Genomic DNA, 72,089 nt, shown 5'->3' on the forward strand with positions numbered 1-72,089 from the left:
AGATTTTTACATGAGCTTGCCTCTCTAAAATTTGATGCCATTTTGATGGAGTTTGCCTTTCAACTTACCCAGAATTTGAAAATTGATAGCTAAAGCATTCTGATGGGTTTTATGGTGTTCTTCAGAGTCACCAGGGCTCCGTTAAAAGTATTAAAGGAGAACTCCGGCGCAAAATGAACCTTTGGTCTAATAAAACATTGGTACCTAGTCAACCGTTCTCTGAGATTTGTTTTCATGATAATCGAATGTAAAGAGTTTTATCTCTAAAAACTGTTTAGCGTATAACGCTAGTAATGGGGGCATGATCTAAGTAAAAAGAAATCGCTAGTTTATACCACTAACAAGACTCAAAATAGCCCCACACTAACACAGTAACATAATGAGGATCCCTACATGCAAACGAAGCATTGAGAACTTTGTAAGCGTACAGACCGTTTAATAAGAAGATATTTTATGAAGACAGTCCACTTCGTGTATACAGACAGGAGCCATCTTTGGAAAACAGTCTCGACTAATCAAACCACGAACGCCATTCATACAGTTCAGAAGTTCACTGAACTTCATACAGTTCAGCTCACTTAGCACGTCGTTCGTGGTTTGACTAGTTGAGACTGTTTTCCTGGCTCCTGTCTGTATACACGAAGTGGACTGTCTTCATAAAATATCTTCTTATTAAACGGTCTGTACACTTACAAAGTTCTCAATGCTTCGTTTGCATGTAGGGACCCTCATTATGTTACTGTGTTCGTGTGGGGCTATTTTGAGTCTTGTTAGTGGTATAAACTAGCGATTTCTTTTTACTTAATAGATGCCCCCATTACTACACTAAACAGTTTTTAGAGATAAAACTCTTTACATTCGATTATCATGAAAACAAATCTCAGAGAACGGTTGAAGGTACCAATGTTTTATTAGACCAAAGGTTCATTTTGCGCCGGAGTTCACCTTTAAGATGCATTTTGGTCTATCTGATCCCATCAATGTTAGGTGTAAACGGGGTCCGAAATGTTTTGAGCTTCTCCACTTTCAGTCACATTCGGGAAACACGAGACCACATTGCGGAATTGTCAATCAACCACTGCACTAAACAACCGCTTTCAACTTTGGCGGTTTCCTGATGCCTTAAAGTCAGCTTTAAAGGACAACTCCGGCGCAAAATGAACCTCGGGTGTAATAACACATTGGTACAGACTAAATCGTTCCCTGAGATTTGTTTTCATGATAATCGAATATAAAGAGTTTTATCTCTAAAAACAGTTTAGCTTATAACGCTAGTATATTGGGCATCGAGTAAGCAAAAAGAGATAGCTAGTTAATACCATTAACAAGGCTCAAATTAGCCCCACACTAACACGGCAGCATAATGAGTGTCCTTACATGCAAACCGAAGCATTGAGAACTTTGTAAGTGTATAGACAGTTTAATAAGAAGATACTTTACACAGACAGTACAGTTAGCGCATACAGACAGGAGCCATCTTGGAAAAAAGTCTCGATCAATCGAACCACGAAGGTGAGCGAACAGTACGTGTAGATATTGAAGATAAGATAAATTATATTTATTTTTTTATTTTCTCTGTTGCGTTCAGTGCTTCTCTTATGCGCTCAGTGCTTTCTTCCGGAAACAACGGACCATATGAGATTCCAAGTCACAGTTCAGCTCACGTATCACCGTGTTCGTGGTTTGACTGATCGAGACTGTTTTCCAAGATGGGTCCTGTCTGTATGCGCTAGCTGTACTGTCTGTGTAAAGTATCTTCTTATTAAACTGTCTATACACTTACAAAGTTCTCAATGCTTCGATTTGCATGTAAGGACACTCATTATGCTGCCGTGTTAGTGTGGGGCTAATTTGAGCCTTGTTAATGGTATTAACTAGCTATCTCTTTTTGCTTACTCGATGCCCAATATACTAGCGTTATAAGCTAAACTGTTTTTAGAGATAAAACTCTTTACATTCGATTATCATGAAAACAAATCTCAGGGAACGATTTAGTCTGTACCAATGTGTTATTACACCCGAGGTTCATTTTGCACCGGAGTTGTCCTTTAAGACTTTAGACTTTTCTTCCATATTGTGACGAGTGAAACGGCTTCTACGTTTACACAACAATGATGTGCTAAAAACTCTGTATTATGGATGCCAGTAAAGAAACACTACTCGCCAATAGACTGAACATGCAATTCGCATGCAGACTTCACCGTTTTCACTAATTCTAATGTTTGTTGTTTACAAGCCGTAAAAGTAGATTCTCATGTGAGGTTGCCCCGCCCTGACGCCAGTAAACGCATCATCACACAGTGCATTCACACAGGGTGTCTGGATTAATATGGAAGGCCCAAAAGGCCAAAACGTGTGAAAATAACACGTAATTATGCGTTAAGACGTTAGTTTCACACATTTTGGCCTTCCATAGCGTTAACACTTTTCATTTACTTTGAATGGGTGACGTCATGCATTGCCAAACTGAATTGTGGGTTCCTTTGCGTTGCGTCATTGGCGTTGCTTGCGGCAGAAGTTGAAGGGCACATGAACTTAAAAAATAATGATGTGCACAGATAAATTATTTATAATATACTGCAATGTTCCATAAAAAATGAGAATTGTCAATTGTGATTTCATGGTGACTTTAAGCATCTGAATATTTGAGAAGCACATATATATTGGCACAAGACATCAAGGAATCACTTCAGCCTGTCTGGTATGAGCATGTGGTGACAGAACATCATGTGTGAAGTTCAGTTAATACAGATGCTTCACTAAAATAACAGACAATTCTGCTCGTAATGTCACGTTTCTGCTAAACTCCAAGTATGTTACGTAACACAGTGGCAGAATTAGTTTATATCCCAAGTTTTGTTCAAATCTATAACCCTATGAGCCATAATATCGGTGATCTTATAGCAACCACTACTAATTAAAACTGACAGAAAGATACATAGACTTCCATTAGATGCCAATTTACAAGGTAAAGCATCTCTATTTTGTGTGGCTGAATGGCAAAATGATTTGGGCTCGGATGTACACGACACAGACCGTGAAACAGATGCTTGGACTTGGCATGTAGAACTACAAAAACATCTGTTCAACAGGCTTGACAACAACTTTTCCCACTTTTGCTGAAATACTGGCCTCTGGTGGTTTACTGTTGCCATGTAGGCCTACAATATGAAGATTTACACTATGATTTTTGCACAAATTTTCGCACATTTAAAAAGATGTGTATCTGAAACCTGCTTGGATTAGTCTATGAATTCGAGTGATTTTTTCTTCCTTTATCCAAATTAATTCTTTTTGTTTCCCAGGAATAAATGATTGTTTTATTGCAGTACCTAACCTCTCCACATGGGTGTGACATAACACTGATAATTAAATATGAATGGTAAAAATGAATTATAGAACTCTAATGTACATTGTTAAATCTTCCGCTTTACTTGTGCTTTGTTATATTAGATCTGTGTGCATAAACCATGGCCGAGAGTGATGTTATTGTTAACTAAAACTATTAAAATCATTTTGGTCAATTGAATAAGCTGAAATGAAATATGAAAATTATGGAAAACTCTAAAAATGAAATGTTTAAAAAACAAAAAAATAACTAAAATGCCAAAAGCCCAGAGTGACTAAAATTAAAATGGAAACTGAAAATATATACATAAAAGCTTGTTCAGAAAATTTTAGTATTATTTGTATAATATAGTATTTCTTAATATATTCTGATTCAGAATATATTAATAGAATAAGAAATACTATATCATACAAATAATACTAAAATAACACAAATAAACTTACGGTAACCATGCAACAGTGATAACTTTTTATATTTCCCCTGACTGATATTGTGAACATTATTAAAGAAGAATGAAAGTTTTCTATAATCAACCACTTCCCTTGAACTCTTGTTGGCTTTGGTAGAATTAGTGTAATGTTTTGAAGTTGTTGTGGATGGAAAATCTCTAAAATGATGCAACAAGAAACAAATAGTTTGAATTAGTTGCACTATATGATCATCATGAATCTCATGCTTTTTATTTACGTGTTGTGGGAATGTAGAATCAGCAATGAAACATTAATAACAGCAAATGTGGTTTAGTATTTGTGTTTAAATGGTAGGCCTACATTCAGATTAAATGCTCAACAACAGTTATATACAGTGCATCATAATGGCTCATGGAGTGCTGTTGTAAATCTTGAAATCAAGTCTCTAGAGACTTCAGTTCATGGCTGACGGCATTACCATCACTTGAAGCAGATTAATAGTCGGTGCAGTTGACAAGTTGTGACGCAAGTTGCTTACAGAGCCACTTTACACCCCTTTATCTATCACCATGTCTAAAGCCTGACTTCATATCACAACTAAGCTGCTAACAGGCCCTTAAATATAACCTTATCCCATCACATCATCTTTTGATTTGGAGACAACTTCATACACTCGGCACTCGGCAGTGACTCACAATGTCACTCAGAGAGCCTAGTGTCAAGATAATATGAGTAGTGCAAGAACAGTGGCACTTTTTTATCAGAGCGTCACCCAAGGCCGGCTCCGACATGTTTGGCAATTGCATCCATGGCGTGCAACGCTTCTTGGCAGCCGTCCAATGACGGAGACGCTCCAGCTACACTGTTGATACCCAATCAGCCGCTTACGCAAGCCTTTGTGAAGTCATAACAGAGGGGTGGAGTTACCTGACTCTCAGGTCAAAATGCACTTTGAGTTTTCTCTTTCAGTCTGTCCTCAATCTAGCACAAGAGGACATTTTATTGCTGCCGGGTGTTAAGTTCCCTTGTGAAAAAAGAAGTAAATATAGGCCTACTTTTAAAAAAGTACTTAAAATAATATATATATATATATAATGTGTGTGTGTGTGTGTGTGTGTGTGTGTGTGTGTGTGTGTGTGTGTGTGTGTGTGTGTGTGTGTGTGTGTGTGTGTGTGTGTGTTTTAAATTAAATGGATTTTCAGAATTTTTACCCACTTGAGCAGGACTTAAGTAGATCTTTATATGTAACTGAATTACTCTATTGTACTGCCAAATGCATTTATGGTCAACAAAAACATTTTGAAGGGATAGTTCACCCCACAATAAGGTTGACTGCACCCATTGACTTCCACAGTACTATGGAAGTCAATGGGTGCATGCCATCAACTGTCTGGTTACCAACATTCTTTAACATGCCTTCTTTTGTGTTCAACAGAACAAAGAAACTCATACAGGTTTAGAACAACTTGAGGGTGAGTAATTAAAGACAAAATTGTCATTTTTTTGGTTGAACTATCCCTCTAATATAATTTCTATTGAAACTTGTATGTCATTTATTTAAATAATTTTTAAAATACACATTTGTAATAATGAAGTTGCTATGTAGTACATTTAAAATATCTTAGCTTTAAATGTTATATTGAATCACACACTTGCACTACAATTAAAATTACAATCATGGACTTGACGTGTTAGTCAACAGCAACATAAGTGAACTTCCTTAAAACATGACAAAATATTTTTTGAAGTGTACTTAAGTGTGTTAAGAAAGTGTACTCTCTGTCAGTACACTTAAAGGGATAGTTCACCCAGAAATTAAAATTATGTCATCATTTACTCACCCTCAAGTTGTTTCAAACCTGTATGAATTTCTTTCTTCAACTGAACACAAAAGATTTTCCTACTATGGAATTCAATGGGGCCCATCAACTGTTTGGTTACCCGTATTATTCAAAAATATCTTAATTTTTGTTTGGCAGAAGAGAGAATTCATACAGGTTTGGAACAACTTGAGGGTGAGGAAATGATGACAGAATTTTAATTTTTGGGTGAACTATCCCTTAAAGTGGCCTTTTATTTCATTAATATATTATCTGCAAGTAAAGTTCTTAAGTATTCTTTTAAGATTTGAAGTACACTACAAGTACACATTCAATACAATTAAGCGCATGCACTTCTTTTTCACAAGGATAATCTTGAGGCTTTAAGAACATTTGATCTGAATATTGAAAAAGAAATCACAAGGAATAAAATGCAGTTTTGCTGCAATTTTGCTTCATACAAAAGTTATGCATTTAGAAATAGGTTTTTCACAGAATGCACCACAAATGTAAATAAGAGAGTAATCTTTATTCAATTTTGTTCACACACTTAACATGTACATATTTACACATGCTCATTTCTACAATGAATTTTAACTATTAAACCCTCATGGTCAAGCCTTGGGGTTTGTGTCACAAATACATAATTCACAGTGCAATATGAACTCTGTGGACTCGTGTCAGCTTTCCCCATGTGCTGCATGCATGAGACAGACATCTTGCATACCCTCCAGCCTTTGCTTATAAAGAGCCTTTCACAAACCATAAACGTTGCATGTCTCCATTATGCTTGGATTCAGAGGTAACATACAACCCCCAGCACGAGGGTAGTAGAAAACAGACCTTTAGAAGACACTCCACCCTTACAGTAGTGCTATTGTACAACTGTTCTCTTTACTTTAAAGTGAGAGTGAAGATATGCATACAGTCATAGTGAGGTTCATAGCCCTATCCTCTTCATTACACCAACGCCCAGCTGTTGAGTCATCATATCTTACCCGCAGTATGAACTGGCCTGCCATACTGAAGTCTCATGCTTTTATGAGGATCCCTTGGATTCAAGTAAGGAAACTGTGACTAGAAGGACTAGAGAGATCAGGGTACAGCAGGATGAATGAACACTTTGTATCTGTCTGTAACGGGTTGTGTCTGTCCTGAGGCTCATTCTGAACATTTATTGGTAATTCCCTGAATTTAAGAATCTGTATGACACAGAGTTTTAAGGGTCAATAACTGACATTTAACGTTTGAACGGCCATTCTCCTCCTATCAAAGCAGACATGTACCTTTGCTGCTGTGGTATTCAATGGGTGAGTCAACCTGCACGGTTCGTTTTGACAGCATAAGAGTGAAGCCACAGGTCTGGCCCATAGGCCAAGGTTAGTCACCATGCTGACATTCTCACTTCTCACATTCTCTCATTATCACATGACCCATAATGCCCAGTCTCACTCACGTCATACAGCACAAGAATGGTTCACTATAGCACCAAACGACTTCAAAATACACTGGCTGTTGTGCGCACTGTCCTTCAAGCTGACATAGATGATACAGTACTTTGAATGAGTGTATACTTCTGAATCTATTACAAAATCTGTATAAGAAACCAAATCATAAACAAAAACCCACCGAGACAACGAACAGTTTTGGTCCATATTCAAGCTATATTGGGTTTCCTCAGGAGAAAAGATCCTCACCCTGCTCCATTTCTATCTGGGGCACTGTCTGTTCTCTGAGGTTAACTTCCTGTTCTGCGTTTCCTGTGTCCAGCGTTTGGCTGTGGAACCATGGGTGAATGAGGACCTCTGCGGTGGTCAGTCTCTCGCCGGGGTCCTTTCTGAGCAGACTGCGAAGTAGGCAGCGCGCCCTTAAAGACAGTCCATCGGGAAGGCAATATGTGCCCCGTCGAATCTTAGAGAACAGGGTTGCGGGGTCCGGGTCGTGGAAAGGGTAGCGGCCCACCAAAATTGTGTACAGCATGACACCGAGGCTCCACGCGTCCGCCTGCTTGCCCGAGTAACACCCGCCGCCGTTCAAAATCTCCGGACTCACGTACGCAGGGCAGCCATGCGTGTCGAACATCGAGTCGTCCTCTCCACACAGAATATGGCAGTCCTCCAGACCCTCTAATTTCAAATGGGTCCTAAAACAAACACATCATGGTTAGTACAATGACATAGGAGTTATTGTGTTGTGGTGGCTGTGAAGAATATCATAAGACTGGTTTATACAGATGTAGACTTTTTCATATTTTCTACACCGATTTTAGTGTCGAATTTTGCAGAATAGGCTGGGTTTTGGTTTCACCCAACTTTTAAGTTGGCGTTAAAGTGTTTTGCCACTTTACGTGGTGGTATTGAGCAGAACTGGTATCAACCTGTGGAAATGAATCACATTTTGCATGCTTCTGGTCACACGTGTTATACTACTGTATAATAGAGGGGTTTTCAAATGGGAATTCAGGAACCTTCAGGAAGCTGCAAAGGGGTGCATAGACAACGGTCTATGTCAAATTTGAGAGAGAAAAAAAAAATACAGTACCATTCAAATGTTTGGGCTGGGTAAGATTTTTCAATGCTTTTGAAAAAGTCTCTTTATTGGATCAAAAATAGTAATATTGTCATGGGTTGAGGTAGGGTGAGGACTCAAGGATGCAGAGGAATATGGGGTTTATTAAAGTAAAACACAAACAGAAACTACCCCATGGGGGGGGGGGGGGGGGGGGGACACTACAGACTAGACTTGACAGGAAACACACAGCCGGAGTCATCAGACAGGCAGGGTAACAACAGCATGCGGCGATGCGCGACAACGATCTGGCACAGGCCAGCAAACACAATGGGAATAAATAGGACAACAAACAAGGCAGGTAACGAGGGAGGACAGGTGGGCGAACTGAACCAATAATCAGATAACTAGATGGGCGGGGTCAGTAATGCCATTTTAAATCTTCCCTTGTCTGGCTTTTGCTACTCTGAGCAATGCCTGAACTTTGTATTTTGAGCACTTCTTGCGGCGATCTTCCCTCTTCACGATGACTCGCTTGCTTTAGTCCTCAGATGTAAGTCGCTTTGGATAAAAGCGTCTGCTAAATGACTAAATGTAATGTAAATGTTAATGTCAGACAATAGACAAGAGAGCACATGGCACAGGAAGGCATGCTAGCCATGTGCTCACATCAAACATGAAATCACACACAGGCACATGACCAACAATAACCAATCGCTAGCCATGAGCTTACACAGAACAAGACACGAACATGCAGCTAATGAGAGACACTCATAAGCCGTGTGTTCACACAGGACAAGATAACATGAACGCACGCAGCCAGTGAGAAACACTAGCTGAGTGTGACATAGCACAAGACAGAAAAACACAACAATACACACAGACAAAGACAGGAGAATACAGGAGTGACAGGTCACAAAACCAAGAAACACACTAGACTAGACCGAGGTGACAGAACCCTGACAAATATTGTGAAATATTATTACAATTTAAAATAACTGTTTTCTACTTCAATATATGTTAAAATGTCATTTATTCCTGTGATGGCAAAGCTGCATTTTCAGCATCATTACTCCAGTCTTCAGTGTCACATGATCCTTAAGAAATCATTCTAATATGCTGATTTGCTGCTCAAGAAACATTTCTCATTATTAACAATGTTGAAAACACTTCTTCATATTTTTGTGGAAACCGTCATATTTTTTTCAGGATTCTTTGATCAATAGAAAGTTCAAAAGAACAGCATTTATTTGAAATATAAATCTTTTGTAACATTATAAATGTCGTTACTGTGACGTCTGATCAATTTAATGCATCCTTGCTGAACTTGTCTCACACTTTTAAAAACAACAACTGAAAGCATAATCAAATTAGACAAAATATCACACAATGGGTGGAGTATGTGTATAATTCAGTGCATGACAGGAGATCCGGTTCTGAGGAAATCGACGTAGTTTTCTGCAGAATTTGCTCTTCCATTTCTAAACAAAGTGATGTATTGAAGCCTTCCTTTGCATGGAGATGAAATAACTCTCCGTCACTTTTGTTGAGCTCACAGACTGCAGTGCATGTAAATCACGGAAAAGACAGCCAGGAAAAGAGTGGTCTGACCCTCAAGCAGGCGCTACTACAATAAATAAAGGACGGACCGAGCCTCATCTAATTACGATCTTTGTTTAAACAAAAGCACGCATGAAAGTTTCCACAATGCACACACGTAAAATAAACACTGAAGCGCTCTGTAATGTAATCTTGTAAACTCTGGGCTAAGTTTAGCTCAATTTCCAATAGGAAACAAATCCCCTACTACTCTAGGAATATCCCTGTGGACATTAACAGAAGAGCTGATGACCCGTGAGTCTGTGGTATCCCTGTCAGTAAAACATGAGCTGCTCTGCATGCTATTGTGTTTCATCACTGGCTATCAGCCTCGGTTTGGAGGGGTTTGTGGATGACACAACTGCATTCTGCCAGAGAGGTGGAGAGAATGAGTCATAGTCCTGTGTGTGTGTGTGTGTGTGTGACAGACAGAGAGACTGAGGACAAATGAGTGCACTGCGCTGTGCTGCAGGTCTACTGTGTTCTTCCTGCACCTGTGCTGTACGCTTATGGCATCTGGCAGTGCCTTATTACCCACGAAAAGCGCTGTTACATCAGTGACGCACAAACGGCCCCTGCCCAGCCAGCCTGTGTTTGCGTGCTTGTGTGTGTGTGTGTGTGTGTTTCACAATCTAACTACAGACGCATTCCAGGTCAGTGAGCGTCTTTGTGTATGCCATCACACACTGTATCTCTGCGTTATCGCAGTTTCAACTTTTTTTGTTGCTTATCCATCACTCATCATTACCGCATTTCGCAAAAGCTATTCCAGCTATGGAAATTGCATCCGTCCTGCGGAAAGATAGTGTAAGAACAGCAGGTTTGCATAACTTGTCACTACGCTGATTGGTGCCAAACAAAGTGAAATAAAAAAGAAAAACGTTTCTTTGTGCGCTTGGTCTCAGCAAATGTCAGCATGGCCTGGTTACGTCTGCGCTAGACGCGTCTGCCGGGACAGGCCGCCAGTCTGCCAGTGTCGCAATGGCCACAGCCGGCGCTCCTCACCTACGAGTGATGCCGTATTCAGGAGTGTGTGGGTATGATCCTGAATGGTGAGTTTCCCCTCTGTCTGTATGCATTGCTATGACTCATCTTGCTGCACCCGTTGGCTGCTATGAGAGAAGGGTGACTACGTCCTCTTACACTTGCTTGTCTATTTCCATTCACTCAAATGAAAACCGATGCCCAAAGGTCAGGTGTAAAATGATGCACCAGAAATAGCGAATTTACTGTATGTACTGAGGGATGTGAAAAACTACATATTTGCTAAATCAGCTAGTCGGTAGGTTGCTTGAAAGACTAGTCGACTAACTGGTTTTAAGGAATCCCTGTATAATTAAGGTGAGTTTTGAGTACACTTGACCCCCAAACGGATGCGTTTCTTAGGGGGCATTTACTCTTTCTTTTAGCATTCAAAAACACACATTGACACGATGTAATGTAGCAGAATTAAATAATCCGAAGTCATGTTTATAAACTGTATTATTTTGAAACACCATCTTAAAAGCATAACTTTTCCAAGAGTGTTTTACTGTGCAAAACCGTCTAACAGCAAAAATGCAGCATGCTGTCAGCATGCTAAATAAAGTGTCTCTGTTAAAATACAAATAAAACATTAATAATTTATATTTAAAAGTTTTTATTTATATTTATACATTTTTAAATATTTTATAAAACAAAAATTCTAAAAAAATATTTAATAAAATAAATAAAAGTGATATTTTATATATAATACTTTTATTTATTATATATTTTACATTTGTGTAAGTAACATTTGTATATAAAAATATATAAAATAAGATTTAATTTAAATATATATATACAGTAATATTTTATATATAAAAGTTTTTATTTTTATTTAATTTCATTTTTTATTTTTTACAAGTAATATTTTATATAAAAGGTATAGTAAAATATTATGTTATAAAAATATCAAAAGTAATATACAGACATATAGATAGGTAGGTAGGTTAGCCAGCTCCAGTACGTTCCCTTCACTGGGGACCGTGGATGATTTTTTATTTTTTTATTTAGGCCATTTGCTTTTTATAATTCACTTGCATAATTCAGAGGACTCTCGGTTTCTACAGAAAAATCTCTGACGGGTCCAGAGGTCTGATTACCAGTCGTTCCTCTTACGGAAGTGAGTGTTAATAGGTTTGTTCCATTGAGTCTTTAGGGAAGCAGCACCAATCACCTGCGATGTGTCACATAGCTGTGAGGAAGCGAAAACTTAATGAAAGTAGAACTGACACTATTCAAGTATAACGCTGCTGGTGTCACAGCATTGATACATGAGGTACAGTACTGCACCTGGATTGCCCCCCCCCAAAAAAAAACTCCTGCTTTCACTCTCACAAACTGTAACTCTCACCTTTTCTCATCTGAGAACACAAACTTGCGAAGCTTGAGGTCCCCCAAAACGATGCCAACCTGGTGGCAGTGGTTCACTGCAGACACCACCTGGTAGAAAAGCTTGGAAGCCAGGTCTTCAGGAAGCCTCTTGCTGCTCTTCACAAAGGTGTGCATGTCACCAAAATCCTTCTCTTGGAAAACATAGGCTTTGCACTCCCCAAGAACTATGTCTTTGATCTGTGCAACGTTCTTATGATTTGACAGCATGCTGTAGGCTCTTATTTTCTCCTGATATTGGCCCATATCAAACACCTGCAGATTGCCAAAAAAAAAAAAAAAAAAAAGTGTTCAGTAGTATCATAAGACATTTACAATTGTGACCGGATAAAGTCAGTTCACTGGAGGTTGAATGGAGACTGTGATACTGTAAGGATCAAACACAAACAACATGCTATAAAAAGTTGAATGTCTTGTGAAGTTTGCAGCAATAATCATGCACACTCTATTTGAGTATCATGTCAGACCCGTATATCTGACTCAGATGCTGGTGCATTTGCAAATACTTGATAAAGATCATATCATAAATCTGATAGCATCCCCAGTAACCTGCACAGAGATTCTGATAGCGTACAATTATTTATATGCTTCAACATTTTTAATGTGTAGGCTATTGTGAGATTTTTTTGATCATACAGTACATGCATGCAATTGTTGTTTTTTTTAAAACAAGCCCTGCAGTATTTTACGTGCATCTTTTCTGTTTTGCTGATAATAATACTAATAATAGGCTACTGATAACAGGTGACTTTATATTTAGATTTTTGGTTATGTATAGGCTAATTATTGAAACGTTTAAATCAAATGTGGATCATAATTATATAGGTCATGTACATTATAGTATGCAGTGGTTTACCTTGCAGAGCAGTTCCTCTCCTGTGTCCATGTCTAAAGCGCTGTGCACCCCCGGTCGGTCGGTCAGGGGCACCAGCAGGAACTGGCCGATGCGAGCGGGACCCTGATGGGCTGAGGTGACGCTCAGAGGAGCTCCGCTCACCGGAGATCCCGGAGAGGAACCCAGGAGACCAGCATCAGCTGAAGACTCGCTGAGCCGCGGACATCTGCTCACGGGCTCGTCTGTGTCAAAGCGCTTGTGTCCGTGTCTCCCCGGTACCGGGTTATGAATCCACTGCACACTCATTCTTACAAACTACAGTAGGCTAGTTTATACTGATATTAGCTACCGGAGTGATCCGACGGATTTCACGAAAGCATATTCCAGAAAAGGATGTGCAATGCTCTGCAAAGGGAGACACAAAAATCCTATCAATTAATGTGAAATGCAAAAAAAGGTGTTTGTGTCATAGGCTTGCAGTTTCTCTTATCCATTGTTTTTCAGTTTTTTGCATTAGTCCGCTGAAGCTTTGTTGGACAACATTAAAGCCTAAAAGAGTATGAAGCAGCTGTGTGGTGTGAAATATTCCCGGTGTAGATCTGAGCCCGAGAGAAGGGCTGTCTGACTCAACTACTGATGCTGCTTTCTGAGCTCTACTTTCAGCTGATGTCCGATTCGAACGAGTCGGTTCATTTGAATGATTCATTTGAATCGACTTGCAAGCTTCGTTTCTCCACTGAATGGAGAATATTGGCAGTAAAACTGTGAGGTGAGTGACGTGGGTGATATTGAATCCATAAAAAAACACGATCGATACAGCCGGATCGAAAACAAAGCGATAACATCGACAATTAGCCTAACTATAATGTGTTTCAGAATCAGTAGCCTACACACATACATAATGCATAAATGTCGAGCACGTACTTGAGCGGACACATTTGAGTGATGTCTCAAAAGAAGCATTTATTCATTAATTAATCCGAATGAAACGATTCTTTAAAATGAATCGGACTTCTTAATGCTGGAACTCCGCCCGGTTCAGACTCTCTCTAGTGACACATTCATTGCAGTCTCGACGATTGAGCAATCGCCACATGCCATTCACCTTCCAGATGAATAGTAAAGCGCTAGTTTAATCAACTTTCCTTTCCCTCACCAGCCAAATCTGCATGCAAAGCGTTTTAAATAACACTTATGCAAAACCGCCTTTGTATTCTTTTCAAATGTTTACAATTTAGCCTACTCAGAATGTTTGGCATTGTGAAATCCAAGGAAGTTGCATTCATATTTTTCATTCTTCATCAAAACACATGGCCAGGCAATGATTAACTTATTTCGACATTCAGAGGCCAGAGGGTTATGTTGTGCTCATTAGTGCACTGCACTATTCATGTGCTTATTTTCTTACCAGTATACGTTTAAGATGTATCATCTTTCTGCAAATAGGCTATGTGTCAACCATAATGACATATTTATCATGCTTAGCTACAAAAAAAAAAAAGTCTGTGTCTGAGGAATCGGTGGGTTTGTACATATATTTGCAGTTCATATTTGTTAATGTGCTGATGAGTCATCGCCATAAAGAGAAAGACAAGGGAGTGGTGGTGGTGCCCTTTATAAAATAACCATAGATCTTTCTAAAGGAGATATTTGTTTAATTTAAACAGAAGGGGGATGCACAAAGAGCAGGAAAGCATATGTCTATGACGCACAAAATAAATGTGTGTCTCTACCATGTCATTTGGCATATTAGCATACCTCTGCAAATAGTTTACTAGCCTTCGGGGCACACACACACAAGACAGCGACTCCCACATTGGGTTTGAAACATCAATTGTGTGGCAAAATAAAATCGGATGCAGTTCTTAATCGACTACATATGGCTGTATGTCCCACACAGACTTGAGTATAGTCACTATTGGAACCTTTGTCTCCGTTGAGTGACCGCTCTTAATTTGGAAGGGTGTAATTGAACGAGCACCTGTTTTACTAGACAGAAAAAGAGAGCCCTGTTTAGAATAGACTCAAGGGAATGTGGACTGTTTTTGATGCTTAAAATACCAGAGCTATCCAGAGTCATTTTTCCAGTATTAATGAGAAAGGTAAATGAGTGTTTTGTGGGCTAATGATCACAGTCTAAAATAAAAAACAAATAGAAGTATTCAGAGGTTATGTAGTGTTATATTACTATTTTGGGTTCCTGCAGTTCCAAAAGAAGTATTTCAGTATACGCATTGTTCCTGTCCTGGTTGCCTGAATTCAATCGTGACAGTAGGCTATATAATAGATGGTTCGGCTGCAGGTTTGGAGTTCAAACATGGTCGGATTGAGGATTTAACATTAAAGACGGATTATTTTTAGCAATCATGTTTTTTTTTTTTTTACTGTAAAATATCTCTCTGATGACTCAAAGTATCGGATGTGTGCATTTGTCATGTTGTTAAGCAGGAACAGAACAGGTTTTCTGCGCTTCCTCTCCCTTTAGAGTAAAACACCTTAGTCTCCATGGGAAATATCTACTTCTCCTTTGTTATGACATAAACAGGTGTCACTGAGACCACACTGGATGGTATTTGTGTTGTGTTTGCATGTGATTCAGAGAACATGGCTATTTGAGGTCATTCTCGCTTGAGAGCCCTAACAGGGCTCTTTTCCATTGTAATTAGCTGACTCATTGCCAGTAGCAAAGACAAAGCAAACTGATCATTCTGTATACTCAACATCTCAGCCAGGAACAGGTGTACATTCTCCTTAGATATTTGCATGTCGGCTGGTTTAGGAGGGTGAATCTGGCCTTGACGGGAAGGCTACATCATAATTGTGGCTGAACTTTAACCATGCATATGACTGGCAAAAGCAGTCATCAAATAGGGAAGTTATGAATACTACACATGGTTCAAAAACTGTAAAACCAGTAATAGGTTTACCGCACAGGAAAAACATTTCAGTCACTTCAGATAAGGCTATCTATGGAAGCCCATTTCTGCCTCAAGAGTAAAAAAAATAAAATGGGTATGTGAGATAAGGTTTAAAATTGTGAGATTTAAAAGGATACCCATGTGAAAAAGAGGGGTGCTTAATTGTAATGAATGTGTGCGCTTGTAGTGTATTTCAAATCTGTAAAGGTATATTTAAAACTGAACTTGAAGATAATATAATGTTAATGAAAAAGGCCACTCTCGTGCCAAAAAAGTGCACCAAAAATGCACCAAAAAAGTGCATTTTGAAATAACGTCAAATTAAAAGTTTGACCTTAAAGTACATTTTAAATAAATATGTTTTAATAACCATTTGTCATGCTTTAAAAAAAATACACTTATTTATTTGCGATTTATTTATTAATAAAAAACGTATTGATTATAATTTTAACTGTAGTGTTATTCAGTTATTTCATTTAAAGTTAATATATTTTAAATGTGAACTGCAACTTTATTATAACAAATGTGAAATTCCAAATATATTTAATTACATGACATGAAAGTTACAATAGAAATTGCATTAAAATATATTTTCTTTCACCATAAATGCTTCTCAGTACATTTGGCAGCACACTAAAATAGTAATTCAAAGAAAATTAATTATTATATTAAAGTATAAAATTAATTATATATTAAAGTAATTATGGATAAGGATAAAGTATAAAAAAAAGCTCTCTTAAGTTAAAATAATTGCATTTAATATAAATTCAAAATATTTATATTTACGTATTCAGGTTGGAACTTTTAGCTTGTATTCATAAGTCACATGTGTTCCTTTGTCTTAGTTTACTGCCACTCATTTGTTTCCATGGACACTAACTCAATCATCACAGCTGTTCATCATTTAGTTCATCACAATTATGTATTTAAGTTCCTCCCTGTTCACTCTCAGTTTTCAGTCGTTATTCGTGGTTGTTTTATGCATTTTCTGTTATGCCTTATGAGTTTCCTTTATTATTAAAGACATTTTCTATTGCAACCTGTGGACTCTCATCTTCATATTTATGACAATAAAACATTTTAATGGCAAATAACATGCAGTTAAGTGTCCGAAAACATTATATTCAGTTTGTACTTAAGTATATTCTTTTAAAGTATATTCTTTCTGTAAGTACACTTTTTAAAAGTCTGCTAAAGGGTAGTCCACCCCAAAAAAATAATAATTCTGTCATGTCATTCCAAACCTGTAAGACTTACTTTCGGAACACAAAAGAAAATATTTTGAAAAAGGTTGGTGACGAAACCGTTTTGGTTACCAATGACTTCCATTGTGTGGACAAAAAAAACACACAAAATAAAACAGACATTTCTCAAAACAGGTCATACAGATCTGGAACAACATGAGGGTGAGTAAAGGATGAAATATTTTTTTTTCTTTTGGATAACTATCCCTTTAAGGTCACACTTATTAGACACAAAGTAGTGATTGTGAGAAATAAAATTGCAGATATAAAGTCACAATGACCTTTTATTTTGTATTGCGGATCTAGACATCCATAGAAATCCGAAATGTCATGTGTCGTTTTGCATTCCTGTAAATATTATTTCAGAGCAATCAAGGTTGAATAAATAATGCTATTAAAAAAACTATGTTTATGAGTAATTATTATGAAAAAGAAAAATAGATGGCATGATTGAAATGGTGCAGTGCGGCTGACAGTTATCTTAGGAGCTGTCAGTGTCTTTTCCCACAGCTTGGGGTCAGAAGGTCAGGAAGATCAGTGGCTACCGTGAGCAGATTGTGAAACAAACAGCACCACGGTAATTCAATCACGAGTCTTTCCTCTTCAGCGGCTTTGGTTTGGTGCAGGGACTTTTAAAGTGTTGCATCTACAGCTAGGCTCATAAAAGTGGCAGGATTTTGAAATCCTCATGGTTTACGAGACATAATACGTTCAGCCACGTTGGCTCACATTCAACACCACTAAAACGCTCTTGTAAACATTCCACGGTTGAACCAGCATCAAATTTCAAACGGGCCAAGTCGAACCATTATTAAGTTTTCACGGCACGCAGCTTCTGTATTTCTACTGAACTTTTCCCATGCGCCGGAGTGTTTTTCTACACCGTGTTCTTCAGGATCCAGTTACACAAGAGAAAACTCCAGTTTGTTGTGGTTAGTGTTATCATCAACAATCAACTGTGATGAGTAAGAGCTCATCCTGTAAGCCTGAGGAAATAAAGTGTTATGTGGCGGCCAAGGGCAGTTCCCCACACCACACAGGCGCCAGGCTTCAACTTCAGTCAAGAAAATAAAAGTACAGTCATTCTGAGAGACAGGGCATCTCTTAGTCTTACAACCATATGACCTTAAGAATGAGGTTTGGAATGTGGAGCTGTGTTGAGATTCTCATATGATGCCTTAGCGAGATCTGCGTTTGCGAGGTCTGCCGTAATATCATGCTGAATTCTATTAATAGTTCTTTGCCGGTTTAAAAAGCATGGAGCAACTGTGTTTAAGTCCATTTAGAAAAGAAATAGAAGAGTGGGGAACCTCTTAAAGTCGCGTTAATGCCACTCAAGTACATGCCTACAGTTTACACTCGTCTCGAGTCCGTCAGCGTGAATCCTTCTAAACCTTCCAATCATCAACAGTGAGTCAACAGTTCTGAAATTATCAAAAGGAGAGGGAGCTTAGCATTTCAAAAAGAATTTAATTGCAGCACATTAACAGGATTTCAATGGCCTTCAGCATTGTACTGCAACGGAGGAGATTTACTCCAATAATACCATGAAAGGATAAAGCAATAATTTCATATAGGCATTATGGTACGGGATGCCAGGGAAGACCAGGAGGAAAGTGTTGTAGTATGTTTGGAGTACAGTGTGAGTAAAATGGTTTTAGTCACATCCTCAGGAATACCTCTGCATTACCTTTTCACATATTCATGTCTCTCATGATAAACACACACACGCAGATTTAAAATCAGGGGGCCAAAAAGCCCCCATAGTGAAATAATCTAACATAATAAATTATTTAACCCTCTGGGGTTCTTCGGGTCAAAAATGTCCCGAAGCGTTTAAATAATTGTTTTTTTTAAAAATCGTAGCTTCATCGGAATGGTCCAAAACTTGGTGACTTTTTTGGTACTTGGTATATGAACACCCAAAAAAATTGGGGAAAGGATTTGAAAAGTCTAAGTGGTCTTAAAACAAAATAGTCACACTCAGGGTCTTCGGGTCTAAAATGACCCCCATAGGAAATGAATGGGAAATTGGCAAACATTTGAAAATACAGAGTTTTTTTGTGCATACAATCTACAAAACAGCCAGGATGCAGAAAAAAAGCACACAACAGTCAAGTCAAGTCAAGTCATCTTCATTTATATAGCGCTTTTAACAATGAATTGTTTCAAAGCAGCTTTACAGAGATAAACATATAATTTAAGGTAACAGATTGTTTTGGCGTTATAGCGGTTCTTGAATAATGTTACTTTCAGCTAAAGTTAACTTTGATTGATTCACCTCTGTCGAAATGATCAGACTTTAAACGCGAACCTGTGATTAACGCTGACGGCGTTCACATGCTCATTCAGAATTCTATAGTTATGTGCTTTTTAAAATATGTGCGCAGGTTTGTAATTCATACAACCCAGCCTAAACAAACTACTTTTCTTGCCTATAAATTTTGATACAGAATTTTGTTTTATTTTATCACTTCGGGGTACGCGAGCCGGAATTCACAGCGCTTTATCTGTAGAGTGGGAAAGGGATCCTCCATAGGGAGAGGATAGTGGATACTTCAGCACTGCATTGTCATCGGGTCCAGGCGAATCTCCTTCGTCAGATCTGGACACGGCCTGGATCCGGCAGGCTGCGGGAAAACCTCGGGATAAACAAAGACACTAATATTAGCGTAGATGCCATTCTTCTTATGATGTAGCGAGTACATCAAGATTTAAGGGAAGTGTTCCCAGTTCCGGCTGACCTAATCTATGCAGCCTAACATTGAATTTATAGAAGTCTATAATGTATTATGTGTATGCTAGGTCAAAGAGATGTGTTTTTAGTCTAGCTTTGAACTGACAGAGTGTGTCTGCTTCCTGGACAATGGTAGGAAGACTGTTCCAAAGTTTTGGTGCTAAATAGGAAAAGGATCTACCGCCAGCAGTCGATTTAGATATTCTAGGTATTATCAACTGGCCGGAGTTTTGAGATCGCAGTAGACGTGAAGGACTATAATGCGTTAAGAGCTCGCTCAAGTACTGCGGAGCTAAACCATTTAGTGCTTTGTAGGTAATCAACAATATTTTAAAATTTATACGATGTTTAATAGGGAGCCAATGCAGTGTTGACAGAACCGGGCTAATATGGTCATATTTCCTGGTTCTGGTAAGAACTCGAGCTGCGGCGTTTTGAACTAGCTGTAGTTTGTTTATTAAGCGTGCAGGGCAACCACCCAGTAGAGCATTACAATAATCTAGCCTTGAGGTCATGAACGCATGGACTAATTGTTCCGCATTTCCCAATGAGAGCATATGGCGTAATTTAGATATATTTTTAAGATGGAAAAATGCAGTTTTACAGATACTAGACACGTGGCTTTCAAAAGAAAGGTTGGTATCAAATAGCACACCCAGGTTCCTAACCGAGGACGAAGACTTGACAGAGCAGCCATTAAGTGTTAGACAGTATTCTGGGTTATTACGTGTGGAAGTTTTTTGTCCAATAATTAGAATCTCTGTCTTTTCAGAATTTAGTAGTAGGAAATTACTAGTCATCCAATTTTTTATATCAGCTATGCATTCCGTTAATTTTGTGAATAGGTAAGTTTCGTTGGGTTTTGAAGAAATATACAGCTGAGTATCATCGGCATAACAGTGAAAGCTAACTCCATGTTTCCTAATGATATCTCCTAATGGTAGCATGTACAGAGTGAACAGCAGCGGTCCTAGTACTGAGCCTTGTGGTACGCCATACTGAACTTGTGATCGATAAGACATCTCTTCATTTACTGCTACAAACTGATAACGGTCAGTTAAGTATGATTTAAACCATGCTAATGCAATTCCACTAATGCCAACATAGTTTTCTAGTCTATTTAAAAGAATGTTGTGGTCAATGGTGTCAAATGCAGCACTAAGATCAGTGAAGGGGTGAATCTCTTAAAACAATGGGTGACAAAATGCTTTCCATTTGTTCTCTTTATAATGCAGTGTTCAGGTTTGACTGTATTATAAAGTAAAACTGCCACTTCAAATTACCATTTAAACCAACCCAATTTTTTTATTTTTTATTTTATTAAAAAAAAAAAGACAAAAATAGTCTTTGAGAATCTGTTATTATATATTCAAATCAACAACCTAAAAAAATTAAACAATATGTGAAAAAATCACTAGAGTGTTTCTACCATAGGTTTCTACAGAGAGCTGTAAATCCACTAGTGGTAAAAATGTGCTATTGCGTGATAAAAATGCTCAGTCAGTGTGTCCACCAGATGGCTTCGATCTCATTTCAAAAATGGCTTTCATGAGGCCTAGACTTGACTCTAAAATGAAATACAGCTTTAATAATTTTTTTTTTTTAATTATATATATATATATATAAATTTTCTATTATATTCAATGGGAAAAAATGGGTCTTAATTATTGCATAAATATTAATTATAAATCATAAAATTATCTCAAAACACCAAAAAAGAAAAGAAAAAATATTATTGAACAAAAATATATTTCATTGATTTTACTCAAATAAAATGTATCTTAATGCCGCCCTCCGGGTCATTTTTGACCCGAAGGTCCTGAGTGTGAGTCTAAAATGAAGAACCCCAGAGGGTTCAAATGGATTTTTAGCAAATTATAGATATGTAAAGGATGCATTAAACTGCTGTAAAGTGACAGTAAATATATTTATAATTTTATGAAAGAGTTCTATTTCAAATGCTGTTCTTTTGAACTTTCTAAACATCAAAGCATCCTGGAAAAAAAAGTATCACGGTGTGCAGAAAAATATTAAGCAGCACAACTGTTTTCAAAATTGATAATAATAAGAGTTTCTTGAGCAGCAATCAGCATTTTAGAATGATTTCTGAAGGATCATGTGACACTGAAGGCTGGAGTAATGGCTCCTTTAAAATAGGCCTATATTCAGATAGAAAACAGTTATTTTAAATCGTGATAATATTTTATATTACTGTTCGGTGAGCATAAGAGACTTCCTTCAAAAACATAAACAAATCTTATAACCCCAGACTTAACCATAACTTTTCCAATGCCAAAACTTTGTTGAAATTTTTTAGAAATTGAAACTTTTCCAATTTAGTCTGAACTCAATTAATTCAATTAAAGCATGTAACACAACATTCTTTGTTAGCGATATGCCCTTTTAAAGGTAAAAAGCACTGGAATGTTTTTTTCCAGGGGGCAAATATTGCCCCTTAAAACATTCATTCCTAACACTGGATCAGCATTAAGAGATTCGCAGCAGACCCTGGTGTCAAGTAATTTAGTGAAAACTTGTTAACATCAGTTCTAAAGTGCATTTAGCCCAGCAGCACTTGCTCAACTCGAGTAAAAAAAAAGAAGTGCCCCTGTCAGCTTTGTTCAGAGGTGTGCAGGGGTTACGCAACCGCTGTTTCCATAAACGTGGACTCGTGAGAGCTCTGTTCAGGGTCAGTGACTGGTTCGTACTTGTCGTTGAGGTAGTGTGGATTAAGTGAGTGCTGAGAGGAAGGTGTTATGTTAGCATGGAGGCAGAGGTAATTAAGAGAAGGAAACATGCATTATTAATGCTCATGAGTTATAATAATAGACTGCAGCGTGATCTGTCGTGCCCACCACCTCGGGTTGTTGGCATGTTGATGTACCCGCTGTTGTTCCCTGGACCTGTCAGAACTCTCACTCGCCAAAATCGAGAGCTCTCGAGCTTGGCTGAGTCGTGATACGCTCGGGACACAAGGCTGTACATGCCATATGAGGAGTAAAGACCAAAACTAGCCGTATTTGCTTTGTCTGTCGTCCACGAAAGCTGATGATGAGATTAGTTTTACTATAAACAGGATGACGAAAGCTTTCCGACGGCTCTTGCTGACACCAAAAACAAACTCATTATGTAAATTGCCTCTCTGACTGCAACACGCTCGCTAAAGAGTGCCAAATTTCCCACAATGAGGGAAATGATATGAAATGAGACTGTGAATTATATCTTCATGGGAATTGAACGAGCCGGGACAAAGGCGAGCATAGCCCTATATGGATAATGAGACTCCATCTCTTCATACTGAGAGGAACAAAAGAAACTAGATTGAATATCAGCTGCTGTGCAGTCCAAAGAATTGGCATACAGTATGTGCAGTCTGGAGATGGGATGAGGCCTGCGTGTTTTTGAACACACTGTACTTGATAGATGGGAACAGAGAAAAACTTGTCACGAGTGTCTGTGCGCCAGCCCATGCATAGTTTAGCAAGTTACTGAACTTAGTATAAACTCCATATTTCTATGGCGTTCTTGATGACTCAATATGACAGGGCAATTCATTTTGCGAGTTCAAGGCAACTCATGCCTTTTATGAACATCTCACTCACTGTGTTCATATTATTATATCCACAGTAAGCAAACAGTGATGTTTCAGTGTCATGATGGGTCATTCTGGGTTCAGGAGTTAACTGTGTAGACATTCCTCAGGTTTTGTCTTCACACTCAATCTGTTCCCACCTCACACAAAAGCTCTTAACACAGTCCAGATGCCTTTGGAATACAGTCAGAGAAGGAAAATTATCCTCTTGGTTTTCAGGAGTAAATATTTTCATCAGTTTGGAAGGTAAATGGAAACAGCCGGAGCTGGCCGAGGAGGAGAGACGTTCCCCTGCTGCTTCTTTGACACTTGCTTGGTGAGAGAAGAAGGCAATGCAACATGCCAGCTCCTGCAACGCTCGTGATGGAAGAAAGTGAGTTAACGTAATAGACCACCATGCTTGTGTCTTGGTCTGTCTGAGTAACAGCAACCTTTTGGATCATATTCAACATGTAAAGATTTAATAGTTGTATGTTCTGCCTGAACTCTGTTATTTGACTTTCACTATTGATTTCACAAGAAAACTACAAAGAGTGACGCTACTCAAGAGCTTGATAGTAGTTCAGCTGTTTTATTCAGTGTGGACAGCTACATTTTGTAGAGGTTCCCAAACTAAAAAAAAAAAAAAAAAAAAAAATCTGGCCAAAATATAAATTATATTTGAAATGTATGCTAAATATATGTTGTACATAGTAAAGCTTGTGGTAGATTTTTCTTACGTAACTGATTCCTAATTACCTGGGGCGTCTCCAATCGACACCCAAGCGCCTACTACAGTCGACACTTAATAATAATTTTACCTGGGGCATCTCCAATCGACACCCAAGCGTCTACAGTCGACACTTAATAATAATTTTACCTGGGGCGTCTCCAATCGACACCCAAACGTCTACAGTCGACACTTAATATCTATATCTGGGGCGTCTCCAATCGACACCCAAGCGTCTACAGTCGACAGTTAATAATCTCCATACTCTAGCACTGCGTCTACAGTCGACAACTGGCTTCGAGTTTTCCTAACCCTAACTTGTTCCCCAAACTAACTTTATGCGCAGCAATAATAACCGACAGACTTCAGACAATGCCTTTGAATATGCTTTAATCATGGCCGGAGGATCTCAGACAAATTTCAGAGAAAATCCCACCAGCAAAAGGAATACAACAGATTTTATAGAATAGGAGCATGGCGAAAATGACATGATACATTACATAATTTCCCTACAATTTGATTGGTTCTTCATAGGCAAACCCTTCTGTTACTAGGTAGGAGCAAACTTAGATCTCAAATAATTAGAAAAATAGAAAAGGATTAGAAGTTCACTTGATTACTCAATATGTCATGAGACTATATTCTAGACAGTATAAAAAAAAATACAGTATATTTTTGATATTGTCTAGCCATCATCTCAGAATTTTCCACTGGTTTCGACACAATCTTCAGAGTACATTTTGTCCAAGTGTTAGAATGTTAGGCCTAAAGGAGAAGTAAGGTTAGATGTTAGAGTTATTATTAGTTTGATATACAGTTTACTATTTTATTCATTAAAAAATCCATCACAAGCTCAATAAAACATATTTTTGAAATTGAAAATATATTCAAATCAGTAGCGTGCATTTAGGCTAAATGCAAATGTAGATGGAATTGCTTAGAGATCAAAACTATATCAACCATTTAAAATTACATTCTAAAATACACTGATCAGCCACAAGATTAAAACCACCTGCCTGACAACACCTTGAACTTTTTTTCTTGTTCCTCAAACAATTCTTTAATAATATTTGACCTGTGGCAGGCATTTTTTAAACACTATAAAGTATGTTCATTTTTATTCAAATGTGTTCATGTATTACAGACACATTTAAAAAAAAAAAAAAGTAAAATATATTAAATGTATTTTCTTGGTTTGATATGGAGGGTAAAATATATATTTTAAATGCTTTTTAAAAATACATTCATATTTTCAAAATATATTTTCTAAAATATTAAAAAAATGGCCAAAATATATTTTGATAGAGAATATATTTACTTACATATTAATATTTTACATTTTTTTGGTGTATTTTGAAATATGTTAAAAAAATATATTTGAATCCATATTGACATGATTGCATCACACAGTTACTGAGGATTTGTTGGCTGCGCATCCATGATGTAAATCTCCCATTCCACCACATCCTAAAGGTGCTCTTGTGAGGGTTTTGTAAGGATGAACCCAATTGCAGACAGTTTGCGAAAACACAAGGTTTATTTGACAAAAAGGGAAAACAAAACCCACGATGGGGTAAAACAAGACTGAAGGGCAAAAACAAAGACTAACAACACTAGACTAAGACTTGACAGGTAACTAGACAAATAACAGCAACAAGATCAGGATTGTACAAGACAGAGTTCTTCACTAGATACTCACGAGAGGGTCAACACACAGGTAAGGTATCACATGATACACACACTGAGAATCACAATGAACCGGCACAAGACAGCAAACACAAGGGGATTAAATAGAGAGACTAATGATAACAACAGGTGACACAAGTAAAGCAATAATGACAAAACGAGGATAACAAGGGGGCGGGGCCAGAGGATGAGACAACACAAGCACATGGTCCAAACCAATGGCCACGTGCTTGCACACAAAACATGGTTCTGTCATGATCCTGCCTCAAGAATTAAACAACAACTAGATGGCAGAATCATGACAGAACGCCTCCCTTAAGGAGCGGCTTCCAGACGCTCCTCAAGGGAACGTCAAACACGGGACATGACAGACTGTGACACAGACCCAAACCAACAAAACATGACAAACAACAACGGCATACAAGAATACATAACAGGGTTGGGGTGCATCAATAAAAATAACAAACAAGGGAGGGGTGGTGGGATAACAGAGTCCATAGCGGGTGATCCAGGGTGGACAGGTGGGGTAGGAAACTTGGGTTTACGAGGAGCGGACTGAGGGCGAGGAATCCGGGCATGTTTGGACAGAGAGACACGTGGGGAAACCTTGGGGAAACCAGACTGGAACGGGGTGACACGTGGAGAAGCGTTGGGGAAACTGGACTGGGACGGGGCAGATGGCGATAGAGGACAAAAAACAGAGGGAGAAGTAGGCGACTGGGGAACGGAGGTGGGCAACACTGTGGCTGGCTCTGGTGCAGGAAAGGGGTCAGGGTTCTCAGTAACTGAGCCAGTAACAGTGCGGACTAGACCGGACTCAGAAGTGGCGCTCCCCATATCAGAGTCTGAGTCAGTGACGACCGCAGCAGACTCTGGAACCGAGCTGACGGAAACAGATCCAGGAACGATGCTGTCAGAAACGGGCTCGGGGACCGCGCTGGGAGAGACTGGGTCGGAGGCAGCGCTGGCTGAAGCAGCGCCCTCAGCAGCAGGTTCAGGGACCGTCGCAGGCTCAAGGGAAGGAAGAGACGGGGAACGGGAAGACCCCTTCTTTCTCCTCTTTCTCCTGGGGCGGGAAGCAGAGGCCATGAGTGGATTTGCGCTCGGTTGGGGAACCACTGCAGGATCCGTGACAGGCGGAAGACGAGCGGTTCTCTCAGGCTGGGTTGACTCCGTAGCTGATGCCTCTGACGGGGACTCCCATGAGGTCCGCCTCCCTCGTTTTCCCCGAAGGCCGAAGGAGGTGGATGGAGTCATAGGAGTCGTGGAAGAGTCAACCGGGCTCCCAAACGTCGCAACGCCTATCCAGCGACCCTCAGGGATAACCGGCAGCCGAGCAGAAGGTGAAGACCTTGTGGAGGTGTCCTGCAGCTCCTCCCGACACAAACGGTCCACCACCTCCCGAAACGGACGACGGATCAGCCCCTCCCGTTCCGACAAAGGAGGAGGGCCATTGAGACCCGCGATGTAGTACGAGTTGAGGAGGATCTCTGGCAGGAACCTCCTCCTCTCTTCCACGGCCTGGGTGTACTCACCCAGAGATCTCTCTCCCTGGGGAGAAAACGGTGCCTTGCCGCTCCTCATGTCGCAGGCAGTCGTCAGCCACCACTGCTCAAGGGAATCAGGTTGTCGCTTGGCAGGGAAAGACGAACTGTCTGCTGGGTTCCTTTCGGGCCGGTTCATTCTGTGAGGGTTTTGTAAGGATGAACCCAATTGCAGACAGTTTGCGAAAACACAAAGTTTATTTGACAAAAAGGGAAAACAAAACCCACGATGGGGTAAAACAAGACTGAAGGGCAAAAACAAAGACTAACAACACTAGACTAAGACTTGACAGGTAACTAGACAAATAACAGCAACAAGATCAGGATTGTACAAGACAGAGTTCTTCACTAGATACTCACGAGAGGGTCAACACACAGGTAAGGTATCACATGATACACACACTGAGAATCACAATGAACCGGCACAAAACAGCAAACACAAGGGGATTAAATAGAGAGACTAATGATAACAACAGGTGACACAAGTAAAGCAATAATGACAAAACGAGGATAACAAGGGGGCGGGGCCAGAGGACGAGACAACACAAGCACATGGTCCAAACCAATGGCCACGTGCTTGCACACAAAACATGGTTCTGTCATGATCCTGCCTCAAGAATTAAACAACAACAAGAACTAGATGGCAGAATCATGACAGCTCTATGGTCAGAGGTGGCATTAATGCATTTACACTGCAATTATAGTTGCATAAATAAGGTTATGAGATTCATATATTAATTATAACATATAGAAATTGATCCTTATATGACTTTCTAGGGTTGTGGGGCTGTTCTGACATGGGGAGCATGCAAGGTGACCTTCTTGCTGTAAGGCAACAGAGCTAAGCATTGAGCCACCATGCTGCCCATAGAAATACTGTATATAGAATATAAAATATAATGAATAGAGAAATATGAAAAAAAAATAATTAAATGATACTTAAAATAGGAAACTGAAGTGACTGTCTTAACGAGTGAGTCATTGAGTCATTCAACCGAGCACGAACAAAGCAAGTGAATGCCTTTTTGAATGTGTCATTGAATCATTGACTCAACTGATTCGTTCAAAAACGCTGATTCATTCATTAACAAAAGACCACTGTATTGCTGAGATGCACAACGTTTCTGATGTGGCATTGTTTGGAGCTATTTGCATTGACAAAATAAATACAAAAACTCATACAGGGGATTTTAACATTTTGGTGACAATATATAGCCCTATAAGCCCCCATTAATTTCTGACCCTCCAGGACAGTTTTATTTGTATTATATAAAAATAAAATGCATATAAAATGCATATTATAAAATGCATCAAGTCATTGTATGTAAATGAAAATAAAAATGTGCATTATATCATTGACCCAGTTACTTCCAGAATGGTTCATGAACTCCAAATGTGATATTTGCTCTTCATTTTAAAAGGGTTTGACTAAAGTCATTGCTAAACATTATCTAGTTGACATCTGAGGCATGTACAATAGTATCCAAGACCGATATTAAATATATTGGACAAATGTAGATCTTGAGCATCACAGTGAGTGGTGTCCTATGACCATCCATGCACAAAACACTCAAAAGTCCTGGAGATGGGTAGAAAACACTGAATTGATTTCCTCCAGATGTCCTTATACATCCTGTCCTGCCCAAACAAACACTCAGCACAAACGCAGACGGACACAAAGCAGGGATCCTCCGTTACACTGTGTATCCTCACAGTTCTCTTGTGTTTTTCAGGTCTGATGCCAAGCACACCCAGTTACCGTCTATCTGTTATTAGAAATTTCCTGTTTGTGGGATATGTTTTTGCTCAAATGTATGGCCAAAAAATTATTTGGCTGCCGCTGAATGTAATTCAGTTGGACAGTGGACAGTGGTTCATACATCAGAATTTTTGTCATTAAATTAAGCAGTGAAATACAATTTGAGTGATACACTTTAAAATAAGACATGCCAAAGAAACCCAACTGAATCTCTTTCAGGTAGTAAGTAACAATAGCACAAATTATTATCATACAAAATGTTGTGTAACACAAAAATAAGAAACCATATGTGTGTATGGTGTTGGCACATCAAGCACAAGAAAGAGGAGACATTTGTTCAGTAATTGCTCATTGATTAAAGCAACAGTTTTTCATGCACAAAAGCCTGTCCTCAAAGTAGCACAAGCTCCTCTTCACCACAACATAACAGAAACTTGTCTAAATCACAACATAATAGAACATTAACCTTTCAACCTTTTCTTCTTCTTCAAAAACACAAAATAACAATTTAATTTCCACATTTACTCTCCTAATCCAGTTCCATGCAAACCATTCTGGGAACTGGAAATCCCCTCCCCAGTTTCAGCAAAGGCAAAGATAATTACTAATGTAGTCCCAACACAAATGGTTTGGGCAAACTTTTATTTTGCAAATGTAAACAGACCCATGCAATGAAATCTGACAAAAGTTCTGATAAAAGAATTGCGTTGAATTAGTTGAGCAAACAGCAAAAAAATAAAATAAATAAATACATTTGTGCAGTGCGTGTTTACATTATTTGAATCATGTCAACTTACTTTTCAAAGAACTGATTGTCAACATTCTTAAAAATAAAGTTTCTTTATTGACATTTTTGGTTCCAGGAAGAACCGTTAACATCTATGTAGCCTGTACATTGCACTAAAGGTTCTTTGTTTTGAAAAAAGGTTATTTGGATAATTAAAATGCTCTTCATACAAAAAAAAAAAAGGTTCTTTTAAGAACTGTTCACTGAAAGGTTCTTTGGGTAAACAAAAATGGTTCTTCTATGCCATTGCTGCAAAAACCTCTCTTTAGAACCTCTATTTTTAAGAGTGTAAGAAGAGATTTTATGCTAATGTGCCATAACGCCCCTTGTGGCTACAAATGCTTCCCAGAATGCAACGACGTGTAACCGTTCCTACGTGACCCGCTCCTAGCGGGATTGGAAACGGGGTCTCCGGCATGGGAGGCAGGCGCGCTAACAAGAATACTAAAGACCACAGCCATTAATACCAGTCGCTAGCGCTCCTCTTGAGGCCAGGGGAGTGAGGTTTACACGCACAGATCTTACTAGCCTACGTCCATTACACTCACCCCCCTAAACGTCAATCCCATCCGGGTCACGGCACCAAATGTAACCAGTCCTACTCGACCCGCTCCGAGTGGGATTCGAACTGGCATCTCCGGCATGGGAGGCAGGCACGCTAACAAGGGCGCTAAAGACAGCAGCCTCTACTACACTAGCATCATATTCTAGCGTGCCTCTTGAGCCCAGGGGAGTGAGGTTTACACACACGGCTCTTACTGGCCTACGTCCATTACAGATGACACACATCAAGTTAGCTCAGCTGCATCAGTGTTCATGTAATTGCATTAGTTGTTTTAAGCCCATATTAGATGATAAATCTTTAAATCTTTTATAACAATGAATTATAATTGTTTTCAACAATTAGCTGAAGGTTAAATAAAGAGGCTGCACCAGCTGTTTTGCCTGAAGTTACTGTTTTTCCGGTACTGTCTGAATTGAACAAGTTTTAGCCTGCATTACATTTATTAGCAGTAATAACACCAGAAAGAAAAATGGTTGCTATGCAATCGCTGTATATTATCTCATCACGAATGTTTATGATCACGCAACACTTGCTGCATCTCCACAATCAATCAACCACACGGGCCCACCGGAATATGAAGACATAATTATTAATGTTAAGGAGCTCTTTCATTTTAAATCATTAAAGTTAGAGATTTACTGTCTGTTGACAACACCCATGTTAGCTTTGAAGAAATGCCTCTGATGTGAAATAGCATTAGGCTGGTTGCATAGACAGTTACACATGAATATGAATGAAACTGCTTGTTACAACCTGAGATGCTCATTAAAAGGAAAAATTCCTCTGCTCGTTCACCCACCGAGTGTGTGGTCTGCTGCATTAATCACAGCGCCAGCTGAAAAGAACATTTTTACATTTCAAATTTGCCATTTTTCAAAGGCAGCTCTGTTTATGGGAAGTTTTACTGGGTTCTGTCAGTAGTCAGACAAAGGAAGGATGCATCATGACTCAAAATGACAAATTAATGAGAGGAATTCCATCCTACACGGACTGCTTTGTCTCAATAGCCCTTCAAAACATTGTTTCAAAAGATTTTTCAATAAAAGAAATATTTTTGTCCCAGTACAAAAACCCCATTTCACTTCCATGATGACCCAAGGACCATGCGGTTTTAATTCAGAATTCCACTGGATCTTTATGGAAAGCTGCTCAATCAGATGGCCGCTTCCAAATAACATTGCTGGACGATCAGTAAACACAGGATTCCCAGTAGTCAAAATTCTCTTTATCATTGGCCAACGACAATGACATCCCTCTGCCTTTAATAACAAAAAGGGGCACTTGTTTATATGAGTGTGTTTGCCCTCAGACATATTGACACAAACGTACAATTTCCTTTCTTTGCTCTGTTGCCCAGTGTTTGTTCTTAATAAAGAAGAGACCCGCTCTATGGAAAGGTCAGGTTTGCTTCTACTTCTTACACCAGCTGTTCCTGTTCTGTTTTTTGGCTGTGCTCAGAACAGATGATAATCCAGCCCCACAGAGCTTTCTGTGGGCTTCTTCCATCATTACATCCCATATCTGGCATATATAGAGTGAGGCTGGTATTAAGATGTGCTTTCTGTCGATCGGATCACAAGTGCACGAAGCTAAAAACAGGTGTAAACAGGGTCTAAAACGTTTTGAGCTTGTCCACTTTCAGAGGTAAATGGTAAATGGACTGCATTTATATAGGTCTTTCACAGACTCAATGGCCACCAAAGCGCTTTACATATTGCCTCACATTCACCCATTCATTCATACACCGACGGCGGTGTCAGCCATGCAAGGCGCCATTCAGCTCGTCGGGAGCAGCTGGGGTTAGGTGTCTTGCTCATGGACACCTCGACACTTGGTCAGGTGGAACCGGGGATTGAACCACCAACCTTCCGGTTTGTAGACAACCTACATGAACCACTGAGCCACTGTCGCCCCTAGGTAGTGGGAAACGCATTCGACCGGATGGCTTTCCTGTTGTAGACGCTCATGTGGTCGAATGCGTTCGAACAGCCACAAAATACGACTACTCTCCGCCTACTGACCTAACGCGCAAACATTATAGGAAGCACGCTAGCCAGACAGGATTTAAACTTTGTCGGCTGAAGACCCAAGTTTGGTTTTAAGATGAAAAACATACTAAGCACAATGTTCTCCCACCATTCTTGATTTGACTTTGTGCGTTCGGTCTTATTTCCTCCATTTGATCGTTAAATCTGAAAAAGACCATACATTTACCCGGCGCCCATAGACCCTCCCCTTGAAGAAATCAGGACAGAAGAGGTTGAAAGTGGACAAAAGAGTCGGATTAAAACACCAGGTGTAAACGGGTATGTGTCTCCCTCGTCTACTTGTGATCGGCCTAAAACACATCCTAATACCAGGTGTAAACAGGGCCCAAAAGTCTGAGACCACCAGTGAAAATGTTTCAATCTTGGATTCTTTTGTAATATAATACATTTTCTTTTCATGACAAATCGTATTATGAGTATAACCATTTGAGCATGATTTGATAATGTTCCAAAAGCACAAAATGCTTCCATTGAACAAAATCCGTCTGTACAAAAGAGTTTACATGATCGTTGTCACAAAGTTATATATTTGATTAGTGAACTAGAAATACTACTGAATCTGACATATTTTTCAATTTCTCATAACTTTTTTGTATCAGTTTTCAATGAAGTCTTCAGATGCAAAAACCTCTAAGTCCGTCTGACATTTTTATTTGAAATGAGCATTAAGTGTAGAGCATGAGTTTTTAATTTTACTCTTATTAGTGACATTTTTGCAAAGAAGGCATTTCAATAACTTAATAACCTTTTCAGTGCTATTAAAGTGAAATTACTGAAATAGGAACCTGATAATAATGCTCATGTAAAAGAAAATGATCAGATAAACTTAGAGGTTTTTGCATCTGAAGTCTTCAAATAAAATAAAACACTAACTGCAAACATAAAAATAAAATATTAATATAAATATTACACAATTTATTAATCATACTCTTTTTTCAGGATTCTTTGAAGAATAGAAAGAACAGCGTGTATTTAAAATAAAAATCTTTACTGTTACATTTTTCAATTTAATGCATCCTTTCTGGATAAAAAAATATCACTGAACTTAAACTTTAGGCATTATATTACAAATTTGGTTTCAGAATATTAAACAGCACTGTAAATGTCAGAGTAGAATAATATGTTTTTGTATTTTAAATTGTAAAAAAAAAAAAAAAGAATATGGATCATTGTATTTCGATTATTTACAACTAATTATCCTGCATTGCAATTCCTTCCCCCTGGAATATTTTGTCTGACCCACAGAGTATCTTATGCAGCCCTTAAAGGTGTTCTAGAGATTTGGGAATGTGTAAATGAACTCTGCAGGTCTTTACAAGCCATACAGTTACTCAACATGGTTTGTAGTCCACTCATAAACACATTAATTCAAACTACAGATTGTGAGTGCTGACCTTTAGAAATTCTCATTCCACGTCTGAGATTATTCATGAAGAGACATTCCATAAATGGGAACGTGATTATGCATAATTAGCTCATAATGGGCACCGCGTGAGTCATCGGCAAACATCGGCTTCGTCTGTAATGGTTTTGTGTGCTACTTTTCTTCTAAACCTTTGTCAACACATTGCACAATAAGAAATCGAAACGAATTGTGCAGGAGTCAAGGAGATTAAAAGCGATGACACTAGTGGAAAAAAAGCGGAGGCTCTGTATGAGGCCTCGCCCCCCTTCTGAGAAGGCTGCTATTTGCTCTGGGCAAATGGGCCAGTTGCACAACTGTTCTACCAATGCTGTTCAATCGGCTTCTCACAACAACCTGCAGTAAACAAAAGGCACAAAAGCAAGCAGTGCCGGTTTGCAAAATCCACCCCCCCTCCCACCTCCCAGGCCCTTCAAACAGACCCTTTTTGCCCCTTTCTGCCACACTTACACAAGACCTTTTCAACCCCAGCCACTCTCTGATGCAAATAATAGATTAGAGCTGCTGCCTATGGAAACAGTTTAATTACGAAATAACGAAAGTTCAATGAAACCCATTCATTTGAGCATACCATTGCCTTGCATCACACAAATCCATAAAATGTATAAGCTTTTCTTCTGTGGAATAGACTGGATATTGATGTATGTGGTAATATTCATATATGGGTTTTAGTTTTAGATGTAATACTCTCGTAACTAAACAACGGTGGGGTTTGATTTGGGGGATACCGAAACCACGTCCTCAAATTTACTAACCATATTGTCAATCCAAATCCATTAGACTTTCTTTCTTACATGGAACAGATAAGGAGAAATTTAATAGAATGTCCAATCCGTGATCAATGATTGTGAATAGTGACATCTGTGGAGTAAATGATGAAGAAATTTCAATTTTGGGTGCACTATCCCATTAAGACAGCCTCTTATTAGGCAAAACTACACAAAAGACAGTTTTAAACAGCTCACGATGCCACCTCCACTGTATAATTTGACAGAAAAGCTTGTATTTAAATTCTACTAATGATACAACTATGAGAGAGAGAGCCTGAGTGTCGCTGTATGGTAACAGATTTGCGGTCTCTGCTGGATTATTGCAAGTAAATAAAATGAAAAAAGTATCATATGTCATCTACGGAAGCATTTTTAATCGATTATAACTTTATAAGCAATATTTTGACATGTTTATTTTTTGATTGTAATATGTTAGTTCAAAAATTTTAATTAATACCACCAACAAAGGGTTTTGTTCTCCAGCTATCAATCTTAAGATAAAGATGATTTTATAAAAATGAGTTATGATTCCTACTGCACAGTGATTTTGATAACACTTTAAAATAAGGTTGCATTTGTTAACAGTTGACTACATAACAGTTATAGTTAACATGAACTAACACAATGAAAAATACTTCTAAATCATTTATTAATCTTGGTTGTAATAATTATAATAATAAACATTTAGTTGTAAAAAACCTTTTCATACGAGAAATAGTTTCACAAGCATAAAAACAAATATCAACAATGCAATTTCACACAATATCAATATGAAAAATACTCAGAAGTAATAAAAGCTTCACAAGGTAAAATATCAATATAGTGCTGTCAAATTGATTAATCGTGATTTTGAGTTAGATGCGATTAATCGATTTGACAGCACTACAATATACTCATGAGCAACTTTAAAAAGATACTGTATGTCTTAACTCACCTTTTAAAAATGTGGCTGCTTGAAGCCTCTTTCACCAATCCAAATTTTTGGAGCATATAGTTGGCTAAAAGAAGCACCGCAGGTCGCTTAAGATTTACTGTATAATGTGCAAACAGTCAGTAATATATAATGGTCTCAGTTATGCAGTATTTTATAAACTATATAAGAACTTTAAAATCCATCCTTTGGTGAACTGGCAACCAAACTGGCATTAAAACTGGTGTAATATGCTCTCTCCATTTTAATTTCAATAGTATTCTGGCTGTTGTATTTTGTAGCATAGACAACCATTAGGCAAGTCAGTATTCATAGCATTACAATAATCAAAACGAGAAAAGATAAATGCATGAATTAGTTTCTTAGCATCATTCAAAGATAAAATGAATTGGCTATTGGGCCACTTGAGATTGGCAAAGGCTGGTTTGATTGATTGATTTGATTTGACTTTATTGTTCACCAATGTGGAAATTCTCATTTGGCTTCTCATAAAAATACACATAGGCCTACACAATATATCAATATAAAAGTTATAAGTTGCTTACCCTTCATTTAATATTCTAATTGCCACTGGTATAAAGGAATGTTTATAAACATTTCTAAGATATTTCGGGACCTTATACCTTCTTCCAGATGGAAGCATTACAAATTCTGAGTTAAGTGGGAGTGTGGAGTCAGATTGTCTTCTATCGCCAAAAGATAGTTTATCAAACTGTTTGCTGGTGTCCTATTATTCTCACTGTAAAAATGTTATGTTAAATTTACGGTAAAAAACTGGCAGCTGTGGTTTACCAGAAATTACCGTAAAAAATATGATAGCAACATTTGAGGTTTTACAGACTTAAGTTAAATTTACAGTAAAAAAAATGTATTTCATTATCTGATATAATGTCAATTTATCGATCTATTGAAGTACTCACCGTATACAGACACTTTCTGTTAACCAATTAACAGTTTTTCACTGTAGCATACAGTCTTTTACCGTTAAAATCCCGGTAATTTTTATTATTCCTCACCCCTAAGTTATACCAGGCTGTAATATTAAACATTAAAATACTCTCAACATGGCTTCTGTATACCATTTCCAAAACGGATTGGCTATCATCAAAACTCTTCAGTTTTGTCACGCAGATCTGGCAACCCTGCTGTTCAGCTAGCAACAATAACCATAAAAAAAAATGTAATTAGTGTGAAAACAAGTGTGGATGTCCAACAACAAACAACCCTCCGCTGTGTTTCCTGTTTTGATCGTGAGCCGCTTTAAGCTCAAGTCGGGCATTGTGACGACTGTCAGCATAAACAGAGGCACGTTCCCGTTGATGAGGCCACCTCACAGCCAATGGAGAGGATGTTGTGCAATAAATGAGCTAAGCTAATTATCATGGGATCAAATAGTGACTCCATGGAAACCTCTCCACTTTTTCCAAAACAAACCACCGTGGCTGTCTCTCTCATCCGTTCCTTTGAAACGGCCACCGCTTGTTCGACTGCCTGCTGTTTATTTCTTAATAGGACACTGCTTATCAAACAAACGGTCTTATAATGCAAGTTTCATTAGTTTAATGGAAATATAATGAAAACCAAATGAAGCCGTGTGAGAATGTAAACATTTCAGTGCAATATAAGACATTTTTCTTCAATGTCTCACCTGTGGAAATATACTGTTTCTTTGGATCCAGCACAAAGTTGGCACATCTGATGGAAATAGAGAAAATGTGCTTGGCTGACAACATGTGTGGTCATAAAGAGTTGGGACACATTCCTCTTTGTTGTATAAATCCTATGGGATTTTCCCAATTAGTGCGCTGTTCCCAGACATTAGTAAAACCACTGGCTCCTTACTGTGGGTAATGAATTCCTCTCATATCGCAAGCTATAGCTTAATCACAAAGCCAGTCTAGGTCTTTGCATGTCATATAAATCAAATAAAGGAGGATTTATGCCCATAAGGTCAAGCCCAACGATGGTTCTTCATAGGGTTGAAAGGCCCCTGGGGTCTGGCGTCCTCGTGAGAATTTCCTGAAGCCCTACACACAAGAATACAAATAATTTCTTCACAGATCTGCCACTGATTTTGAGCTTCAGACTTTCTGAAGCGGTGTAGTAGGTGTGTGTCACGTACTCACAGACTCAGTTTCAAGTATCACTTTTAATCAACATTTTTGACTCATATCTGCAAATTCAGTTCAGGGGGCGAAGCCACTCCCTATTTCTGAAACTATGTATGGGTCTGGTGCTTTATACAACATGCTTCTCCAATGAATCAGAGTTAGATCTTAAAACATAGAGGACAATGCTGCAAGGAGGAGACTAAACTTGCCGAATTAAACCTGCTGTATATTTGAACACCAATCATGGAATGTACATACATATTCCTACTAACCCAACTATGCACATTTGCATATAGCCTCATTACATAGCTGAGGGTCAGAGCCAGCAAAGACAGATGCCTGTTTTCTTTTCTGCCTGCTGTAAGCTTATGACCCCAAGGCATCTCTGGCAGATCGTATCATCCTAGACTCAGATAAGCACTTGCGCAATATTATATGTGGCAGCAGTATGCTTTTGAAGGTGGATGTCGAAACCATTAACAAAAACAAGCACTGGGTGACAGAACAAACCTGGAGTGCAGGTACTTCTACTCAGAACATAGTATATAGTTAACCAGTTTTTTGCTTTCATTAGAACTTTTGATAAAGAGAATATTAATTAGATCTGTCAAAAAAGAAGATCTGTCAACTGGCCCTCCCTTCACAATCGCCGCAAAATTCACTGGTTCACTTTCATTTATAAGACTCTTCTCGGCCACTCACCTCCTTACTTGGGTCACCTGCTACAGCCAAAGCCTGTCACATACAACACCCGGTCCTCACTTCGTCTTCAATTATGTATTCCCAAAACTAACTCTGCATTTGGTCTTGCTTCTTTTCAATCTGCTGCCGCTCGCGACTGGAATGCTCTGCAAAATATTCTCAAACTAGATACACTAATTTCAATTTCATCTTTTAAAACTATTATATCATCCTTGTTCATGGACACATCCAGTTGCTTCTCTACATAATCATTTTGTGTTGTCAACTGTTTTTTTTTAAATTGTATTTAATGTGATTGTTAACCTGTATTTATTTCTAATGTACTGTATTTATTTTATCCCCATTTCCTTTCCCTAAGTGGTTATTCCACTTGTCAGGCCGCCATTTTAAATAAGAACTTGTTCTTAATGACTTGCCTGTAAAAATAAAAAAATAAAAAAAAGAATTGCAAGGTAATTCTTGGTAAATTACCTCTGCTTTGGACATGTTGCAACTGTTACTCGATTCATAACGCAATTTCCAAAGAATTTTGAATGGGAATTTGAAAGCAAATAAAGCAATCATTTGCTTTAACTTTCTAGGAATTCAGAAAAAAAGACAACAAATTACATTGTTGGAATAAAAAGAGTAGTCTGAGAAGAAACCAAAAAAAGGATGTTTTTAAGCCACATGACTTGTTTTCTCCAAGACTTCGGGTCACTCTGAGAATCGGGTCACAACTGTGATATTAATAAAGTCAGCATGAAATTAAAACCCTCTATAAATTCATGTTATAATAATAATAATAATACATTTTATTTATAATGTGCTTTTCTAATACCCAAAGCTCTACAACAACATTATTGCTCTTATTGCAAATGATTCATCTATTCATGTGCTTTATTGAATTTTTTTTAACATTTTTAATAATAATAATAATAAACTATCATAACTGAATCTTCCGGTGAAACATTACGGCAGAAGAGATCTGTCGCTAATTCCGCTTCATTGTGACTTTTATGTACATTTTTAATACATCAGAATTTCATCCACCTTATAATATAAGAAATATTTGAGATTATTTTTTAAAGCTGCAGTCTGCAGTTTTTCCTCTTTGTCGCCATCTCTGTTCGAAATCTGCAATTGTAGTTATTCGCGGAATTATCAACTTTACGTGAGTTGTGCCTCGACACGGCACAGCGCGGATGAACACAATGTTTTGAGGAGAGTGTGCAGCTGTCAGTCGCCGCGCCGGTGTGGATACTGGCATTCAGAATCACAGATTATTCTTTTTGGAAGTATGACCAACATAATAATTTTCACCGGAAAATGTCATCTGAACAAGTAAGAAATATCCACTTTTGTTCTTCTGACCAACTAAGGGGAAAAAATCATTGTAGTAAATCGCGCTGATAAACCGTGCAAATTATACTTTGTTCTCAAATTGTTAATGTTTAACATCAGCATTGCGTGACTACATTTAAAGTCCTTCAGATGTTTATCCTTGTTTTCGCATGGGTCGGTTTCAGTCTCTTTTTTTCTGTAGCCACTCCGAAGTCTTTTGCATTTTACAACGGGTGAATCTCTAGTTGTCACTGGTGATTGTCATTTGAACCTTTCTGGATCCGCCATCAAATTAATAAGTTTAATTATATCAAGTGCTCTGAGAAAAGGCTATAAATCTCCACCTCCAACATCCTCACACTCAATATAGCCTATTAGCCGAGACTCCTTCTTTATGTGTACAGATGTGGCGTAATGACGCAAAGACATGCTCGAACCACTGGAATTAAAAACATTATTACAAGCTTTGAATCGATTTTTAGATTTAATCAGCGCGATTTACTGCAATGTCAGAACCAGAACAAAAGTGGATGTTACTTACTTGTTCAGATGACATTTTCCAGTGAAAATTATTATCTTGGTCATACTTCCAAAAAGAATAATCTGTGATTCTGAATGCCAGTATCCACACCGGCGCGGCGACTGACAGCTGTACACTCTCCTCAAAACATTGTGTTCATCCGCGCTGTGTCGTGTCGAAGCACAACTCACGTAAGGTTGATATTTCCGCGAATAACCGCAATTGCAGATTTCAAACAGAGATGGCGACAAAGAGGAAAAACTGCAGACTGCAGCTTCAAAGAAACAAATATTTTCTAAAACATTTGAAAGACAATTATTTCCCCTCAAAATGCATTTTACTCTTTTATTTATTTCCTGTTTTTATTCTTTAATTATAACAAAATATATATTTAGATTTGGTTACTTAATTGGTTAATTATATACTATGTAATGCATGTATCATAGAGAGATAAACAATGTTATTCAATAATAAAAAAAAGAGACATCAGAAATATTTCAGTGGTGCAGTAATTCAGAGATGATGCACGTCAAAAACACACCACTGCAGAGGTCACAGAGGGTTTTAGAGTGACAGCCAAATCTCTGCATCTGCTTGACGGATGGAGAGAGTGTATATGCTGGGGAACATGTACCCAGAGCCTGCAGCACCTCTCTCTCTCTCTGACTCATGCAGTAGTTATGCTCTTCTTTTTTTTTACAAACCGCTGCGAGGCAACCATCGTGTTAATATTCAGTACAGTCAGGCGCTACAGCGCACACAAACACACACTAGTTTCCCATTACGGCCTCTATAAAGGATGAGTCAGACGGGCGAGAAGGGAACCCTTTCCTCGGATCCTGTCATCCTCAATGCCACTGAATGAATGGCCGTGTTGTGCATCTGTCACGAAACGCCACGTATCCGCACACCTGGAGACAAAGACCTGCTACGACCATTCATTTCTCAGACCAAAGGTGCAGCCAATTAAAATTCATGAAATCTTTACAAATGCTAAACACCTGGAATATCTTGTATAGATCCAATCATCTTTTTTCGTGATAAAACAGTGCACGTCCACATTTTCAGTGGCCTTCATTCTTGGTTCATACACTGATTTCCTAAACTCACATTTCAATATTAATGATGTGTCTTCAACACTTCTGCTCCTGTCATTGCTATAGTCATAAGTATACCAGTAGTACTGGTTACTGTTTCTGACTCATTCATGACTGACATAAAAGCTATGAGACACAATGATGCCAAACACAGGGCGGGTCAAGTTTCAGGGGTTCATTATTGTTTCTGTGTATAACATACCCACAGTCAGTCTTTCGGTATGTACGCTCAGTAAACAGAAGAAAACAAATGCACACTCAGACATTTGAGATCATGCAAATGGCCTATTATGCAAAAGAAAGAGCCAGCTTTATTGGTACACCAACATTCTCTAAGGCACATTCTAACCAAATATCGATCACCGGAACAGCTTGGCACTTTGTACACAAAAAAAACATGATGGGAGATTTAAAAAGATTAAAAAATGAAAGTAACACTCTCTTTGAATGTGTTATTGAGTATAATATAATTTCATAGTATATGATTTACAAGAGAGCAAACATATAACCATGCACTCACCTTTAACTAACATAGCTCAACTATCATTTCATTACATTTATAGTTGGTGATACAAATTAATCTCCATTTAAAACACTCTTAAATACAGTTCAGGAATGTTATTGTCTGGATATGCTGTGGATATTAGTCAAAATGGCAATGACATTTTATTTTAATGCTCATCATCAGTCACTTCCTCCAAATCATCCTCATCTTCGTCATCCTCTTCCTCGTCCTCATCTTCCTCATCATCCCTTTTCCTCTGTCTGCTAGATGTTCTCGACTACAGCAGAAGAAAAATCTTTCAATCGTAGTTTTGGGGATTTTAATGCAACTTACATTTAAAATAAGATTTTTCCACCAAGAAATATGCTAATAAGACAGTGTTGAAAATCTTATTCCTATAGTAAAAGCATATTAAGCTGTTTTACGTTGTGTATCATTTTGGGGTACCTGTATTGAAGTAGAAGTTTATCCATATTATCCATATAATTAACAACTGAAGTAATTTTAACTGTAATATAGAGCTGCACGATTCTGTAGAAATTGAGAAGCACATTTTTGTTTAAAACTGAGATCATGATTCTCTCATGACTCTGAATAGACAACTTAACAAAATAACATAATTTAAGAAAGGTTCTGACAAAATGTTAATGGCTACAGCCTATTTAAAAAATATTTTATTAATTTAAATTGAATTCAGTTTGAATTAATGATTCAGCGACTCATAAATACTTCACTTGTTTCACTACTAGATGAATCAGCGTTTTTGAACGAGTCTCTTGAATAAATGATTCAATGACAAATACATTTTTTACAGTCACTTGTTGCCACCTACTGGTGTAATCAATAGGGGTCATAAAATGTTAAAAAAAAAAAATTTAATGTATAATATCACAAACAAAACAAAGCAACTTGAATGATTCTGTCTATACGTCAACTCAAACTCTCCTGTCACCTAGCTTTAAAGGTCACATGACCATAAACGTTAAAATCACTTCCTTGAAGTGACCATCGCATATACTCTTTGCTAACGGACTTGTGGAAGGGCCTTTCGTGAAGGGATTCAGGTGTTCACTTTCGTTTGGAACACACCTTTAATTGATACAATGTTTATCTGAAGGCGTCAAGTTACTTTCAAAAGGTTTGAATGTTATGCTGTGATCGTACTTGTCAAAGGTTTAATATATATAGCTGTGTCGTTGTCGTTTAGGAATAAGTTGTGTGGGTGTTTGAGATTGCAATCTTTTAACGATTAATCATGCACCTCTACTGTAACACGTAATGCATTCAAAGATTTTTTTCTCAACATTTGACCTATTAATGCTAACACTTTCTATTGTAAATGTAAATGTAAGTATAAGATATGGGGAAGCACTTACCTGCATTGTTCCTGATTTACTCATTGATGTACCAGTTCGATTCAGGGACAGTTTAGAATTGGCACGAACTATTTCTAACCGTGACTGGTAATCAGGGGGGTGCAGTGAATTTCTAAATACCTGTCAAGACAAAAAAAAAAAGGGTAGACTGTAGACTTCTCTTCATATGGACCACCAATAACCTAATGTCATCTCACTCACCCGCCACATAATAAAACAATAATGAGAACAGTCGAGCTCAAACGAGAATATATTAAGAAGAGAAACAAGTCAACACAAACTAATACCACATACTGTGTTGTAGCAACAGAGAAACATGTAATTTAGATTGGGAAAAAAACATTTACACACTCTGTCCTGGTGAGGGTGTGCCAACAAACATTGTCACCTCAACTTTATTAACTGCAGTTAAATATTACAGGAAGAATATTTATGACCCATCTCTATATGCTTTAGTTGTGTCTTCATAAAACTGTCACCATGTGCCAATATATGACTATAACAAGTTTCCACATACAATTACAGGAAAAGTTCAGACAAGAACAAGGAAATATTTCCCTTAAAAAAATCCCTTATGAAATAATATTCATGTGATACTCTCACCGGCAAGTCAAGGAAATTTTAACAAACTCAGTCTTTCTTGAGTACAAAATTAGTTCTGGCACGCCAAACTATGAATTCATAAATAAATGCATTAGCCACACTGCGAACATTCCACAGCTGACTGAACACGCTTCGCAAGATGCCTCTCCGGTTCTTTTACGTATCAGGATTGGAGGGGGCCTTATACCCCAGCAACTAGAGCTTTCATCATTATGACAGCAGGGGGATCTCAGGAGGAGAAAGAGTATAATTTGATTAGACATTAAGACAGACAAGCTCAAACCAGCAGGACCACCAGAGCAGCGGTTCTGGTGTAGAGCGCTCACCTCAAGGTCTCCTTCTTCATCTACATTCTGAATGTCCTGGTAAGCAGATGTGTAAATTTCCAACGCCTTGGCATGGAACGCCATCTCCACCGTCACAAATTCACCCAAAATTTTCTGCATTGGAAACATATATTAATTTCTCTGAAGTAGCACTGGAAAATGTTATGTATAGAAACGTCACTGTAATTCAATATAAATTATATTAATAATTAATATACACAATTGTTCAAAAGTTTGGGTTCTGTCATATTTTATCATATTTTTTAAAGAAATCTCTTAATCTTGCCAAGGCTGCATATATTTAATCAAGTAAAATTAAGTAAAACGATTGATATTCTGAATTAATATTACATTTTAAAATAACAGTTTTCTATTTTAATATATTTTGTGTGATGGCAAAGCTGAATTTTCAGCATCATTACTGAATGTGTCACATGATCCTTCAGAAATCATTCAAGTATGATGATTTGGTGCTCAAGAAACATTTCGTATTATTATCAATGATGAAAAATGCTTAATATTTCTGCGGATTTTTCAGGATCCTTTGATGAATAAAAAGTTCTGCATTTATTTGAAATATGAAAAAGAAATATTTTCTAACATTATAAATCTATTTACTGACACTTTTTAATTAATTTAATGCGTCCTTTCTGAATAAAAGTATTTATTTATTTATTTATAATAAAAAAAAATAACCCCAAACTTTTGAATGGTAGTGTACTTAAATGTGGGTTTCATTTTCCTGAGATTTTTAAAGAAATAAGCAAACGTGCAGTCTGAAGGACCTTAATATCACGAATCTTCTGCTTTTCAAAGTCATCTATTGTCTCCTCCAGCTGGCGAGTCGTGCGTGTGGCATCCATTGTGGCTCTCTGAAGTTCACTCTCAGCCTTTCGTCACACAACCGACAATAAAACGTAAAACACAAAGTGTTCCAAGCAGCAGACATAAATGATGTGAGTCTATCAGCTTACTGAGACGATTTAAACTAGCACAATGAGAAGTTTCACATCAAGTTAAGTATGTGCAAAGACTTTTAGTTATACAAAGATGGTGCAGTAAGTAAGTCTTTTAAGAAAAAGAGCCGATCGCCAATTGGTAAAGTCATTGAGTCACTGCAGCTGCAGTTAGACGCTCTGGTTGGTGTAGAAACAGTCAGTGTTCTGAGACATGCACTTAGGACTGCACATATGCATTGGCTGGTCCAGCCTGAAAAATGCAGTTTTTTTGTTATGATTGAGCATTTAAAAACAACATTTACGAGACAGTTGTTGTCAGATTTCATTGGTGATTTCAACTATGAATTTTTGAAATAGCTGCCCAAGAGGCGTTTCAAAGATGGCCGCCGAGTGAAATGATTTGCCTGAAAGGGACTTTGGTATGTGTGATATTTTAGAACCAGGCTGAATTGAACCTACTTGGTTATAATTAAGCTAAATAAAAGTAGTTTCAAGATGATATTAAAGTGTGTTGCACACAAGGCCCACCTGTGACTGAGAAAGGCTGTTAAGGTATTATCTGTAATTCTGTGGTTTACAACAAATATCTTTAAATGGCATTAAAATGTCAAGAGTAAAGGTCCTTGCACACGGAGTCCGAAATTCGCGTCCGAAATTTTTGCACGTTAAAAAAATAAATACGACCTCACATTGTGTCGATCACGTTTACACACTGCTTTCAAAACTTTCGTCCGTCATCATTTTTTTGGGATCGGGTTCGATTTTCTGCGTTCTTCGCAAGCGTTTTGAGAGATGTTTTGGCTTTTTAGAGCCACCGAATGACGAATACGAAAAAACGCATACGAAAATTTCAGACTCAATGTGCAAGGACCTTAAGGCTGTCGATTCATGTTAATTAATAAAGTTAAAAATCAGTATTTAAAGTATTAAAATCTATGTTAAAAAACAAACACATTTTATTAAACCCCCAGAACCTGTATACGATTAAATTAAATTCAAGCTTATTTACATAATGCTTAGAATAAGTATTGTTTCAAAGCAGCTTTCATGAAGCAACCAGAGATAAGTGTATCAAAGTAATGTCCAAATGGAAGTAATATACAGCTATACAATAGCATGTTATGTGGTTATATAACTGCATGTATTCAGTTAAGCAAACACAACTAACGTTAGGCAGCAATTACAACTTGTGCTCGTAATTATTACAACACAATGGCAATATTGAAGGTGCTGTAAGCGATTCCTGAGAAACACTATTGCTATTTGAAATCAAGCCAAACAAACCAACCCCTCCCTTCATTGCTCCAACCCCGAAATGTACAAACACACAATGCAAGAGTGCATGTCTCTCTATCATAGCTGAAGTGAAACAAAATAATGCTTCGCAAAAATAAAGTGAAGATGACGAATGACTGTCTAGGAAGATCAAAAAATTAACACACAGTACACAAGAGTATACAAGAAAGTGTTTGTTGTTAATCGCCAGTAGCACACCAGCTCCAGAAAAACAATGACCCTCAAAACTGGCCTGTTACGATAGCTAACATCACAACAACAGCATATCTTAGTTCTGTGAAACATAGCAAAACCAATGTTACTCACATATGTTTTCACACAGCTTTTCTACTATTAACGCGGGTCTTAAAGCTCTTGCCTAATCACAACCCTTTTTTTCCCCAGTGATATTCCTCTGACTTTTTCATTTTTGTAATGTCTCTCAGCCATCTCTCTTTCTAGTCTTTCTTTAAATCTCCCTCTTGCTCACTCTCTCTCTCCTCCCCCATCATGAGTGGACACACCCCCTGCTGATTGGCTACAAGTGTGTTGTGGTGCTCAGTCAGATTCACTTTGAACAGCGTTTCTCAGAAATCATTTACTGCAGCTCTAAAATAATATCTTAAAGTTTTGTGTGTGTCGATCCAAAATATGCAGCGATAAATGCAGGTATTTTGAATTATACAGGGTTAAACTTTAAATTTATACTTTGTAACTTGCAGATGGCCAAATACCCCTAAGTCTACCTCAGTATTAACTTCAAATGTCACTTTTTTATGTATTAATTCATTTACTTATCTGACACAATAATGCTGTAAAATATCTTTACTTTGGGGCTTTCTAAGCAAATATTTTGTATGTAATTAAATCTATTCTTTTTTTTATTGATTATTTATTAATATACAGGGTCATTTGACTAATAACTGTTGACATCTGTACTACTCTTCCAGTTCACAGCTATGTAGTTCCAGTGAAAGAAGAAATAATAACATCTGATTGTAAGGATACAATGATCTGTCTGTCCGACGGGTTTCTCTGCCTCATTCTTTCAAGCTGCTGCATCTGCTTGGACTCTCTGTTCCTTGCAGTCTGCGTCTGCTTCAGGTCCTCCTGTACATAAATGGGATAAAATCACAAAAGGTTGGTAAGAACAGAGCGCCCTAGTTCTTATGTTTTGACCTGTGACAACAGTCACTGTACATCATGCTTACTCAGAATGTGATGCAATGCTGCCCTCATGAGATCACTGAAATAAGGTCATTTTTATATTTTAACTATAAAGTATGCACCCATTTACTTGCACTCCATCACTGAGGGGCTTATGAAGAAAGCCTTACCCTTTTTGTTTTCACAATATTCCCATATGCTTTCAAAGGCTCTATAACTTTCACTTCCAGCCTCTCCACCTGTGAACAATAGTATGTGTTTGCATATTAGTAGGAAACACAAATATGCTAAAGAATGTTTTCGTGGTTTTAAACACACCTCTGCTTGCCGGTAGTCCTGAATCTTGGCCAGTTGATCTGCAAAATTCTTCAATCCACATTTTAGGTTTGGTGTCTCTGTATCAGCATAAAGGCCGACTTCTTTGACCAGGAGGTCGGCTTTGTCCCGCAGTCGTGCAGATTTACGGACGTAAGCAGCGAACAGTTGGCATAGATCTCCAAAGTGCTTCTCTACATTGGTGATGTTGTCCTGAATCTGCTTGGTCTGGATGTCTCTGTAATGTGCAACATAGAAAAATTAAGATAATCTGAATGAGGAAATTTTGTTAGGATAAACCTGTAGACTATAGGTTTTGCCCTTCATCCACATGTTAAAAGGGTTATAAGATTTACTATGCAAGAGAGCAAAAGTCCGCATATCAAGACTATTAACGTTAGTGTTTAATATAACCAGAGATACAGTCTCTTCAAACAAGAGATATTTAAAACAAGCTGTTTTTTGTAGTATCCTGCTTATATCTAAAAGCAGAATTTATCAGGTTAAAAAAATTGTAATACAAAATTAAACAGTCATGTCTTTATAATACTCTTTAAGTTAGGACGTCATATAGCATTTAAAAATAAATATTGTATCTTCGAAATGTGCAAACATGTCAAACTGTTAACAATTTTTCATTTCGGTTACACAGATAATTATGCAGTTTTTGTTTTAATATATTGATACAAGGTGTGCTTTTGCAGTTATATAGTCATTTAAGTTACACAATAACGTCCGCTAGCAAATGGACTAACGTTACAGCTTGTATCATTTAGCTTAGCTGGCTAGATTAGCTTCCCAAACGTCATAACAAATCTGGACAACTTTTACCTCGCTCTTGCATCAGGAGTGCGGCTCATGATGACTCGAAACCAATATCGATTTATTCATTAAATATATAACATCAAGCGAAAAGAATCATGACGTATTTAAAATACTAAAAAGAGTGTTGTGCTAATGCTTATGCTGCAGCAGGAAATATGGATGAACGCCGTGCCGTTACCATGGAGCTAAAAGTTACCATGCGCCCTCTACTGGTAAACAAAACAAAACAAAAAATAAACACTTTATATATATATATATATATATATATAAAAATCTCCAGCAAATTTGGCTTAGTAGATTGCATAACCTATCTAGGTCTATTACAAATTGTTCCACTTCCAACAACATGAAATTAAGGTTTTATGTTTTTAAAGCTGTTTAATGTAAAATTAGCAGACTTTTATATTTGCTTCATAATACAATTTTTAATATTTCACTTATATGAGGACTGATTCGTCAAGAGCATACATCCAATAATGTGACAATATTAAAGGGATAGTTCACCCAATTTTTTTTTATTCTGTTATAATTTAATCACTCTCAAGTTGTTCCAATAAGTTTCTTTCTTTTTCTGAACACAAAAGAAGATATTTTGAAGAATGTTGGTAATCAAACAGTTGACGGTAGCCATTGACTTCCAATTTTTTTTAAATTTAAATACTAGCCTAACTGTCTGGTTACCAACATTCTTAAAAATATCTTCTTTTGTGTTCAGCAGAAGAAAGAAATTCATACAGGGTTGGAACAATATGAGGGTGATTGATGGGTGAACTATCCATTTAATTCTCTTTCAGGTTTTGAGACTATAAGATGAAATACTCTATTAAGTTTTCTGTAAAATATGATTATTGGTATGATGGCATTTTCCTCTCCTAGCTTACATTTTTTATGTATTGCCCTCTGTGAATTAATTTGACCATCATGTCAACAGCGATATGAAAGAACAAAATCATCTGCTGGATTTGCTTTCTTTTTTACTATGAATAAAGCAATTTGACTTTAATTCCCCTCTTAACAGACACATATGGCATACTTTAGCGATTTTATTGGGTTTGTAACATTGCCAAAAGCAAGGCTTCATGATCATTGAAAGTAATGGGAATTCATTGTGATGTGCTCATGAATGTCACCAGCTGCTGTGTCTGCGCCTCTGTGGAGAATGTCCAAAAACCTTCATTATCATGCTTAATCATCCATGGAATTGATCCCACTGTAACAGATTGCTTGTGTAAAACACGTTGCATTTAGCCGTGTGCACTGTGCATTCCACTGTGAGTCCTATTTAAGAAACCTAAAGTCTTAAAGGGATAGTTTACCAAAAATGAAAATTTTGTCATCATTTATACTAACCCTCGAGTTGTTCCAAATGTAAAACTCATCCATATAAATTGGTTTAGTCCAAATTTTCTGAAGAGACTCGATCGCTTTATATGATGAACAGATTTAAAATTTAGGCTTTTATTCACATAAACACTAATCAGCGAACATAAACAGAAGCTCAACCAAACATGCTTGATGCGCGAGAACAAACCTCATTGGTTTTAGCGGAAGCTCGAACTTGCTGCGTAACATGATAATGAACCTCATTGGTTTCACACGTCAAGCAAAAATGCTTGAGCTTCCGTTTACCAGAACTGATATGTATGTTGATGAATGTTTGTATGTGAATAAAAGCCTAAATTTAATATGTTTAGTGTATAAAGTGATTGTGTCTCTTCAGAATATTTGGACTAAACCACTCAATTCATATGGATAAGTTTTACAATCTCTTTATGAACTTTTTGAAGCGTCAAAGTGGTAGTTGCGGAGCTGTCAATGGAGGGACAGAAATCGGTCAGATTTTATTAAAAATATCTTCATTTGTGTTCTGAAGTTGAACAAAATTCTTTAGGGGGTTGGAATTTTTATTTATTTATTTATTTCCTTTATTTTTCCAGGAAGGTCCCATTGAGATTAAAAGAAATCTCTCCCTCTAGGGAGTCCTGGCCAAGATGGCCACACTACAAATCACACACAAACACACAACACATAAAACATTCCAGAAAGTAAGAGCACAACATTCATCATAAATCAAGTAAAACAACAACATGATTCAATCATTGTATACTGCAGTAAATTAAATACATTCAGAGGAGGAATTGGGGAATGAGGAATGACATGAGGATGAGCAATTAATGACATCATTTTCATTTTTGGGTGAACGAACCCTTTGAAATGGTAACTTACATTATTTTCAATCATTGACTGACTGTGCATGTTTACATGAACAATAATTATGCTTTGGTCAAATTCTGACTTTCAATGTCATGTAAACACATTAATCTGATTGTCACAATATTCTGGTTTCTAGAAATCTTTAACTGACAGATGCATGCGGCATATAGCCCTTAGGCTAATGCATGCAGCTATTAATCTGAATTTTTGTGCATGTAAAAGCACGCATGATACATCCATTCTAACTGAATATATTAATTAATCTGATCATGTCCAAAAGTGTAGCACCAGTAAAAGTAGGAAAACTATTAGTCTCAGCCTCAGATGTCACGCCCACGGAACGTCAGTCTGAAGGTCTGGCTACGCGAGACTAGAAAACTATAGTTTAATCATTTTTCAGTAGTGAAGCTATTTTATCGATTGCCAATTTTTCTTGGCAATATTTCACCAATAAATAGCCTACACGAGTACAGTATTCTCTGTATGATGTTTAGAATCAATACAGGTCCAATTCAGGAATGAGTGACCATGTTATAAGTTATCATCAAGTTCAATCAAGCGGCGCGATTCCAGCGTAAATGATTCACTCATTCAACTCAACTGACTCACTCATTAAACCGAATCAACTGGGCTGTTCTCCACCAAACTGAGACAACTTCTCGCGTTGGGCTATAGAAGCCTACCTAGCGCTACATCGTTCACTATCCCACCATCACCATGTGTTAGGACAAATATGTGGAAAAGATGTAATTATTATGCAGTCCGAAGATAAGCAAGATTCCACGTCGAGGACATCCAACACAAATTTACAAACACATATTCAGGTAAGGTGACAAGTGCACTCCTTTTAGCCTACCACACAATAGCCTATACTGAGGGTTGGTGCAGTGCTAATGTCACATTTTATGACTTTTAAAAATCATAGGCTACGTAAGTTTGAAACTTAGCTAGCTATTTTCGAGTAGTAGCCTAGCCTGTATTACCCAACGGTGTCCAAACAAATAGGCCAGTAATTCTGAGTAACGTTAGCCTACATAGGCCTACAGACAGTTGTGTGAGTCTATTGAAGAAACATTTTTAAGAAACATTGTATTTATAGAATAAATAGCCTAGTACATTTGGACTGTGCTGATTGCATGTATAAAGAAATATTTTAACTGGGGGGTTTGTCCTGTTTCTAGATTAGGATGCTCTCTCTGCACACGCAAGATCTCTCGCTCGCTTTCCCTCTCTGCCGTGCGGCGTGCGCGCGCTACTCGGTTTGGAGCACAGTCTCTGTCTCGCGTGCGCGCTCGCTCGAGATTCCGGGAGATTTTAACTAATTTGCGGCATAACTAGTCGATCACGAGTGGCTCAACAGGTAGATCTATAGATAAAAGCATCTTTCTGGCGTTTGACCGACCGGTTGACACTTCAGCGTGAGAAATCGTGGGTGGTGTGTGAAACCAATCAAATGAGTGTGTCTCACGGCCAATGCGTGAGAGTTGGCAGCTCTGCTATGACACTTAATTTTTAAAACGGATGCTCAAGTAAACAGGGTCATTGGATGATAACCATTGTTTAATCACAGCAAGACAGTATTATTTTTTATCACAATAGCTAGACCATAGGCTACATGGCTTTTTTATTTTTTAAAATAATGTTTATTACAAACCACAGTATATATAAAGTTATGTCTATGCAGGGGAGTGCAGTAATTATAGTTATTTTCCACTAGATGGCAGGCAAATTCTTTCTTACCACACTTATAATTCTGCTTGGATGAACCTTTAAAAAATATATATATATTAGGGCTGGGAAAAAATTAATCGTAATTAATCGCATCCAAAATAAAAGTTTTGTTTACATAATATATGTGTGTGTAGTGTGTATAATTATTTTGTATATATAAATACACACATATGCATGTATATATTTAAGAAATATTTGCATGTATATACTGTATATATATTTATACATCATTTATATTATATATAAATATACATATTTTTATATTAATAACACATTTTTCTTAAATATATACATGCATGTGTGTGTATTTATATATACAAAATAATTATACACACTACACACACATATTTTATGTAAACAAAACTTTTATTTTGGATGCGATTAATCACGATTAATTTTTTCCCAGCCCTAATATATATATATATACTGTTTTCTAAAAAAATGCCTGTATTATTTCTACTATGAGGTGATTTTCAAGTGATTATTTCTGTATGAGTGCATGAAATAAATCATATGGGATTAGATTGCAGGTTTAAAGCATACATTACCGTTTATATGATGCATTCATTAGAAGTGAGGAACGAACAGATGTTTAGAACACAGCTTTCCTCTTTCCCCTTAGATCTTCAGTCTTCACCTTGTGGAAGTTGCCCTCAGCCCCCCCAAAAAAACACTGCATTGTTTGTCTGGTGTATTCATTTGTTCTGGAAGATTGTGTCCTCTTAGAGACAGAGTCTGACTTTCTTAAAGAACAGATGGTGTTATTACAAAAACACCAATTAGCAGGAAGTGGGTTGCATCAACACAGCTCTGTGAGCTTCGTGTTGGTGGCCGTCTGTGCCGCGCTGACAGGTTATGTCAGGAAAGGAGTGTTCCCGCTGAACAGATTGGGAATGACATATGTCAGGAGCTTTGGCTGTCTAGGGCCCAGCAAGAGAGGTATCGGGGCCTTTGAGCATTGCCCTTCTTGCTTGCAGGTGAGACCTCATCAGTGTTGTGTTCTCTAAGGGTGTCAAGTCATCTCTACGGTCCCTACACCCCACCAATCACCGGCAGGAGTGTGTCCGCATGCCTGCCTGCTTCTGTCATTATGCGCTCTGTGGTGTCTGTCAGCAGCTACATCAAATTAGACAAAACCTTCTGCTGATTACTACTTCATTCTGCTCTCATTAAAAAAAGCAAAGCCCATCTTACGCTGATGCTTTTGGTCTGCTCTGCATGATGTCAATTTTTTTTAGAAGAATGCAATAGTTTCATTAACATACAAACAATACCCTCTTAGAAATCATTCCATCATTGTATATTTAATTCTGACTCATATTATGATTGCATATCTGTCCCAAGATATCTTCTTTTACATCTTTAAACGTGGTGCGGCTCTTTAAAGGCAACATGAAATGAAAGTTGCAATATTCTTTTCTTCCCTATTGTGAAATGGCTTGGAACTTGATTTCGTCCATCGGGAATTCGTTAAATCTGTGATTTGCTGTTGCTGTGATCTCATGTGAGTGACAAGTTATTTTGATCGAAGGTTACGGAGTTACTACATAAATGAATAACAATGTGCATAGATAAATCATTTATAATAAATGCCGCAATATTTCGTGAAGAAATAAGAATGTTCAATTTTGTTTTCATGGTGATTAAAGTCTGTTTTATGAATGTAGAGACCCATGCACAAACTAAAAGCAGGGGAGACATTTTTTACTCCCCATTTTTGAAAATTAAAGTCGTGACTCGTGACTGTAAAAACGTTATTGGACATTTCCATTGTGATTGCCCAGGAAAAAAGATTCAATTCATTGAACACTGGTTGATCATGTTGATGTGGGCAAGTTGGGAAAAATTGTATTTCGATGCTTATGCTCACAAAATGCTTGCGCTCCCCTAAGAAAACCTGCGTTCACTTGCTAAAATTGTATGTTCCCAGAAGAAATTTTGTGTACATTAAAATATTTTTTCTTCCCATTTCATATTGTTTCCATAAACAGTTTAGCATTCCCTGGCAATACTTTTGCGTTCCTCCAAGAAACTTTGTGTTTGCTTGCAAAACCTTTGCGTTCCCACAAGATATTTGGTGTTCTCTTTTGCAAAAACATTGAAATATAATTTTCCTTCCATCTCATATTATTTATATCAACATTTTGCTCACGCGTTTTCATCCTTATATCCATTTAATTACTTTTTTAAAAGCTTTTTTTTTAAAGACATTTCAGCATTTATAAACAAAAAAATACAGAGAGTGGTTTATTGTGTTCCCTAATTGAAAATCCAACATTAGAATTTTAGTTTGGAAGATTTACAAGAAAACTCACCAAATCGTCCTCAAAACACTTTTAAACTTAACCACTTTTATGCAACTGGACTAGATATGTCAAAACTTGCCCCTGTTCTTTATACATAGCATGTAGACTATGCATCAGCTCTTATTCTTAATGTCTTTTGAGGCATTGCACAGCATATATCATGTACACTTAGTTACTTCTCTTGGTAATTGGCACTTGCATGATGTGATGCATTACTGTAAGTACTGAGAGTAAGAAAGTACTTACCAAGAACATTAATGTGCAGGTAAATTAACAAGTGCACATGCATTAGGCCAAAGTTGAATCAGCCGTGTAATTCTCTTCATACCCTTAAAATTGATTGTACCTTTAAGCCCCACTCCACAGAAGTGTCATGCATGTATCATTTATTTATCCCACATTTAATATTAATAGCAATCTTTATTGTGCTGGAGCATTCAGCCAGAATCCCCACCCTGAATTTTTACCTTAATGCATCTCCGAGCCGGTGATACTGCCAGACTGCGGCCATCACACAGACGCAAACAACTGAGTACATCTTTACTGCACGTTAACCTCTTCGCTGTAATAGACTGCCCCTCCTAAACACACAATATCTATCACTTCCCTAGAGAGGTCGTTTTGGAGAGCTTCCAGAACTTCTTTCCTTACCGGCTAATTGAGGATGACTTCAGACTCTAGAAACACTGCTCAATCCTGTGGGGTTTAGTGTGTGTGTGTGAGGTACAGTGGCATGAGCCATATATCGAATGTGTTTTTATAAGTCGACTTGAGATGCATAATTTGTGCTGTTTTTCTCTTTTGCATTGCAAAAACTGTCCTTGTGTCATCAATATGCAAATGGATGAAATCGCCAAGAGTGCAGCTTTGTTTCCCTGAAGTGCATTCTTTAGAAACTGTTAGCATAATTGATTCTCAGCACTGCAATAAAACTGGTCATTTTGTGAGGCTTCTAAGCCCCATGGGTGTGCAGTTGGAGTTCATGGAGTAACTTCCAGTATTAATCATTAAGAAGTGTCCGTGCCTGATAGACGGCGCTCGGTCCCCTGAGATGCACTCTCACCGTACTATTCCAATAATTGATGTGTGTGTATTAACAGCGCGACAGTGGTTCGATTGACCGTCGTCCTTACCGAATGTTTTCCGATAAAGACTGACTTAAGAGGTTATATGTGAGATTTACCCTCTTTTCAGTATCCGATACATCGTTTCGGAACATCAAGTACATGCTTGTAGTTAAACTTTCAATGTGCTTTTATTTCAGAAGAGATGCACAATATATCGGCACCATATCGGTTGTCGGACAGTAATAGAGATTGTATTTTAATTTATCGATATCAACATTGAACATTTAATTGTGTATGCTAATTTCCTCTACTTTTACATTTAGGTTATCTTTGCCATCATCTAATGCTCATATCATGTTAAAAATGCTAATGATTTAATTAGACTGTTAAATTAAAACGATCTTTACCAAATCTCAAAATGATTATCTATTTTTTATTCTGTACATTTATAATGCCTAAATTCACTTGTAGCATCAAACAACTGATTTTAGTTTTTTAGTGTTTTATTTTTTTTATTTATTTTAATATCCGCAATTTATTAGCCATATTCATTATAAATTATAATTATAAATATCAAATATAATTTTAATATCATTCTTCCCATAGATATTAGTAAAAGATAGATTTCTTTATATTGTTGTTGTTTTAGGTATCAAAGATCCATCCATCCATCCATCCATCCATCCATCCATCCATCCATCCATCCATCCATCCATCCATCCATCCATCCATCCATCCATCCATCCATCCATCCATCCATCCATCCATCCATCCATCCATCCATCCATCCATCCATCCATCCATCCATCCATCCATCCATCCATCCATCCATCCATCCATCCATCCATCCATCCATCCATCCATCCATCCATCCATCCATCCATCCATCCATCCATCCACCCACAAATTAATATATTAAAATTCATCACAAGTTCAGATCTGCCATTTTCTTTCATCAAGCCCACTGAAAGCAGATGTGAATCTCGATGTCTTCATGTGGGGGTATGTTTGCATTTTTTTGCTGTGCTTCACAGAAAGACTGGAGGGAGATGGGGGTCTCAATGAAACCCATCTTTTATTTTCTAATTAAAATCCTCCACTTTTTGCTCGGGTGCTCCACAACACCTCGACGGAAAAGGGAATTCATGATGTATTGCTGCCTTGCAAATAAAAACGGATCCATCACCTCCACCAGCCATAACCCAGATGGCCAGAAAATTGGCTTTGTGTAGAGATGTGGATTCAGGCATGAATATTAATAGAAGACAGATGTAAACGCATATTAATATCCTTTCACATTTAGGATAGCCTGAAAATTATAGTGCACTCACTTGGGGGAGAGGAAAGGTCTTTTTTTTCTCTCTCTAATGTGATGCCAGTCTATTGCTGTGCATATTTTGTGGGTCCGTTCCCAGTGTAAAGTGCTCAGTGTGGAATTGTCATATAATGATGTCATACATGGCATATCTAAACAAAAGTTAGAGTTATCAGAAAATATATAATTTTTTCAAATATAATTCTCTTATAGCTTAAAGAGCTTGTACAGTATTTCTCACGTTTGCAGTCTCCTCTTGTGTGAATTGAATGGAGAAAAGTTCTTTTAAAGGCAAATGGTAAGGTAATGTGATGCTATTTTTGGAAACAAAACTGAAAAGTCTTTTGAAGAATTTATTGCTATAATATGCTTGTACTATTTGCATGTGTTTTCCACAGAGAAAAGCGAGTCTAAATGATTTGATATGCTATATGGCCAAAAGTATAAGCATTTCATTACAGTCTCCACTCTTTTGGGAAGGCTTTGTTGGAACATGGCAGCAGGGGTTTGTTCACTTGTAATATTTGTAATTGAGTGTGAAAACAACAGAGAATAAAGTCACCAGACAAATAAAATGAGTTTAATATCACTGTGATGATAAGGAGTTTGAGTTGATTTTTACATCCCCATTAGATGGCAGTAGTGCTCCTAATAAAACAGCTTGTGGTCATTGTAAAGCCTGTCTTTTGTTTGTTTCTTTTCTTATCTTATCTTTTCTTTTCTTTCACTTCTTGCAATTTGTTTCTATTAATGTGGAACGCATGTTTCTTTGCTGTTGAGGACTGCTGAAATATGCTGTATGTAAAGGAAAGGTTCACCCAGAAATTGAAGTTCTGTCTCCTTAAATACACCCTCACATTGTTCTAAACCTCTCTCTTCACTGGGAACACAAAAGTATTTATCATTTTCATTATTTGGAAAAGAGCAGCTTGCATTCTGCTTTATAACTTTCATCATGTTTGAGTGGTCTATCCCAATTAAAATCATCAATCAACTCCCATCGGATATACGCCATATAGGGATGAAGGGTTAGTGTGTTCAAAGACAAAACGTGTTTTGTTTGAGACATTAGAAGATCATCTGTGCTGTTGAAATAAATGTCCCACATTACAAACGTGAAGTTAAAGGTGTGAACTGTGAAGACGCATAATTAGTGTTAAATAATGGACAGTAATAATGGTAATGATGGATTGTGAATATTGATTGTTCGCAGAGTGAACATGGCAAGTCTGAGGTATTCATTTAACTCCCACCTTCAAATGAACCAGAAGGCTCAATAAAACCCAATTAAGCAACTAGCCCTCCATTTGCTTAGCAGTTTTATGAGCACATTTACATCACAGGGCCCATGAGACTGAGGTTGCAGTGAGAGGCTACTTCAGGAAAGCTCTTATGGTCAGTGTGCTGTATCATAAACATAAGGAATTATGTTCGTGTCTGGTGCATGCAGCCATCACTGCTTTTGTTTAGACTAAGCGTGTGTTTTCTGTGCTTAAAAAATGTGTAATTTTTTTTTCCTATTACTGAAAAAGCTCAGCTGTATTGATGAGAGGTTTCATGGATAATTTAAAGTATACAAAATGATAGTTAGTGACCAGTTCTTAATGATTGTTACAGATTGTGAACATAAAGGTCAGTGCAAATAGGATGAACGATCCTCTGCAGCAACTTATTTGAATAAAACAACAACTAGATGAAGAGTTTTAAAATTGTTGTCAATAAGTGATGAACCATCTCATTTCTAAATCACTTGTTGTTTAGTAAAAGTGGGAATTTTAAAATGCTTTTATGAAAAATAAGAGCATAATAAATAAATGGGGATCAATACAGATTCAAAAATTGGATTCTGATTTGATTCATTTTATTTATCTTTCAGTTAGAATGTCTTATAATATTTTTTTCTCTGCTAATAAATCCAGTGCATCCCTTTCCTTTACAGTGCCTCCCTAAAAGCCCAAGTATATATTTGTTTTGTATACTTATCACAATCAATTTAGTCACAGTAGATGAATTTTTTGAGCCATAATTAAAAATGATCCTTTGATCTTGGTATACTTTAGGAAATATTTTGGTCTTGAGAATTTGTTGTAACATTTCAGTTGACAGTTCAGAAGTAGATGGCATGTTTTTGTAACTATGCACAAACATTTGAAAAATAAGGGATGGGCATCAATACAGATTCAAAAGCGCTCATTTTAATTTCCAATTCCGATTCAATTAGATTGGATTCGGATTAATTTGGTTATCTTTCAATTAAAATGCCCCTTTTTATACAATATTTTTTTCTCTGCTAATACTATAAATTCAGTTAATTCCTTTCCTTTACAGCGCCTTCCTAAGTATATTTGTATCAATATTATATCATATACATTTTTTTTGGTTTTCGGTTCGATCCATCCAAGTATTTTAAGTTCAATAAATGCATGATGTTTCAAAATGATTATGATCTAATTATTGACCAAAATATCTCTCAACATAATTTTTGCTATAATCGATTAGCCCTGTTTGAAGAACCCGACTCATTAGAGTCATTTGCATGTGAAACGGGTTCACAGTCACATGCTTTGTTTGTTTCGTCAGCCCGCATGGGCATACAGTAAATTATCAGTCTTGGGATTTGAAAAAAAAAAAATCTGTTGGAATTGTTCACACGAAGATCACAATTAATCATGAATCAATATTTTTACCCAGCTCTCAGCTATTATAGAATTATATTATAGGCTATATTATAATTGCAAAGTGTGTATTGCACTGATGTGACATTGAGCTCATTTGTGCTGTCAGGATGTTTTGATATGCTGGCTCATCAATAAACCACAGTGACTCGATCAATTCAGTCAGAGTAGATGAATTTGAGCCATAATTAGAGATGATCCTTTGAGCTTCTATTTCTTGGGATACTTTAGGAAACATTTTAGCTTGAGGCTTTGTTGTAACATTTCAGTTTGCGTATGACAATTGAGAAGTAGATGGCAAGAAATGGCATGTTTGCAACAAACATTTAGAAAGAAAAAAATGGCTTCTATCACAATTTTTGTGAATCTCAAACCCATCTTTGTGACTCCTAAGCCCATCTGGAAGTCAGGGGCCCTGTTGTTGCATTAAAACACAATTCATCTTTCATGGCTTGGCATTTGTGAAATATGTATGTACTGTACCTCAAAGACATGTTTGCTGAAGTGCCTATCTAATATGCATTACATACAATCTAACAAATAGCTCTTAGGGTGAGATTGCATCGCCGGTCCTCGCGCTAGCTAACAGCCCACAGCTGGACAATGTCTGGATAAATTACACGAGTGAATAGCTTAGTGACCCACATTTTCATGCGATTTTTGGCAGAGGAAACGTAAAGGAATATACTGGAGCACAGTGGCAGCGGATGAATGATCCACAAAACAATTTACAGTGAAAACCTCAAATTGGCCGACTGCTTGCTGACAGATCCCAAACAGAAGATATACGTAACTCAAAATATTACAAGCAGGTCATTATTCCATATTTACAGACCCTTTTACTGCCCGGATAAGGCAGAGAAAGAAAGGAGTGTGTGGTGTGCGCCTGATTGTAGATCTTAATGACAGAATGGCGCACCATGCCTTTGCCCCAGTGCTGGGCACGCACAGTACGATTGCTAGTCATACGACTGGCACAGACGGCAGCAGAGATGGCTGGCTCGTGAGCCACTCTCATAAAGGCAATCTGTCTCAGGCTCCCATAATCACCATCTGTCATTCCCCTGAATCAATAGAAATGACAAACGAGGACCAGAAGCCCTGCTGACAGGCACAGAGGGCAGAGTGCTGGACGGCGCTCTCTGGATCTTCAGGGGTGGATCTGGTGTTGGAGCAGGTCAGCATCGGCGCGCTCCTCCTGGGTCCTCAGACCCGCTGAACTCTGAACTCTTTACGACACCATCTAGTGTAATTAGTTTAGTGTTGATGATTTGGAGTAATTCAGGGTCAAAGTAAATCAAGTTCTGGTTGACTGTTGGTTTTTTATAAAGGCGTTTCTTCAACTGCAGGCACTTTTGTGTCTTAGGGATTGATTTTTTTAAGGTCACATTGGTGAGTCTTGTAAACTTTTTACCATGCCGTCATCATTTATTTTCGCTACTTTCAAATGCCTTGGATGCATACACATTGATTTTTTAACCTGTACTCCAGACTTTTATTCTTAAAGTATCTAAATCCACTATACATATATAAATTATTATATGTGTAAACGGTGATAATCTAAAGGAATTGTCAAGTCAAGTCAAATATATTTATATAGCGCTTTTCACAATACAGATTGTATCAAAGCTGCTTCACAGTATCAATCAAAACAACTTAACAGTGTTTGTTTATTACTGGAAAAAGACATCCAAGTTTGGTAGAGCTGATCAGTGGTATGATTGGTCATTTAATTTGAATATCACCAACTGAGCAAGCCAAAGGCAACAGTGGCAAGGAACCGAAAAACTCCATCAAGTGACCCGATGGTGTCCTAAAACTCCATCAGATGACCCAATGGAGAAAAAAAAAAAAACCTTGGGAGAACCCAGGCTCAGTCGGGGCCAGGTCTTCTCTGGCGTTTATGAAGTAGAGGCCGAATTTACAGTAACCGTAAGATAAAAAATGGATATGAATGCCTGGCTAAATAGATGCGTCTTTAGTCTAGTTTTAAACTGGGAGAACGAGTCAGCAACGAACAATATCAGGAAGGCTATTCCAGAGCTTCGGAGCTAAATGTGACAATGCTCTCCCTCCTTTGGTGGATCTGGATATCCTAGGAATGACCAGAAGCCTCGAATTTAGTGATCTTAAAGAGCGCGATGGATTATAGGGCGATAGAAGATCCGTTAAATAGACTGGAGCTAAACCATTTAGAGCTTTATAAGTCAAAAGCAATACCTTGTAATTAATACGGAACTTTATAGGTAACCAATGAAGTGATGATAGAATCGGTGTTATATGATCATATTTTCTTGATCTAGTAAGAACTCTAGCGGCTGCATTTTGGACTAACTGTAGCTTGTTTATTGAAGATGCAGGACAACCAGCTAATAAAGCATTACAGTAATCTAGTCTCGAGGTCATGAATGCATGAACTAACTTTTCTGCATCAGAGACTGATAGCATATTACGTAGCTTAGCAATGTTTCTAAGGTGGAAAAAGGCTGTTTTTGTAACATATGAAATATGCTTTTCAAAAGACAGGTTGCAGTCTAATGTAACACCCAGGTCTTTTACTGTAGCGGATAAAGTAACAGGGCATCCTAATATATTAAAGTCGTGCTGTGAAAGGTTTTGTGGACAGTTTTTAGAACCGATAAGTATTACCTCTGTCTTGTCTGGATTTAATAAAAGAAAATTACGCGTCATCCAATCTTTTATATCTTTAACAATCTGTCAATTTGGATAATTTAGCGTATTCATCTGGCCGTGATGAAATATATATTTGAGTGTCATCGGCATAACAATGGAAACTAATTCCATGTTTCCTTATAATATTACCAAGTGGCAGCATATATATTGAGAATAATAAAGGGCCTAACACAGATCCCTGCGGCACTCCATAGTTTGCCGAATATCTGCTATATCTCAAAAGTAAAAATATATAATAAAATGTTAATATAATAATTTTGAGATATAGCTGATATTTTCATGACAAAAGTTTAAAAATGTGTTTTAAGAGTTTTTTTATGTCTTCATGTTAAGAAGTGAGTAAACAGCCGTTAAGCTAAGACATTCTCATGATTAAAACCAAAAAAATTACTGAGTCTTTATGCGTTAGAATACATAGAATTGCGTTAGCTGTTCATAGAGTGCAGGTATGACATCACTTTGTAGGCCAACTGGGAACTGGCAACTCGACAAAAACCCAATACGATTTTTCCATAGGTTTTTGGATTATCGCAAAAAATTTGTTTTAAACAAGCTCCATGATCAACAAAAATTTATACTTGCACGTTTTGCCCATCAAGATAATTTTCACAGATGGACAACTTTTATGAATTTTGAAGCCTAAATGCAGTTGCCAGAATAAAAAAGAGAATGTTAGGCTAGAAACAAACTACACCACGGTTCCACAAATTCAACGTCACCACCACTAGCTTCCGACAACTCTCAGTTTTTATCTAAAAAAACGTTCCTAGAAAGTTTGAGTTTATTTCGGCCATTTAAACAAAATCCCATTCAAAAAACCTATTGACTTTGGGACGATGGAACTGGAAGTACTAAAATGCTAACACGTTTCTGTGTTTTGGCCTACAAAGTGATGTCATACCTGCACCACTCTATTGTTGAAGTCATTATTAATGCGTGTTAATAAGGGACCGAATGCAGAACGATGATAAACTTCGGATAGATCGTTTCAGACTGCATAGTTCTAGAATTGGTGCAGGATTGGTTTATCTTTTCCATAGCTGGAATCAATTGCTTTAGTTGTACAGCTCCGTCACATGTGCCGTCTCCAGGGAATAACCAAATTACATTCCAGTCTTCTCATCACAGCCAGATTTGTCTGCGCAGGCCTCCGTAAAGCCGCGTGCCATGACAGAGCCCCTAATACCCCCGAAGGTGCGCTGCATTGATGAGGAGCTTTACTCCTATACATCAAAGCAATTGTGATTGACAAAATAGTGTTAAAGCGCCCATCATGGTGCAGGCCCTGCAGACTTGTGGGCTTACAAAGCATCAAAAACCTCAAGATTGGATCCAAGCCGGGTATAAAGGACACCGACGGATGATATATGGGACGGGCTTATCCCAGCTCGGACCACTAACAACATCTAAGCGTCAACGCGTTGAGCACATTCACCTTCACTGTGGGAACGAGCACATGTACACGTGGGCGCACACACACACACACATACACCGGCATTCGGATTGCTTGAAACAGCACCTGCTCCTCCATTTGAAAACTATTTAGGGAGGCATCAAACTCTATCAGAGCAGGTCTGATTGCGGTCGCCTCTTCACAGTCCTCCAATCACTCAGTGAGTCAATTAGCCCCCGCCCTCGACAGCAGCCCTCCTCAGCTGTGTGCTTCCAGCCTGAGAGGGAATCCATTCAGTGCCACCGAGCAACACCTGAGGCCCCCCCGGCCCTTTTCTCGCTCGCCCGTCTGCCCCCTTCCACCGGCTAATAGTTTGGCTCCAAGGGCAAACAGCGCACAATGGCGTTCAATTCACCCCATTGTCCTCCTTCACTCCTGTAGAGGAGGCCCACCAGTCACCGCTCCAAAAAAGCCATTTAGTCAAAAACTACCGGAAGGAACGGAAAGCAAGCGCACTCCCTCCAAAGCGTTTTAACGCAGCCATCTGGCCGCTCGCGTGCGTTTTAGGTGTTGTATTGAGAGAAGGAAAGCAGCGGCCACGTTTCGCCATCGCTTCAGGTTAGCCCGCGTTCACAATCGGTTATTTATTCAGGGCTCCTTTGAAATAATCGAGTTGACACATCTGTCAGATGGCGAGGGAAGGAATGCTAAAAGGTCACAGGGAAAGATACCAGCTGCTCCAGACGAACCTTTCCTGCCTTCAAATAGCACAGTCATTACACTGGAACAGATGGGGTCCCTGAGCTTTCATTTCAGTCTTCAGGTACAACAACACGAATGCAAGGTCAGTTTAAGCTCCCTGGAAGTAAAGCCCACCCCCTGAAAAAAAAAACAAAAAAAAAACAAACAAACAAAAAAAAACCCTTCACTCGCGCGTAACAAGCTTGCCTGGATCTCTTCTCATCAATGCCTTGGAATCAAACAGAAGAGAAGATTGGTAAATGCTTGATTCATAATTTACACAGGGCTTTTGACGTGATCCAGCTAGAGTGTGTGATAGCTTTCTTGGTGCCTGAGGCTGAGCTCTTTGATGATCACACAACATATTAAAGACCTGTAGAAAGAAAGGGATCGTTGATATTGGTATTAGCATCATCTCTTCTGAGAACTTATGGCAGTCTGAGAGTCTGTCTTGGTGATTAACTTCTAAACTTACAGTCTGGGATCATCAAGCATAAGAAGAATTTTATGCTTAAAGGGTGACATAGCATAAAAATGGCTCAGAGAGTCTAGATGGAGTGTGAATCCAATTGCACAAGTAGATCTAAATCATTTAAATAAGTATGTGTGCGTGTGCATTAGTTGACATACTGAACCATCCGTCTTTGTCTTTGTTCTGCAAATTCTACACTACAGATGCAATATCCAGTAATATTTACAAGATGGTGTACTAACGGGGATTTTGCTTTTAATTTATTTTCTTTTTCCAATCGATGGAAAAGAAAAGCACAACTGTAGATTTCCAGGCATTTGAAAATGAGAGGATGTGAAGAATGTGTAATTGGAACAGTAACAATAGTCGTACATACTGAGTGAAATGCAGATTTTGAGTAGAGGACTGTGGAATATTTAACAGTTTATCAAACATGACAAAAATTTATACTTTCATTCAGCAAGGGTGAATTAAAATGATCAACACTAACAGTAAAGACTATTTTTAAAGACTAAAGAGTATTTCAAACTATTTTTTACTTTCTATTCATCAAAGAATCCTAAAGAATTATCACAGTTCCTGCTGAAATGTTAAGCAGCGCAACTGTTTTAATCATTGATAATAATAATAATAAATGTTTCTTACCCATTTTTGTAGCTATATGAATACATTCTTGATAATTGTCATATTAAATTCAAAATCACATTAAAAAATAACCACCAGTCTTTATTATCCACAGAGCCCCTAAAGGGAGGAAAAATTATTTGGCAAATGTTTTGCGTTCCCGCGAGAAACTTTGCGTTCTTTCTCAAAATGTTTGCGTTCCCCTGAGAAACTTTGCGTTCGCTTGCAAAAACTGCGTCCGCTCGCAAAAATTTTGTGTTCTTTACGAGTGAACGCAAAGTTTCTCGGTGGAACGTAAACATTTTGAGAGCGAACGCAAAGTTTCTCGTGGGAACGCAAAAGCATTGCCAAATAATTTTTCCTCCCATCTCATATTTTTTTCTTTACCATGTCCCTTTAGGGGCTCCGTAAATAACCCTAATGGTTAAGGGTGAACAATACATTTTATAAGGAGAGCTTCAGGCACAGCATGAAAATAACAATGGGGAGTATTGATAGATGCTACATTTAAAGCTGACTGGACAGATGACAATGTGAACTGTACAATCACAGCAATGATAAACTCACTGATTTACTCCTCAATAGCTTCATTCATTAGCTAAAAATGAATTACCCTATTTTGAGCTGGTTATTTCAATTATGATATCATTGATTACTGCATAGATGACCGTAGAGTGTATTAGTGAAACACTCATCTGTGAGATTGTTGGTTACTGAACTGATGGCTGTATGAAAATTTCTCACATTAATGACCTCATATTAAGTGACAGTTTCATTAGTGATTTAATGAGTAAACAAATATGTGACTTTATTGATCACTTCAAGTTTTGCTTCATTGGTGGGCTCATTATGTAATTGATCATTTTAAGTGGCTGATAAGGCAATTAAGGGGAACTAATTGTGTAAACTGTACTTTTTATTACCATGTCAGTGATCTTATTAATTACTTTTTAAAGGATTACCTCAATATGACCTCATCTATGATCTTGCCAGTTAGTTCTTAAGGTCAAGGATTGACCTAATTGGCTGGCTCTAATTAGTGCATATCGATGAGTTAATCAATGACCTCACCATTGAATTATTGGCTTATGTTGAGGTTGGTTCTTGTACATTCAATCGCTGTATTAAGCAGTAGCAGTACATAAAGTATTGACTGATAAGTGTTTCTTTTGCTACATGAACATGTCTGAAATGTCTGTGTATGTGACTATTGCATCCAATCCACTTCTTCTGTGATAAAGTATGCGAACACAGCTCGATTGTCACTATGATACGCAGAAAGTGTCCAACTTCACGTCTCCATTTTCAACATCTCCCCCGACAACAAGCAGCAAATCTCGCCAATCGGTTAAATATTATGGAGCCTGTACATGCGCGTGCAAAAAATATATATTTATTGTGGCCACAAATTAAGAATTTGTTTAGACCCTTATTCCTCGGCTGGGATCGTGTTGAACAAATTGTTACAACGTGACCACGATTTAGTTAATTGAGGGAAAAAACTATTTTATAGTGTGTATGATTTACTTAAAACGAGTGAACGAATTAGTATAACTTGCGTATTAGTAATAGTTGGAACAAACTGTTAATTCATATACATATTTTTTTCTCGCATGTCATAGACGGGGCTCTGGTATGATCATTTTGGTATGATTTTTTTTTTCTTCTGAATGTTATTCAATGCGTTTAACTAATCTGACAAATTCGAGTTCGAAAAGGTTAAACATTTTTACATTGCATTTTGTCTTTGAATTTATAATACAAACTAAAGCAAGTCCTGATCTGACCATTAATCAATTCGACACCCCATCTACTGTGAGACTAATTCAACCTTTGCAACTGAGCGTGTCTTCCAGTATAAAATTAGATGAACCACGAAACAAACTAGTCCAGTCTCCATTCCCTTGAGTAATTAACATAAAGCAGTCTAACTGATGAGCCTGTGCGTGTACTGGCCAGTCTACAGATTTACATCGTGATGCGTGTTAGCTGCTTGAAGGTAGCTGTGATAATGAAGAAGATGGACAAGCAGCTGGTGATGTAGAGAGAAAAGCGCTGCATGTGCAACATTAACAGATTTAACAGAGCAGAAAATGTTCGTTGGAGTCAATTAAGGGCTATTCGCAAGGCTAGGATTTTTACTATTGCTGTGCATGAATGCAGTAGGAACTACATTATTCAAAGCCATCCTGCAGCAAAACATGCTGGAGTCTGAAAGCAGTTATCACTTCAGAATATTCCAGAGAACAAAAGAGACAGTGGCTCTTTGGCCGAAAATCGAGTACTCTGAGCTTTTTCTTTTTCTGAATAAGTAATTAGGCCTATATGGAAGCTTGTTTCCGCCACTGAATAAAAAAAATAAAATAATAATAATTGCGACTTTTTCTCACAATTGCGAGATATGAAGTCGCAATTCTGAAAAATAAAGTCGCAATTGCGAGATATAAAGTCGCAATTCTGAGAAATAAAGTCGCAATTGCGAGTTATAAAGTCCCAATTATGAGAAATAAAGTCGCAATTGCAAGAAAAAAAGACAGAATTGTGAATTTTTCTCACAATTCTGACTTTTTTCTCACAATTGCGAGTTTACATCTCGCAATTCTGACTTTATAACACATTATTGCGAGTTTATATTTAGAAATTCTGACATCTTTTCTCAGAATTGTGAGATATAAACTCGCAATTGCGAGTTATCAGGCCAATTCTAAGGGGGAAAAAAGACTTACTTTTTTCCCCTCAGAATAGTTTATATCTCACATTTCTGACTTTACAACACGCAATTTCGACTTTATATCACGCAATTCTGACTTTATAACACGCAATTGTGACTTTATATCAATCAATTCTGACTTTATATCTCGCAATTCTGACTTTATAACACGCAATTGCGACTTTATTTCACGCAATTCTGACTTTACAACACACAATTGCGACTTTATATCACGCAATTCTGACTTTATAACACGCAATTGCGATTTTATATCACGCAATTCTGACTTTATATCTCGCAATTCTGAGAAATAAAGTCAGAATTGTGAGATGTAAACTCGCAATTGTGAGAAAAAAAGTCAGAATTGTGAGATAAAAAGTCGCAATTACCTTTTTTATTTTTCATTCTGTGGCGGAAACAAGCTTCCATAGGCCTACTTCGAGACTGTTAAAAAAGTATGTTCTATATCAGGGGTTTTCAAAGTCAAAGATAGTGGGCTCCCTTTCAACACAACAGGCCCCGTTTACACCTGGTATTAAGATGCGTTTTGGTGGATCTGATCACAAGTGTGTGGGAGATTGAAAAGTTTGTGAGATTGAAAATAATAATTTAATGATCGCAAATAACTGTTTACTGGGCTTTTTACCTCCAAATAGCAGGACTTTTTCTCCTCTTCTTTTCGGGACATTTGAATTCTGATAAGACTCAACCATTCAACTTATATTTTCTTGTGTGTATCTGTATTTTAAGTGAGCTGTTGTTGTTTTGTTTAATATAGGTTTGTGTGTACGATTGTAACATGATTCTTCTCTGCCAGTGTAAACGTATTAAACATATTTACACTTCAATCACAATAACAGTAGCCAATTGTACACTGCATTTAAAAATGGGCTTTTAATGCATTAGTCATATATTTTAACAGTTTCTGAAGGAAATATGCCCAAGTAATGAAATGAATTCCAAGCATGCTGCATTAATAAGTAAACTTAAAAATTATACTCGCATATAACTTAAAATATTTTACAACTTCAGGATATTAAATATTGTATTTTTAAAATATACATTCAGTGCATTGTTACAATGTCAATTTTGAGCATACAGTTTAAAATATACCTAAAATATATTTTTAGAAAACATTCTAAATTACAATTATTTTAAAGTGTGTTAAAAGTTGTATTGTGAAAAAGCTTGATGCTAATTTACTTTTTATATATTTAAAGATGGTATATATATATTTTTGTATATTTGCAATTTACTATTATTGAAAAGGGAATATATTTGAAATATAATTGAAGCATAACTACAACGCACATAATTGTGTAAAATAATATTTTAATTAAACTTTTTTTGAAATCCTACCTTTTGGAACAGCCTTCATGTCTGAAGAGTGCCTATGGTGCCTAAAAATGCTGCATCTGTAGACAACTCACTAAGTTTTGGAATAAACCAAACGAAAATGTAGCTTGATTAACAATGACAGTCCTTTGAAAGAGGTTCCCAGTGAAGTGAGGAACAAGTAGACCTCCTTTTGTTCACGTCACTCAAAGTGTTTTCTCCTTCAGTGAGTAAATGCTCTTTGGCAGGGGTTAGATGGCTGCGCCTCTGGTCATAGGCCTTGATCACTACTGTTTAAAGTTTATTTGCTGCAGTCTTGAGTCTGTCATACTTTGAGTCCCCTAAATCACTCTGATCAGGTCGTTTCTTCTCAAGCGTTCTGCTGTCTTGCTTTCAGATTAAGGCACAGCTCTGATCTGCTCTGATCATATGTGACAGTTCCACACAACTCATGACGTGCACTTTAGAGCTGTGGGCTTTTACAGTTACACACTGCTAAGTGAGGTTACTGAAGCTGTCATGGGTCAGCTGGTTAGTGTGTGAATTTGAGAGGTGTGTGTCTCTGTGGATGAAGGCGTCCGTGTAAGAAAGAGACAAAGAGAAGTTTGAGATATAAGATACTGTGATATTCAAATTCTAAAGGTTCGTTCACACCAAGAACAATAAGATTTACACAGACGGGCGACAGTGTTCTGTTTATTATAAGCGTGAACTGAAGTTATGTTGTCTTGTCTGCCATTAAATGCTTGAGCTGAGCTTGAGTTGGGTGGATTCTGATTGGCTGTCAATGTTTTATCATTCGTCAACTAGAAAAAAACGCTGTGAAAGTGATTCCAACGATATCGTTCCTCTGTGTTGTTATTGTAATAGTTGTGGTGTGGACTTCCCTATTCTCATAAAATTGAAACTTTATAGACTGTAATCAATAGTTATTGTCCTTGGTGTGACAAGCCGTATAAGGAAGCATTGCATGCAATGCATGTGACGTCACACGGTCGGACGCCCCTCCCACGATTGTTGATTGACAGCAGCGTTTCAACACATCCCCACCCTGAGCGAGCTGTCATCATAGTCCGCCATTGTTGATACACTGGAGCAGAATGGACACAGCAGTCATTTTGATGTTCCTAAATACGAACCGCTGAACATTTAGTGGCTGAGTTTTGTTTTCGAAGGGAATATTCCCCACGAGCAACGTCAATGCTTTCATGTTTGCCCGATTCGCAAATCTTTTCTCACCTGACTGCTTTATAAACGAGGATCAGTGTAAATCTGGTTTTGCTAAGAAGCTGCTCCTGAAAAAAGAATCGGTACCAATTATTCGTGTCCCTGCTGCACCTCCAGAAGAAGTGAGTGTAAAATTGTATTAACCTTTATATTAATCTTTGCAAATCGCTTGCACGCTTCACGATGAATGCGGCTAAGGTTTACACTCAGGGTACATTACGGCATGTTTTCTATGTAACTTACGACTGTCATAATGTCTGGATGAAGGACAGGAAGCAATCGCAAGTTTAACAGTTTAATGGATGGTAAATGAGAATACAGTACAAGCAGGTGGAACACAGTGACGCAGGGACTTCGATGGCCAGGATCCGTGAAGAAGTGCTGTGCAGAGGTGACGGTGAGAAGACAGGAGAACCAGATGCAGACGACGAGGAACAGGAACATAAGGCAGGAACAGAACACCGGAACACCAACACGCAGGACATCAAACAACGATCTGACAGGGATGATAGAACAGCGGTAAGTATTTAAGGAGTCGTGAGATTGATTACAGCTGGTGATGAATGACGATCAGCTGGAGCGGATCAGGTGATGTCATACATTCACGCCCACTACACACGTGCACTCATACAACAACATAAACACAAGACTAGAAGGAACAGAGAATATGTCTACCGTGACAGTACCCCTCCTCCTAAGAACGCCTCCTGGCGTTCCCAGACTCCGTTACCTGTCGATTGTAATCATCGATAAGGGAGTGATCCAGGATGTCTCTAGCAGGCACCCAACTTCTCTCCTCCGGACCGTAACCTTCCCAGTCCACCAAGTACTGAAA

The 72,089-nt window shown here is 37.8% G+C and overlaps 2 protein-coding genes across 2 annotated transcripts; both read right to left on the reverse strand.

Annotated features, from left to right (window-relative positions):
• Positions 1–6,089: 6,089 nt before the first annotated feature.
• Positions 6,090–13,359, reverse strand: trib1 (tribbles pseudokinase 1). Its single transcript, XM_056233928.1, has 3 exons — positions 12,955–13,359; positions 12,061–12,353; positions 6,090–7,722 (listed from the first exon to the last, which is right to left on the reverse strand). The coding sequence occupies exons 1-3, from the start codon at positions 13,237–13,239 to the stop codon at positions 7,257–7,259; spliced, it is 1,044 nt and encodes a 347-aa protein (XP_056089903.1). The 5' UTR covers positions 13,240–13,359; the 3' UTR covers positions 6,090–7,256.
• Positions 13,360–41,670: 28,311 nt separating this feature from the next.
• Positions 41,671–48,926, reverse strand: cibar1 (CBY1 interacting BAR domain containing 1). Its single transcript, XM_056233933.1, has 9 exons — positions 48,757–48,926; positions 47,929–48,163; positions 47,781–47,849; positions 47,452–47,553; positions 45,697–45,702; positions 44,995–45,099; positions 44,210–44,323; positions 43,281–43,400; positions 41,671–42,181 (listed from the first exon to the last, which is right to left on the reverse strand). The coding sequence occupies exons 1-9, from the start codon at positions 48,783–48,785 to the stop codon at positions 42,071–42,073; spliced, it is 891 nt and encodes a 296-aa protein (XP_056089908.1). The 5' UTR covers positions 48,786–48,926; the 3' UTR covers positions 41,671–42,070.
• Between the last annotated feature and the right edge of the window lie 23,163 nt (positions 48,927–72,089).

Source organism: Rhinichthys klamathensis, unplaced genomic scaffold (assembly GCF_029890125.1).
Source record: "Rhinichthys klamathensis goyatoka isolate OS25496 unplaced genomic scaffold, OSU_Roscu_1.1 h1tg000384l_1, whole genome shotgun sequence".
Lineage (NCBI taxonomy): Eukaryota > Metazoa > Chordata > Actinopteri > Cypriniformes > Leuciscidae > Rhinichthys > Rhinichthys klamathensis.

Excerpts from the sequence above, each read along its gene's own strand:
- trib1 (XM_056233928.1), bottom strand. The coding sequence starts at position 13,239 with ATGAGTGTGCAGTGGATTCATAACCCGGTACCGGGGAGACACGGACAC. Across the intron at positions 12,354-12,954 it reads GAGAGGAACTGCTCTGCAAG|GTGTTTGATATGGGCCAATA; the intron begins GTAAACCACTGC and ends GGCAATCTGCAG. Across the intron at positions 7,723-12,060 it reads GTGTTCTCAGATGAGAAAAG|GACCCATTTGAAATTAGAGG; the intron begins GTGAGAGTTACA and ends TGTTTGTTTTAG.
- cibar1 (XM_056233933.1), bottom strand. The coding sequence starts at position 48,785 with ATGAGCCGCACTCCTGATGCAAGAGCGAG. Across the intron at positions 47,850-47,928 it reads AGGACTACCGGCAAGCAGAG|GTGGAGAGGCTGGAAGTGAA; the intron begins GTGTGTTTAAAA and ends TATTGTTCACAG. Across the intron at positions 42,182-43,280 it reads GTAAATCAGGAACAATGCAG|TCGAGAACATCTAGCAGACA; the intron begins GTAAGTGCTTCC and ends CTTCTGCTGTAG.